Source organism: Telopea speciosissima, chromosome 9 (genome assembly GCF_018873765.1).
Source record: "Telopea speciosissima isolate NSW1024214 ecotype Mountain lineage chromosome 9, Tspe_v1, whole genome shotgun sequence".
Classification (NCBI taxonomy): domain Eukaryota; kingdom Viridiplantae; phylum Streptophyta; class Magnoliopsida; order Proteales; family Proteaceae; genus Telopea; species Telopea speciosissima.
In genome coordinates, this window is record NC_057924.1 from 53,593,740 (window position 1) to 53,665,828 (window position 72,089).

Here is a 72,089-nt window from a genome sequence, read left to right on the forward strand (position 1 = left end):
TCTACATCAATGAGGAGAGAGAGTGTGGGTCCGCAAGAGGATGGAGAGGGCGTGTACAAGAATCTACAAACTGGCGTATTGGTAATCATTTTCCCACACTATATATACAGAGGCATAGCGTAATGTATAAGGGTGTCAACTGGTCGAGCTTGACCGGGCCTCATGGTGCTTAAAGCCTGCACCATGACCACCCGTTTATACAATTGGGATGGGCCTGGACAGGCTCATAACTAGGCCATGGGCCTATTTAAATCTAAACAAGCTTTAAACGTTGCAACAGAATTACAATTCCAAAAAAACAAAAAAACACCTACTGCTGTTGTGATACCAATTTCAAACAAATCAGACCAGTAATGACAAGGAACTGAATTCAACAAAAAAAACCCATAAAAGAAATCTTAGTAGAAGTAAAATCTATCGAGTGCTCAGCAGAATCTAAAATTGAAGACAAATTATGAAAGAAAAAAATTTCAATTGATTAATCTTGTGGACAGAATTGAAATAAACATCACCAATCTACCAAAATCAAACAATCCTAGTAAGATTAGGGGTGTAAATGAATAGCTGAAATCCGTTTCCATATTCGTATTCGTATCCGTTTAGCTCTATTTGAATCTGTCCGAAAGCTAAACGAATGCAGATACGGATAGGCTATAGCTATCTGAAAAGCTATATTTACATGTAAACGGATAAAATATCCGATCCGTATTCGTTTAACACTATCCGAATTCGTCTGATAACTAATCAGATGCGGATGCGGATATAGCACTAACCGAGCCGAATCCGATCCATTTACAGCCCTAAGTAAGATTAGGATATTGTAATTAATCCATAAATTAAAATACATAATCTAATAGAAGACAAGATCAGACACAACCACACAGGGGAGACTTTGAGAAAGAAGGGAAGGGAAAGTTTACAGGGTAAAGGGTCAGGCTGTAACCGGGTGGACTAGGTCGAGTGCTTGATGGGCTAGGACACCACCCCGGACCAACCGGTTAAAAAAAGTATCGGGCTGGGTCTAGAATTGACACTCCTAGTTTTAGGTAGGCTTCACATTAGTAATGTGAAGCCTACCTAAAACCAAACGATCCGACCTCCCATGTTAGTCCAACCCTTATGTAATTCCATCCAAACCATACATTCCTTTGTTGTTTTTTTGTATTTTGGTAACACCATACATTCCGACATCCCATGTGAAACAGTAGCCTCTCTCTCTCTCTCTCCTTCCTTGATCCCATTGGCCAATTCGAATATGGATTTACACTTTTACCCATAAAAGAAAAGAAAAATATACTGGTGATCCATTGGCCAATTCAACTAGTTGTTACCCATAAAAGGGAAAACACTAATTAAATTGTCCAGATGTGCTGAAGTGATAATTTGCTTTGTTGTCTCATATTCTATTATATGCAAATTGTCATTTATGCTATTCTGAATCATTAATCCTTTCTGGCTTTTGGTGGAAAAGTAAAGTTGTTAATACCATTAATGACTAAACCAAATATGTTAACCGTTAAATAAAAGTATAAGTGGGTCACACTCAAGAAAGTTTCATGCATGGCTTAATGAGTTGGATATAAATCATCATTACCAAGACAAAATAATAAGTTAAAAAAAACAAGAGAGAGAGTAGAATGTTGGAGACCTTTCACTTAAACAGACTATTTGTTTAATTACTAATCTCTGCCCTTGTTTGAATTAGAGCCTCTTAAAATAAGTTAAAAATAGAGATTAACTGATATTAATTGATAGGTTCCCTAGATGAAAAAGGTCTTCACTAGAAGGAATCACAGGCAATGCTAGTAAAATATTAAGAATGAGTAAATGATTGAAATTCCTTCTTGGGTTTTAACAAAAAAAAAAAAAAAAAAGTTGGGTTTTAGCTTCCATATCCATTAAGAGAAAATTCCAACAATTACTTTGCAGTTTCGTCGGCACTGATTATGGAGGAAGATATAAAAGCTTTTGCTTTCCTGCCAGGAGAAGGGATGGAAAAGGGCACATGCAGGAGCTTTGGTTGGGTATAAACCAGCCTCAGCATTTGGATTTCCTGGCTTTGTTCACAGCCAGCCTGTTTGAATCATTTTTTGTTTGGTTGAAAGCCTGTTTGAATCTGACTATATATATCCGACTATTATACTCTTAAGAAGTCAGGTAGCTCACTTTTTATTACAACAAGATTTGGGCTAAAAAATTCTTAAATTTAACCCACTTGTTGCTCTCACGCTCCAATGTATTTTCAATAGGTAAAAGATTGCTACCTGGTCGTCTGGTTCTGAATCAGTACGGGGCCAATGGGAGTGCACAACAGCATCAATATGGATGAGATTTTTTATTTTATGAGGATGGGATGGTAATTTTACGTATTCGTGTGTCTAGATGCGGACTCCATGTGATAAGGCAGTGTTCTTTTTGCCATATATTTTTTTGGACATCACTAATTCATATATAACCTTGCATTTAAGACTTCAGGTTTGTCCAATAGCATAAACTAGAAGGATCTAAAGAAGATTAGTATAGATGTAGCGGAGTAGGGTTCTTAGGATAGACTTTTTCTTAAGCCCCGATGAAGGGGAATCCCTTGACCGTGGCTTTTTCTCTCCGTGAGAGGGTATCTCGCAATAGAGGAAGGGTATTGTCGACTTCGTCCAATTGGGGGTGTTTTAGGATCATAGGATGAAGGTTGAATCCTACACTACGGGTAGGGGTGCAAGTTTGGCCCTGGCCCGCCCTGAGCCCGAACAGGGTCTCCGCTAAGATACCAGGCCCCAGGGGCGCGTCAGGATTGGAAATTTCTGTCAGAGTCAGGGTCGGTTTGGGTCAGGATTGAGGCTTCGGACTGAGCCCAGCCCGGCCCGATTCGATCCTGCTTTAAATGATACTATAAGATATATATTATAAGCTTAAATGTCACACATATTTTGTTATATAAAATATTATATATGAAGATAATAAGTGATAATATGTTTTATTATAGTGTTATTTTATGTAAAATGGATAATTTTCTCCACGACCTAGTCACCCAACCCAACTTAGTCCAATCCATGCATGGTGCGCCAAAAGTGGGAAGTGGTATCGACGTATCGTATTATCTTATAATAAGAGCACGCTTGCTTTTAATTTGTAGTTTCACTCTTGCTTTTGCCTTACTCATTTAAAGGTGTGTTCTCGTCTTTTGAAAGAAAGATGTACACTAGCGGTCTTCTTGTCACTCTTTGGAGCTTTCTCTCCCTTCCCCCACTTCATGATGAGGGCCTAGCAGGGTAAGGCTGGCCCGACCCTAAGGCCGGATCAAGGTTGGATTTTTAAGGCTCTGAGTCAAGGTCAGGCTGGGCCTGAGTCTAATTAAGGGGAATCCAGCCCTAACTACGGGTGTAGGAAACCTTTCTAGGGGTTCTTATGTAGGCTTTGACAAATATACAATCATCCTTTTAAGTAAGGACAAATCTATTTACCAAAAACAAAGTAAGGGAAAATCTTTCTACCAAAAAATAGTAAGGGAAAATCTTGTTGTAGCCAACCTTGGTTACAATGAGATTGTAATCTTATTTTTTTTGTGTTTTTATATATAACATTTTTTTTTTCTTTCAATGGGATTAAATCTTGTCATATCACATAAAAATTACATTAAATGATGTATTAAATAATTTTTAACTTTTTGAAAACCATTTTTTACTCCTAAATTAAATACCATTTGGGAATAAGATAATGTGCAATTAAAATAAAGTTACAACTTCTTAGTTCACTAATTTGGTGACAATAAATTGCTCCTTTTTAGTAATTAGTAAAAAATTAAAAAAAAATTTTAGATTAGCCCAAACTGCCATGTGACATATTGGATAAGCCAAAATTTTGTGGACAAGTAGACCTCTAGGTCTCATCGTCGTCCAACGGTTGAAGCTTGAAGGCACAACCATGTATGTCCATGGCCATGTATGCAACCTTTTTCCATAAATAAATTCAGAAAAATAAGATAATGGACAACATAAAAATAATTTTGTCATAACAAATTTTTTATTTTTTTATTTTTTAAATACATTCCAATTTAAGCAAAACAAAGCCAAAGAGAACACATGAATTTTAGGACTTGGTTTTCATAGAAGAATATACCAATTATAGGCTCCAATAAGGTTTTCCTAGAAAGTTGGAGGAGTCTTCTTGTAGGCCGTGAGGTTCTCCTAGAAGATCTGATATGGAGAGTTGGGGGCGGTTCCAAAATAAAAATTTGGGAAGATAGGTGGGTTCCAACCTTACCAGGTGGCAAGCTTTAATTTCAAAAACCGGAGGATAGCAATTTATTGTATGTGGCGGATCTTATCGACCATTCAAATGGGAGATGGAACCTTGATTTATTACAAGTTGTGTTGCACCCTTCGGATCTAGCTGCAGTGTCTAAAATTTCTTTGAGTCACTTTGGTGGAGAAGACAAGAGATTTTGGGGAGCTTCTAGGGATGGTCGATTTTCAGTCAAGTCTGCTTATAAAATGCTTGCTAGGAAGGAGGAGGAGAACCTTGCTGTGAGGGCTTCCACGTCTAGAAGCCATCAATGGGATCATATCCCTGACGTAGTTTGGAATAGAATCTGGTCTATTCAATCCCTTCCTAAAATCAAAGTTTTGCTGTGGCGTTCTTGTAATGAAGCTTTGGCTACTGGAGCGGGGCTTCAGGCTCGTCGTGTGAACATCGATCCAAGCTGTTCTAAATGTGGTTTTCAGTCTAAAAATGGTGACCATATTCTCTTCGACTGCCCCTTTGCTCGAAATGTTTGGTTCGGTCGTCCTCTTCAATTCTCTCCTCCTGAAAGGCCGAGCTTGGTGGATTGGATTTATAGCTGGAATGTTTGGTTCAAGCAAGATAAAAAGATGGCTCGAGAAGCTATCTCTAGAGCTTCTTTCATTTGTTGGTACCTTTGGCGTTCCCGAAATGAGCAGGTGTTTAATGGCAAGACTTGGGATCCATCGGATGTGCTTCAAATGGCTGACAAAGCTTTCGTGGAGATTTCTAATGCTGTCCGATTTTTAGGGGGTGTTTCAAACTCCTCTTCGGTTGGCTTGGGGAACGATAGTTCTCATCGATGTTCTTTTTGGACTCCCTTGCCAAAGGGCTCGGTTAAAGCAAACTGTGATGCGGCTTTCACTGCTGAGACGAGTAGGGGAGGACTGGGAATTATTTTTAGAGACCATTCTGGTGCTTTGGTTAAGGCTCGTTCCATCCCTCTTGTTCTTGGTTCGATCATCCAGGGAGAACTGTTGGCAATTCGTGATGCTCTACTTCTGGCTTTAGAGCTGGGATATGATAACCTTGTGGTGGAATCAGATAGTTTGGATGCTATTCTTTTTGTTGAGGGGTCAAAGTCCCCAGGGTGGGAAGTGGAGGACTTAGTAGTGGACGTGACTACGCTAATGACTTCTTTTTCCTCTGTTATCTTCTCTTTTGTTCCTAGGGCTATGAACTGTGTCTCGGATGCTCTAGCAAGGAAGGCGCTGTCTATTGGGTACATGACAGATTGGCCAAACTCCATTCGGTGGCTTCAGGACCTTTGTGTGACTGATGCCATTGGTTGTACTCACCCCTCTCATCAATAAATTTCCCGTTTACCAAAAAAAAAATAAGTAACATATTTATGAGTTGAATAACTTATGGATCTCATATCGATTTTGTCGAAAGTACGAATAAGCCCACTTCTGATGCTTTTATAACTCATCATCCAAGCTCAAACATCACGTTATTTAAAAAAAAAAAGAGAGTAAATTACTTGTACATCCTTTAAGGTTTGTCCCGTTTACTTGTAGGTCTTTTCTTTTTAAAACCTTACTTACAGACCCCCTGGGATTGACGGTGTTAGTTTTACGATGTAAAAGACCAAAATAGTCTTTATGTATCTTTGTCAAAATTGTCAAAAGTAAAATTACCTTTGTACCCTTATTCCATCTCAAACCTTGAAATAACAATTTAGGACTAAAACGATTCCATTTTTTCCCGTTTTTCTTGCATCTGAATTTGGATTTCTCATCTAATCTACTGCTTTTGAGTGTATCTGTTCAAGAATTGCCAAAGGAATAGTTGCGATAGTTTAATTTTTCTTCTGAACTTCTCGAATTAAAAATCTCGTCTGAAGTTTTGGATTTTAGTTTGTGGTTAAATATTCTAGTATTTCTTGTGCAATTGCTAGCTTCAGACGCTTTACTTCTCAATTTACGATAAGAATTACCTATTGGAGTATTTTCTCTTGTTCAATCTTTTTTATATATCTGTTAGACCTCATAGATCTATTGCTATTGCTTCTGCAATTTGAGTGTACTCTGTATTGAAGGTGGATAGTGATTTAGGGCAAATGGCAAAGTGATTTAGGGCAAACGGCAATGGATACCTTCGATTGAAGCTAGAAAAAATTTCTTGGTTCACAGATTCTTCCTCACGACAATGGCTACCTTCGACTGAAGCGGCAATGACTACCTTTGATTGATGCGGCAATGGCTGCCATAGTAGTAGTAGTTACTTCCTCACTGCAGTCAAACAAAAGAGGAAAGAAGAGTACGCTCAAACAGGATTTAGGACAATCAATCCATAAGGGTATTTTGGTCATTGATGAATTTATGGCCCGCTGACATCATCACTTAAACCTGTTCCTTCTATCAGAATGGGTATTACGTCAATCCCAGGGAATTTGTAAGTAAGGTTTTAAAAAGAAGGTGGTGTAACCTCAGTGGGTGTATAAAAAACAAAAAACCCAAATATCACAAGGCCTGTCCCTTCTCAAAATTTTGGGACAAAAAAGTCCCAATGCATGCATTCACTTCTAAGGAAAGATTTCTCATATGCAATTTTGTAAGATTTTTTTTAGAAACTAAATTTTTTGCCATGTGGATAAGATGATTTGACATTTTGAGAGTTGAAAAAATAGTAAATTCTTTTGGATACGATCTATTTCAATTGTATGATCCAATATGCAATGGGCCTTCCCTTTTTTTTTTTACTTTCCTAGCTATCCAAACATACATGTTTCTTTTATGACATTTTTGCATTATTATAATAACATATGAGAGAAGTTAGATTGTGGTGGAATTTAATATATGATTTAGGTGTGGAGTACAATATGTCCACTAAATCTAAGATACAAACCTAAATTCTGGCACAAAAATTATAGAAAGGGTGTAGGAATCTTAGGATCTGTATGGCAATTACTCTGTTTCAAAAAATTGGTTTTGAATCAGAATCGATTTTTTTTGTTTCTGGATTTTTGAAGTAATTCTTTACCAACAAATGTTATATGGTAAACCTGGAAAAAAATTGATTATGCTATTACAAACAAAAGGTTTTGGATCGAGGTTTGAAAGAATCAAAGCAAAATGGGGTAATTCTTCAAAGGGGTAAATGAACAAAAGGTTTATAATATAAAGCGCAACAAAACACACACCCCATCAAACCTAGTATCATTCTATCAACAATCACTCCATAATTAAAATTCGAACATTTTCGAGTATGAACTTAACAATGCTATTAAATGCAGCAAGATTAAAACCACTCACAATCTCAACTTGAGCTTGGAAGGCTTGAAATTGGGCTTTCTCAACCTTCAGCTCAGCCAAACGAGTCTCCTCTTGCTTCCTCATTAATTCGAAAACCTGATGAAAACAAGGAAATGTGGACACACCAAATTCCAGAACTTAGATATAGTTCCAAACAAAATACATGCCAACACAACCTCAAGAACACAATAACAAACACCCGTTTAGCATATTTAGAGTTGTTAATCTCTCGAAGGGCTTTGGCACGTGCCTCTTTCTAATGATTCGGGATCGAATTCAGATGGAGCTGCCTTTTGGCCCTTCGGCTTCCGACTTTGATACTACTTTGGGAGGATTCGTTTGATCAGGCTGCGATGTCAAGGGAGAGGAAGAGAAGGAAAAGCAGCAAAATGGGTCATCAGCGTACACGCAATCAACATATGAAAGCGAAGTGACGACTACAGCCATTGCTACGGAGGATGATATCCTTGATGCAACCATGGCGGACCTTCAAAAGTATGGATTTGCTGCCTTGCTCTGTTGTCAGCTTGTAAGTTTTGTTATGTTTTGATGGTAAATTTCATCAATGCCCCTGATTCACTTAAATCTACGTTTTTCAACGAAAAATTGGTAGGATCAATTCTAAAATGTGAGAGGTGTTTCTCAAAAGCTTGCCATAATCTATTATATCACTCGGTCCGTTTCAAAAAATCACATAAAAGATTGGACAACCCATACATAATCTATTTCAATTCTACCCTCAAAATCAGAAAAATCACCAGAATCCATTTTTTGGAAGGTTACCATACAGATCCTTACTATCCATTCTAATAGTTACCTTTCTCACTCTTACATCAAATATGTTAGTAAAGTAGATGCTCGGTGGAACTTAATTTTGTAATCTTTTTGTCTAAATATTTTGAGATGTCCGATCCTCTTGGGGAAATTTAGCTGTGGATCAGTCCTAAAAATACGAGAAAATGACTTAGGAGTTTCTACACAAAAAAAAAAGACGTAGGAATGCTTCTCCCTAAGATTTTCAAGAGCCAAAGAAAACAATACTCATAAGCTCATTAATTTGAACACAATAATCGTTAATGTAATAAAAAAAATAAAGAAATAATCTTTTACAAAATAGTATAAAGAAAAAATGTTATAAGCCAAAGGTTGTGAACCTCCAATACATCTACAAAGCAAATATGTAAGGGTTAATATATATTTCCTTTCAAAATTGCATGACACCATATCTTGAATGCCTAAACAATAAGGGGAAAAAAATGCTAACCTATAGCATGATTCCAGTGCCTAGACACAAATCGAAAACCCCATTCAAACCAATACTTATGTACGCACTCTCATTGGTCCCCGCATTGGTGCAAGGGCTATGCGATCAATTAATGTCCTCTTGCCCTCATGATAATGATGATGATGATGATGAGGAGGAGGAGGAGGAAAATATTATATTATTGTAATATATCAGAGGCAGATCCTGATGAACTTAACCCCCCTCATCAAGACTATGTCCCTCCACTATCACAGACAAGTCAGAGTAATTGGGCTAGAGAGATTAATGAAACTAGGATTCGAATTGCTAATGTACTGGTAAGGGAAGTTGGAATGTCACAGTTAATAGATAAATGATTGCGTTATGTAACAGGGAGTTTAACAATACTTTCTATGATTGTGATAACTTTCTTTTTTTTTTAATTTTGTCTTAGTCATGAGAGTTTATTTTTTATTTCAATATTAACTTGGGAGTTTATTTTATCAGTTCAATATGCTGCATTTATCTTTAATATTATATAGTTTGTTTTAATATGATACAATATATACAGATGATTTCTAAAGTGTCATCACACGCATTAGCAAAATGCAAAATATACAGTAATGATTGTGTAAATTGAAGGTAAAATTAAAGGGATAGAGGAAAATACGAAGTGCTTGAAAGATGTTCTCAATGCAATGAAGAAGTTGGAGTTAAACAAGAAAGAAGATTGATGCAATTCATGTGATTTTGTAATAAATTGGAAATACTGTATGAGGATTTAGAATATTGTAGTTTTAAAAATGATGTTTTTTTTTTTTCTTAGGCTTTAAAGTTTTTGTGTAATACACCTCCGGATATTGTCATTATGGTGGATTTTTTCATTTTAATTTTAAGTAAAGTTTAGTTAAGTAATGACATTTTTGTAATAATTCATTAATTTGGTAAAATGTGTTTCATAACAGATTTTACCAAACGGATTTGTGTTGTTTTTCTGTTCTTTAAACGTTTCTGGAACAAGTTTATCAAACATCATTTTAGAGCCCAGAAACATGTTTCCAGCACAGAAATAGAAAAAATGATAAAGATAAAAAACACCTGTTCTGGAACAGAAGTGTTACCAAACGGGCTCTAAGACTTAAAAAGTTATAACATTATTTTTTGCCATTTTAAGATAACAAATTTCCCCCAATGAGGGTAAATCCTATCATTTCATATATATATATATATTACATTAAATAGATTTTTATTTTTTTAAAATCTATTTTACTTTTTTATTACATATTACATTAAAATGTTAGCAATAAGACAATATACAATTAAAAGAAGGATACAACTTCTTACAGTTCACCCGTTTAAGAATTATGATTTTTTTATGGATTGGTAATAATAATACACCCATAATAACCATAAGGGTTGCAATAAGGTGAACATTTGGAAAATTTTCTCTCTCTCTCTCATACCAAGACAAAGCGACCTTTTAGCTGTGCAAGTTCGAAGAAAAAAATTATCAAAGTCATGTGGATGATGGTGTATTATCTGTGATTTTGTTTTAGTAATTATTTATTTTAATTCACCAAATAAACAATTACCTTGATAAGATGCATGTCAATTTTCATTAATTTATTATTAAAAGGCATGCATTATTTATGAACTAAAATCATCATGCATTGTTGGCATGATATCTGATTATAACAAACAAGTGAAATTTTTTTTCTTTACACTTACTTTGTCTTGTAAAATTACGCATTTTGTAATTCTTTTTCTTATCTAAGTAGATTTAGCGAATCACGTTTAATAACTCACAGTCCAAAATACTCACCATACACCATTTTCTATTCTCTTCTCCCGTCTAATGATTTGTTGTTAAAATATGAGAAAGAATTATGATGTTGAAACCTCAAATGATAAGATTGAGATATTGAAGTAAATCATTGAATTTATCCGGTAAGTGCATATTTGTCTTAACTCACAGTCCAAAATGCTGGTGTGGTGTACCTAAAAAAAAAAAAAAAAAAAAATGCTGGTGTGGGAAACTTAGAGAGAGGGGTAATTAATTGCCTTAATTGTAATATAATCATTTTAATTATTATAATTTGCTCTATTTAATTTTTATTAGGTTGAAAATTGAAACGGTCACGTTCGGAGTAAAAGTAACAAAGGGATGAGGAAGACGCCCGGAGTCTACGTGTGTGAGAGAGAGAAAATATCCTTTTTCTTATTCTCTCTCTCTCCTGCTGCCTCCCATCATTTTAGAGATGTCGGAGTTTTGACCCTTTTCTGCTCTGCACATAATTGCTTCAATTCTTTTCGAATTTCGTCACTTCATCGGAGAAGTCGAATACCAGATCGGGTTTGCAGCTCCAGTGTCCCAAAAGGCTTATTTGGTGATTTGTTTCGGGGCATGTAAATAGTGAATAGCTTGTTTTGGTATTGGGGTTCTGCGGGAAACCGGTTACAGAATTCAAGTTTCTGCAATTATGCACTTGGGTTTGATTTCTTGATGGTCTTGGCATATGGGTTTTGTGGATGGTGGGTTGAAACGGTTTCTTTGATCGATAAGGATTGATTTGGTGATTGGAGGAGCAGCAATGTAAGAAAGATTGGTTTGGTATCTGAACTCTGAAGTTGGAGAAGGTTTATAGTAGAAGAGGTACATTTTTTTCATCGATTTTTTTTTTTGAGCTGTCGAATTTTATTTCTTGAATGATTGATGTATGAATTTTATCTGCATGGGATGTTTATTGTTTGGGTTTTGATCACGTTTGGATATTGGGTTGTTAAACTGCACTCGATGGGACGGTTTTGATTCATCTTGTTTTGTTTGATGTCATGAAATTTAAAGTTTAGGTTTTTGTTTGTTAAGCTTCCTCCAGATAACAGGATTAAGAACTTTGTTCTTTCCCAGACTGAAGAAGGGAAAGGAAGTCGTCCTTTACATTATTCCCAAATTATACTTGTTTTTTTGTTGACATAACTTTGGGCTATTGTAGGTGTTCTTGTACGGCAGACCGCAGAAGTATGCTTCTTCTGTTTGCTTTTTTTTTTTTTTTTTAAATAATTTTTATATGAATATGATACCTCATACAATAGTTCAAGTGGGCATTTCTCTTGTTTTACTGGTATGCATAGTCTCCAATGGTAGTGCCGTCTGTTTGATTCCTCATATCAAAAGATTGACGTTAAATCCTATGTGTTGCATATCCTTTGGGTTTTCATCGTTTTAATCCTTCTTTTATTAGAGCTTGCTGGTTTATCTGTTGTGGTTGTCTTGTCTTATTGGTTTCATATAACTTGACAACCCTGTGTCAGGAATACCTAGTCTTTACTTGAAATGGAAATGGACTTCTGCTTCATTTCACAAGCACGCCAGCTGCCCTATTGCCATTTCATCTTATTTTTATAGTATATCAAGACTTTTTCTCTGCAGGTCGTGAAGAAAGTTTATGTTAGTGTGAATGCTTTCTTCTTGTTATTTCTCATTCACTTTTGAATTATTCTCCTTAAAATACAGATGGCAGTGGCCTGTTGTGTCCCAGAATTAGTTGTTTAGGTGCAGCTCTTGGAAGGTTGTTTTTCCTGTTGTTGTGGCCTCCGGCTATTTGTTTATAAAGTTATGTTGTTTTGTTTCTTCTCCTTCTTTTAATAAAATTTTCTTCTTTTTCCAAACATCCCCCCCAAAAAAAAAAAAAAAAACAAAAGCTAGTTATTGGAGACCTACGCTAAATTCCAGGGCTTTCTTGGTATCAATCTTGCAGACATTTCTTTCTCTCATTTTTGTGTTGGTAGTTTCATTGCAGGAAGTACTTGGTCCAAGATTTATCTTCATTTACAACTGTCCCTTGGAGTGTAACTAGATCACAAACCTGAGTGCCTTTCTTTCCTTTGATGCCATTACATCATAATCAATACGTCCCACAATAATTACAGGCCTAAAGATCGTGATGTCTATAGCTCTATTAAACTTCAGAGAAAATGTTACAGAAGTTGTAATTCATATTTGTAGCCTTTTTCATGGAAACTGAAGCATCACTTCCATGAAGTTCTTTTCAATTGTAGACCAGCATTTCTTAAACATTGAAATAGGATTGATGTAGGACAGCCAAGGAATATCCTAAAGTTGATGTAGAATTAGGGTTCCTTGGAATTTCTTGTGTAAACGAGTGCAATTGATGTTAGCACCAGCCAAACTAAGTAGTAGGCCAAGAGGGGGGAAAAAGAAGGAAAACAAAAGAAAAGGAAAACAGCTGCTGGCTGCAGAAAAGTAGGGTTGTAACACTAGGATTTGCAAAAATTAGGTTTGCAATATTGCAATTAGGATTGGAGTATTGCTGGGCTGGTGGTTGGTGGAAAAGCATGGTTTCAATGAAGTTGGATGAAACTTTTAGGGGCTAGAGACTTTATTCCCACGTAATCACTAGATCCTGCCCAAGTTTAGGTTCATCAAAGGCGTATTCTATCCTCCTATTCTGTGGTGATAAAATTGAAAATGGTTCTTGCAATTCTAGGATGATAAGTTGATAACTGAGCAATTCCAAATAGAAAGAAGAACATTAATCTCTCTTCTTCTTCTTCTTCTTCTCAATTAGAATGAAGTTCTTTTTCAATTGTAGACCAGCATTTCTTAAACATTGAAATAGGATTGATGTAGGACAGCCAAGGAATATCCTAAAGTTATGTAGAATTAGGGTTCCTCGGAATTTCTTGTGTAAATGAGCAATTGATGTTAGCACCAGCCAAACTAAGTAGTAGTCCAAGAGGGGGGACCAAGAAGAAAAAGAAAAAAAAGGAAAACAGCTGCTGGTTGCAGAAAAGTAGGGATGTAACACTAGGGTTTGCAAAAATTAGGTTTTCAATATTGCAATTAGGATTGGGTTTTTGCTGGGTTGGTGGTTGGGGGAAAAGCATGGTTTCAATGAAGTTGGATGAAACTTTAGGGGCTAGAGACTTTATTCCCACATAATCACTAGATCCTGCCCAAGTTTAGGTTCATCAAAGGCTTATTCAGTCCTCCTATTCTGTGGTGATAAAATTGAAAATGGTTCTTGCAACTCTAGGATGATAAGTTGATAACGGAGCAATTCCAAATAGAAAGAACATTAATCTCTCTTCTTCTTCTTCTCCTTTTGTTGAGTGTGCTGCATATTGTTTTAGTAATAACTCCTCTCTGCACTATGACAGCCGTGCTATTGTTTTGGCTTTAATTTTTTTTGTTTATCATTTGTCTCTAAGTTGCTCTATTATCTTGGTACATGTTTGTCTTGAAACCATATTTCAAATGACATCTGGATCAATGTTCAGGAAATTAGAGCTTATTTGTTTTCAGTTACTGGAGGATTTGATTGTGCTCTTGAAACAGGTTTGATGGAGATATCATTGATAAAAGCTCTCCTCAACAGTATCTCTCGGTTCAGTCAGTTATCTTCTTGTGACAACATAAACTCTGAACTGGTTCAGAAGTATTACCAAAAGTTGGATGAGCTATTGAAGCTGTTGAGGCCATTGCTTGATGCAATAATTGATTCTGAAGTAGCTTCAAATGAACAACTGCAAAATGAATTTGAAGCGTTGGATGGGTTTGTTGATGAAGCTAGGGAGCTTGTTGAAAGCTGGCATCCAATGACGAGTAAAGTTTATTTTGTATGTTAAACTATTTCTTTTCTGATAGTTCATTGTGCTTTTTAAGGATAATAAGAAGAGATTCTTTGTGAGAAATAGTTGGAAATTTGCCAGTTTTATTCGGTGTGATGAATTGCTTTTGCTGATGCACTATCCAAATTTTTTCATGTAATTGATTGTGACAAAATAAAACTGGTTGTTGATCCTGACCTTTTGATACATCACATTGCTTGATGCAGTCGATAATGTAAAGGTAACCTATTTATGCATAAAATAGAATCTGGCTTGCTGTATTCTTAGGATCATTTTGTAGTTTAACGTAAACATATCTTTTTGCAGTCAATATTGACATGATTTTGGTTGTTCAAATTCGAAAAGGGTAATTCTTATTAGATGATATAAATGATGCCATCACTTGTGTGGGGCATCATCTCCAGTCCAAGAAAGAGCCCTTTTGTATGGCATTATTGATTAGGGGATGTCTAAATGCAGCAGCTTTTGAGTCACAGTTTCAGTAAGGTTAGGGTGGTACTTAGGCTGCTATTTAAAATCTATACTAATATATTAAAGAAAACCTTCCTATTTTCACGGATGAAGCCCAACACATTTTGTTGTTTCCCTAAATAACTCTCCGCATGTTGAATAAGTCTATCATTCCAATCCCTTTGTGGTCTGTTCTTTCTTCCATTGCTAGGCAGCTTGGCTCTCACCCTTGGGGTTTAGGAGGTGACTTCAATGTGATAAGATTCGGCCATGAAAAATTGGAGGTGGTCATTTGGACTTGGAAGCTATCAACTCTTTCAATGATTGTATTGAGGACTTGGGTGTTAATGATCTTAGATGGACTGGGTTCCCTCTTACTTGGTGCAACAAAAGAGCAGGTTCTTCTAGAGTTTCCTGCAAGCTGGACAGGGTATTGGTAAATGAAGATTGGCTCTCAGCCTTTCCTGCCTCCCATGCTAACTTTGACAATCCCGACATCTCTGACCACTCCCCCATCTCCCTCACTATCCAGCCTTCCACTTCCTTTGGCCCCAAACCCTTCAAATACTTTGACATGTGGTCCTCTCACCCCTCCTTTTCAGCCACTGTCCTCCAAGCTTGGGAAAAACCTCTCTTTACTTACACCTCCCCTCTCATTGACTTCTCCAGAAAGCTCAAAAATGTCAAGGCTGCTCTCAAGGATTGGAATGCCTCCACTTTTGGTAACATATCTCAGCAGGTCTTGGATTGCAAGGACAGAATTGGCTCTATTCAGGTTAGGCTGCAATCGGATCACTGCAATGAAGACTTAGCTTTTGAAGAGAAAGCTCTTTCTCTTGAGCTCTCCTCCTTACTTGCTCAAGAAGAGAGCTTCCTGAAGCAAAAATTCAGAATCAAGTGGTTAGAGTTGGGAGACTCTAACTCAGCCTACTTCCATAGATCTATGAAGGCCAAGATTAATGCTAACTCCATTGTTCACGTTACTGCCCAGGATGGTTCTATGGTCTCCATTGTGAATGGCATCAAAGACATAGCTGTTCAGCATTTTAAGGATATCTTCTCCAACCCTCAGGTGCCCTCTCCTCCCATCCCGAATGGACTTCTCAACAAATTCATTCCTTCGGCTCTCCTTGATTCCTTGAGCTCCATTCCTAATGAAGATGAGATTGTGGCTGCCATTCATTCCCCTAAGGTTTCGGGTGCTCCTGGCCCAGATGGCTTCAGTATGGGTTTTTTCCTAGCTACCTGGGATATAATCAAGCAGGATCTCATTGCAGCTATTGTCAGCTTCTTCTATAACCCTTATCAGGTCAAAGGAATCAACCACACCTTCCTTTGCCTTATCCCTAAACAGGAAGGAGCTTCAGCTATGAATGACTTCAGGCCCATAGCCCTCTGCAACCTCATGTACAAATTCATTGCTAAGATCCTTGCCAGGCGCCTCAACAGTGTGGTGGATATTCTAGTCAATGACAATCAATCGGCTTTCATCCCTGGAAGGCACATCTCGGACAACATCCTTATCTATCATGACATTGTTAGAGGCTTTGAGAGGAAAAGTCATGCCCCCTCCATCCTCCTGAAGATAGACATTCACAAGGCCTTCGATTCCTTAAGGTGGGATTATATCTGTCAAGTGATGACCAAGATGGGATTCCCCTCTAATTTTGTTAACTGGGTGAAGGCTTGTATCTCTTCCACAAAGTTCTCGGTTCTTGTCAACGGCAGTCCTGCTGGTTACTTTGATGCTTCTGTGGGAATAAGACAAGGCTGCCCCCTATCTCCTTATTTGTTTACCTTGGCTTTGGAAGCTCTATCCAGGGAAATTCAAATTAGCACTGATCAACAGCTCATCACTTCCATGTCCAAGGGTAAAGCTCTCAACTTGTCTCACTTGGCCTTTGCGGATGACCTAATGATCTTCTCTAAGGCTTCCCTTGCCTCCCTGGACTCCATTATGCTTTGCTTGCAGCACTTCCGTGAGTTATCGGGTCTTCGCATCAACCCTTCTAAGTCTCTCCTGTTCTTTGCGGGGTCTCGAGCGTTTAAGGCTACTTTGTTGAATAGGTCTGGTTTCCAAGAAGGCCATCTCCGACCAAGTATTTGGGTCTTCCTTTGGTCCCGCGGGCTTTCAGCCATCATCATTGCACTCCTATGCTCGACCTCATCCGGAAAAGGCTTGAGTTATGGAAAGGCAAGTTACTCTCTTATGCGGGCAGACTAGTTCTTATCAGATCAGTTTTAGAATCATCTTATATTTACTGGTCTGGTATATATGGGCTACCTCAAGCTGCTATAAAATCCTTGGAATCTCTTCTGGCTGCCTTTCCTTGGAAGGGTAGTGATACTTCTAGATTCCTGCGTCCCCTTCCTTGGGCTGCTGTGTGCCTGCCGAAGAAAGAAGGTGGCTTGGGCAGTAGAAGAATTAAGGAAGTGAACTTAGCCGGCATCTCCAAATTAATCTGGAAAATTGCTTCAAGGCACAAGAGCATTTGGGTTGACTGGATCTACTCGGGGCCCCTTAGGCATGACTCCATTTGGACGGCTTCTACGTCGAGTGATTCTTCTTGGGTTTGGTGCAAAATGTTAGATTCTCGACACTTGGTCAGCCATGTTATCAAAACTCAGATTGGGGATGGACTATCGACCTATCTTTGGCTGGATCACTGGCATCCAAAGGGTCTCCTTCTTCCCCTGGTCACTCCTAGGATCATTTACACTTCAGGTCTTCACAGGCTCTCTTTGGTGGTTGACATCCTTGATCACTCTAGCTGGGCTCCTCCTGCTACTTCCTCTACGGTCCTTGCAAGCATCTGGAATGATCTCTCTTCCATCTCCAGAAGGCCTATTGGCAGCCAGGACTGTGTTAACTGGTTGGCAAGCAACCCTGCTATCTTCTCCTCTAAATCAGCCTGGGATCTCATTCGGCACAAGGGCCCCCTCGCCCCCTGGAGAAAGCTGCTTTGGTTCAAGCACCACATTCCTAGACACTGTTTCACGGCTTGGAGGATCTTCAACCACTGCCTTCCTACTCAGGCCTTCCTGCAGCATCGCCACAGTCCTGTCTCCTCCTCTTGCTGCCTATGTTGGAACAATGTGGAAGACACTGACCACCTCTTCTTCGAATGCCCAACTGCGGCAGCAATCTGGAAAGGCATTCTCCAAAAATGCTGGCCAGCCCCTAGGAGAATCCTCCCTTTCTCTAGGGAATGGATTTGGATTGATATGACTTTTGGGGGCCGATCGGTGTGTGACACTGTTGGAAAGCTTGCTTTTTGTGCTACCCTAAACCAAATTTGGATGGAGCGTAATATCAGGAAATGGACCTCAAACTCTAGAACCTACCAGCAGATTTGGGATTCCATCTCCTTCGATATTCGGGCGAAGTTTTCGGCTGCTCCTCCCTCTGTTTGTTCTAACACCCCAAGGAACAGGCTTATTGTTGTTTCCTGGGGCCTTACTTCTGTCTCCTTTGATTCCCCTAGCCAGCTAACCTGATGCTGGGGTTCTTTATTTTTTCTTGGGTTGCTCCCCCTTTGAGGGCACTGTAATTTTCCTTTCTTCTTGGTAATGAATTTCTTATTCACCCAAAAAAAAAAAAGTCTATCATTTCAAAGGGTAAAATGATAAAACCCACTCACTTGTCCTATATTGTTACAGTTAACAAACTATTCGAACTCCCTCCACTTACTTATACAGTTACAGTTACCAAAACTATTAAAATTTACTCATCTCATTTTGCTTAAAAGAGTCTTTCCCTCACACACTCACTCTTTGGTCACCGGTAGAAGATAATGAGAGGAAATGCAAAAGATCATCGGCATTTACTCACCAGTTGGAGAACACCAGAAGAGAATACAGGTACTTCTTTTGCTTGCAGGTGCTGATGCAGTTATGTGTAGGATATAGAGACTTATCTATTTGAGTTATTTTTGTATTTTCTCTCTCTCTCTCTTCCTCTTTTTTTTTTTTTTTTTTTTAAATTATAAAATTCCTGTTGATGGAGTGGTAGGATAGAGTTAAAGTAACTTTAATATTCTGTTTCAGAATATGATTAGAAGTCTTTATTTATTTTTCTCTCTTTTATATAAATGGATGTAACCAACGATAGCTTGGTTAACCTTTGTGCTGGGGGGTGGGGTGGGGTGGGATATTCTTGCTTAACCCTCTCCTTTACTCTTTAAAATATAGCAACCTGTGGTTTTTTTTCGGCATTTAAACTTCAAATATTTCTGTTAGATATTTCAATCTGTAGGATCCTAGATTTTTCTCTCTTGTGTTGAACTAGTTTTTGGTATGACAACAAATTGATATTTTCAGAGCATAGTGATGTAATGGGGTACAAGGGTAATATTGTCTTTGTACTAGAGGTGTGTTATTGTCTTTTTACTAGTTCTGGAATGTTCGTCCTCCTATCATAAATAAAGTGGCTGTGAGCACATTGTTCACAAGCCAGTATTCACAGAATTCCACATTGCATTAGAGCGGGAATCCATCCGGGAATCCTGGAGATAATTTTTCAGTTCTCCTCTCCCTTTCTCTTTCTCTTTCTCGCGATCGTGACCTAGCCCCTCCACCACCGCCAATACTCCTCTTTCGCCACCCACCTTCCGCCTCACCCCCACCCCTCTTCCGCCTACCACCACCCTCGGCCACCCTCAGGCCTTCAGCCTCCCTTCAGCCACCCCCTTTCCGCCTTTTCGAGGCCCTCTCGAGGTCCTCTCTTCCTCGTGGGAGGGTTTCCCCACCACTGCTGCACGCCTCTTTTTCTCACCCTTGGTGGTGAGTTAACTCCCACCAAGGGGTGTCCGTGTCTCCTATGTATTAAAAACACCCTTTGTGTTTTTTTCTCTTCCCCGATGATTCTTTGATTGAGTTTTTTCTACCCAGCAGTCATGCCAGAAGATCCTAATATTACCACTGCATCCTCTGGACACGAAGGCACGACTCAGCACGATTTCCTTCCGTTCCCTACCAGCTCCATTAAATTAAATGGAAGCAATTACCTGATCTGGTCTCGCTCCTGCCTCTTCGCTCTTGGTTCCCTTGGTCTCTCTAGCTATATCACAGGAATGGTAGCCAAACCTTCTGATGCTGGTCCTGCACAAGGCAAGTGGGTGACTTCCAACTTCCTTGTTATGTCATACCTTGTTAACTCTATGGATCAAGAAATTGCTGGGTGTTATCTTCTCCTTGATACGGCTGCGAAGATTTGGAAAACAGCCAAAGATACATACTCCCAAGTGGGCAATGCTGCTTCTCGGTATGAACTCCGCCAAAAAATTCATTCAACCAAGCAAATTGGAGTTATTCTTTTTCCCACTATTATTCCAAGTTGTGTACCATGTGGCAACAACTAGATTTTTATGGGACTTTTACTGCTATTTGTGATGTAGATACTACTGCCTTTCAGAAGTGGGAAGAGGACTTGCGTGTTTTTGATTTTCTTGCTGGACTAAACATTGAACTTGATCAAATCCGGGCAACAGTGCTCAGTCACGATCCTCTTCCTACACTTGAACAAGCCTATGCCATTGTTGCTGTTGAAGACAGTCGACGGACAACCATGGTTCTTCCTGTTACCCAAGAATGATTTGCTCTTTTGTCTGGCTCCCAGACTACTACAAGGGGGACTACTTCTCGTGGTACTGGGAATGATCGTCTGGGCAGTGATAGCTCTCCGGTCAATTGTGATTACTGTGGTAAAGAACGACATACAAAGGACCGCTGTTGAAAACTTAATGGGCGTCCTGCAGATACTCGTTGGCGTGGCTCCACTTGTTCTAACACCGTCCGGGCCATCCAAGTATCCTCTGAAGATCAATCTGCTGATCAGTCCGGGCCTCTTTCCTAGGAGGAGATGAAGCACCTTCGTAATCTGATGACCAGGCTGGACCCTACGGCTTCTTCTTCCACATCTATGGCTGCCTCTGCAATATCCTTAACCAAAATTTCTGGTTCAGGTATTTCCTTTAGTGGTAGTTGCTCCTTTGTTGATTCCACCTCTTGGGTAATTAACTCCGGCGCAACAGATCACATGACATGTTTTCCCTCCATTTTTTTGAATTACTCTCCTCTACCTGGTAATACCAAAGTCCGTGTTGTTGATGGTTCCCTTTCCTCCATCTCTTGGAAAGGGACTGTGCAATGTTTGCCTTCTATGAGTTTTTCATCTGTTTTACTTGTTCCTAATTTTTCTACTAATCTCTTGTCTATTAGTAGTATCACCAGAGACTTGAATTGCACAAGAACCTTTTTTCCAACTCATTGTTTGTTTCAGGACTTGGACACGGGTTGTATGATTGGTAGTGGAAAGGTGGTTCGTGGTCTTTATGTGCTTGACGGCTCATCTTCAGAAAAATCCACTTTGGCTTCTCAGGCTCCTAATTTTGGTTCTTCGGATTCTGCTCTTTCTGAACTCAGTAATGGCATCGCCATCTTGGCCATCCGTCTATTGGGGTGCTGTCTGCTTTATTTCCTAGTTTAATTAAAAGTTGTAATCCCAATAATTTTTCTTGTGATGCTTGCACTTTTGCAAAGGAAACTAGAACAATTTATCTAGTTTTTAAGACAATAGAAGTTTGTTTCCTTTTGGTGTAATTCTCTCGGATGTGTGGGGCCCTACCCGGTGTGTGTCAAATTATGGGTACCAGTGGTTTGTTACTTTCATAGATTGCTTTAGTAGGACTACCTGGGTTTATTTGATGCATAAGAAAAGTGATGTGTTACCAACAATTGCTTAGCTCAGTTGGTGAGCCGTGGTGCGTTTCATGCCCATGCTCACCAAGAGGTCTCGGGTTCGAGTCTCTTGGCTGGTATCTTATCCCCTCCCTGGTTCGATCCCCCCCCCCCCCCTTCTATCAAACTCTATATGTAAAGCTCCCAATTAACCAAAAAAAAAAAAGTGATGTGTTCACATGCTTTCAACTCTTTCACTAGATGGTTCAGACTCAATTTGATGCCCGTGTGAAGATCTTTCACACCGAAAATGGAAAGGAGTACATGGACAGCTGCTTTCGCAGTTACTCTAATTCTCATGGCATTACACACCTGGACATCCTATGTTGACACACTAGCTCAAAATGGTGTTGCAGAGAGGAAGAACCGACACCTATTGGGGGTTGCTTGCTCCCTCATGTTTACCATGAATGTCCCTCCATGTTTTTGGGGGCATGCTGTTCTTGTTGCCTCCTATCTTATTAATCAGCTGCCTACCCGAGTTTTGGATGCTCGCTGCCCTCTTGAGGTGCTTTTGGGGAAACAATTCGATGACAGTTATTTCCATGCTTTCCTTGTCAAGTGGAAAGGTCGCCCACGCCAAAACAACACATGGATTCATGCCGATGACTTTAAGAAGCTCGATTGAGAGTTATATGATCGTTATATGTCCTCCATCCATTCGTCAGAGACGAATGTTTTCAAGCTGGGGAGAGCTGAAGCATTACATCTGCAAGAAGAAGAATAGGAAGCCGCTGTCCAAGTAGTAGTGTTAGTGGTGGATCCATACTTAGTTTTTTTTAAATGTTTTTATGTTTTTAAATTGAACTGGCCCAACCTGGTTGAACCAGTGGTTCAATTTAAATGACTTGAGTCACCTTTTATTAATATGTAATTTTTTTTGAGTCCACACCACACTCCCACGATTTAAAGAGGAGTGTGGGTTTAGTTAAGTCGACTAGGGGTCTTTTAGACTCCTAGGCTGAGTAGGTGGAAGGCTGATTAGCCCTATTTAAGTTTATGAAATCATGGAGCATCTCATTCTCCACTTTTTGAAAATTAAAACTTCTGTTTGCAAGCTTTTGCTTCTCTTCCCTTGTGAAGACCGCTTTGTGGTGATCAAAGCAAGGTGGGATTGGTGTGTGATTCAATCGACACCTTGCGGTTTGAAGCCTGGTGGTTCATACAAGCTTCCCTTCAAGTTCTCTTCTTCAAGATTCGATTTTTACTCAAGGTTCTGCTGCTGCCAATTGTTCACTGCATCTACAAGTAAGTTTGAGCCATCCCCAACCCAATATCTCTTCCTCTAAACCTTCAACAGCCCAACCCTAATTTTCCCCTTTTATTTTCTTCAATTTCCCAAAACCTAAGTCACTCACAGACCTAACCCTCCATCAGAATCCATCCAAATTTAAGCCACAACATCCTCACAACATCCCCTCCACTCGATCCAGACCTTTCCCCCTTTCCATCCTTAAAACCCTAACTTCCATCGATTCCCATTAAAACCCAAAACCCTAATTTTCTTATTCCAGCAACATCCAGCTATCTTCTGCCCCTAAAACCTTGGTCGAGTGTCACTCTCTACCCCTAGAGAACTTGACTTGAACCCCCTGCCCTAATTCCATCTCTAAACCCTAGATTCCATTGCTTCCATTTTTTTCAAAAACCTGAAACCCTAACTAGCTGCCATTTAAATTCTTACACTTCCACTCATCAAACCATCACTGGACCAATACTGATAGACTCCCCTACACTTGCCTAGCATAACCATACCCTCAAACCCTAACCCTAATTTTGACCTAAAACCTATTTCTGCCCTATTCGGATTGCCTGTTCATAGCAGATCCTGAAGCTTTTTGGCTCCTAGCTCGTCTCTTTGCCACCTAAGACTACATTAGTTGCTTATTTATTTTAATGCCATTGATTTAAAAAAGTCCTTAGATCATAAAAAAAGTTCATATAACAATTAGATATCACTCACAGTCAAATATCCCCCAGTTCAAGGTTCAAGGTCTTGGTATCTAGGCTGGTTTGGTCAGCCAAAAAACCGAGTTGTCTTGGTAACTCGGCGAGATCTCGGCCAAGTTGGTGCATTTTTTATGTCAAATTTTGGCCCTTGGTTTTGGTGGCCATAGACCTAATTAGGTCATGAAACTTGCAGGACAGCCTATTTTAGGCCCTATAGACATGGTGGAACCGTTCATTTTTAAAAACTCACATCAAAAATGGTAGTTTGACTTAAGACCCTAGGTTGGTAGTGTACGCTGTATATATATTAACCATTCCAGTTGTGCCACTAGTGGATGACAACTTTGCTATGCTGTTTTGTCTGCATAAAAGATTTTTGCTTGATGAAGCTGATGAGGCAAAATGCAAATAAGGGAATTGTAACCAAGCCCAAGTAATTATGTATGTAAGGCTGGATCACGAACAAGCTAGCCCCATGCAGGATCTTCTTGAACCAAGTTTAATGCTGGTTTGGTCTTAAAAAACTGGGCAACAGTTGATGAATGACTAAGATGATTAATGGCTTTAATGGTCCAGCAACACTCCCTCAATAACAAAGTTGCATTTACTTGATTTGTTGAACCTCGATCAGAATTTCCAGCTGTAACCCCTAATCTTTTGTATCAATTATTTGCAAGTTTAACAGTTGAAGTACACCATCGATTGGATTCAGATTTGCAGCTGATACTCCTTAATCGCTTGCAGAACTTGTAGGAGATCATACAATGAAATCGATTGAAATAAAAAAAAAAGGAAAAATAGAAGATAGGATAGAAGGATAAACCGGATTGAGTCTCTCATTCTCTCCCATGGGCCTCTCACCGTCCCAACTGTATCTCTCAGCCATTAATGGTTTTAACCAAACTCTTTTTTTTTTCAAACTTGACTTGGCTGTATCGGCCTTTTATCTTTATTTATAAACTTCAAATCGAGTAAATAAAAGGTGCCCTCCTTGCGTGGAAAGAAATGCCTCACAAATCGAACTTTATCCTAAGTAGAAACTACTTAAATGGTATTCCAATACCAATATAATTAACAAACTAAAGAGTCCTTAAAAAGGAAACTACTAATTACATAAAACAACCTATAAAATAGAAACTAATCAATAAACCCCCCACACAAGGGACTATGTCTTCCCTAAAATATAGGACCATGCAGAAAAGATCTTCCATGCCTCTTCCTCTCGCATGGCATCTTCAATCTTGATCTCCAAGCTAGCTGGCTGTGGGCCCACACAAACTGTCCTCTTATAATGAATATCTCTGTGAAATCAGCAAGATCGATAGCTATATTGTCCCTCCCCCCCCCACAAAACAAAAACAAAAAAAGAGGCTGGCCGATAGCTATCCTTGGGCAGAATATAGGCTGGGAAATTGGAATTAAATAATTCCATAATATGGGCCAGGTATGGACCCAGTCTGAAACCCAATCGATGTACCAATTCTGCATCATTATGATAAGGCTCCAACTCCAAGAATTTTTTTTCGAAGTAAACATTCATTTTGGAAACTTGGATTTGATGGTTCCAGTTTGTTATATTTTCTCCCACTGAGGGGAGCTTTTAATAGCATTAGAAGACAACCCATTGAAAGAGAGTCGATAGAGCTGAGTTGAGCCAGTCTCTTGTCAGATAAACTTGTAATTAGTGTTTATAGAGCTGTTCCATTGGGAAAATATTCTTGGTCCTGCTTAAGCATAAATGAACAACTTACTTGCTGACTACTAATTGCCAACAAATTAGCTACCAATTGCATAAACTTGTTTGCCATGTGCATGTCATCATCATGTGTATCAAGTTCCCTTGCAGCCGCTATGTGCCAGAGTTCTTTTTCAAGCTTTTCCATCAACATTTGGGAATTCGCTTTATCCATTTGTGAACTCTTGGCTTTCCTTGAATCCTACCCACTTAGTTCCACCCGTAGTTCAAAAACTCGCATTTCGGTCAGAACGAAATGAGCAAAATATACTGAAATGGGCGAAATTTTTCCGAAACAGTGCATTTTTTACCATTGTTCAGTTGGCCATATTGCAGCGCAAACTGCCATATTAGGCTCTGATACTTCAGGGAATCCTTATTTTAGCTTATATAAACATATGTATTTATATTGCAAGAAAAGACACATAAAGTGGTGGTTTGGATTTGCACCGTCGGTTGGAAGTATACGCCGAACCCCATTGTATACCTTGTGTAATATTTCCTATTCTATCATTGTTTTAGTACTAGAAGACAGAACAGACAAGTACAAGAAGTAAATTATGCCCCATGAATAAAGAAACATAATATTGATTAATTATTTATGAAATAGTGCAAAGTACATGTCACATAGACACCCAAGTCCCAACAATACAATGCTATCTACAAATACATGAGTACAAGCTACAAAGTGGACCCCCCAGGCCATAGATGGCTAATACCATGAACTATGACGTAGACGATTGAGCCCACTTATGAAGAAAACAAGCTATATTAACCAAGGCACATAATTGAGACCTCTAAAACAACTATGTAGCTACTCATTATTTTCCCCCTAACCCTCATATTTTTTTTCTTAATTAAAACATATATTTTTGAAAAAAAAATTCGGCCTAGAACAACAAAAGCAATTTTGTTACAGCATAATAAGCCTCATAAGCTCTTCAAAACTCGCTGAAATTATTTTCATAATTTTTCAAACCAACACAACATTATTCCTTATTTTCACTATTTCTGAATTTTTGAAATTTAAAAACTAAAAATTAAATTTAATTATTTACCGGGGGAAATTTTTTTTGACTCTGTGAGGTTGTGGATTGGCCAATAGTGTCTATAACATATATAAAATTGAGCCCCATCCAGTTGATATTAACCTAAATTTGTTCATATTTTTGTTGTAGAAAAATCCATTTATAAAGCCAGAAAAATTATATATATATATACAACAACAACAACAACAACAACAACAAACTAAGCGTTATCCCAACTTAATGGGGTCGGCTACATGGATCCAAACAAAACAAAATAGAGAAAACAAAGATATACTAAAAAAGACAAATGGAAAATGAGGAATAAATAGAAAGATGAAAGATAGTGTTGGAATTTTTTTCTATATATATATATATGTAGAAAAAAATTCCAACACTGTGAGGAATAGATCGGGCTCCGGTATTTGACGTATAAAATTTCATCACCAACTTTCAGGTATTTATCATATTTTTTGCAAAAATTTTTATTTAAGAAGAAGTTAATTACCTGGATATGTTGAATGTGGCCAAATCTTCACCAATTTACAAGAACCGATGTCTGTGGAGTGATGTGGCAACTCCCAGCAGTGTATTCCAGCAGTTTGATGAGGTGAGGTAGCCAAAATCCAAGAAAATAAGGGGTTTTCTCCTTACCACAGGCAAAATGGGGGAGACAGTCGACTTCTTGTAAAGCGAAAAAGTTGTTTCTCCGAAACGACATGACACAAGGTCGAAATTTTGGCGAAACACTGAAATTTTGACCGAAACAGTGATGATTCTGAGTTTTGCCTTTTGTTTCGTCTCGGACATGTCGAAATTAGCAAAATTTTACCGAGATTTTGGCGAGTTTTTGAACTATGATTCCATCAGTGTGCCATTACCTTTTGCTGTTGGTGGAGATCAATTTCCAGGAATTAATCCAATCATCATCTTAATTATGGTTTATAGAGTATCTTGGGTTTAAATTGCTGTCTGGCTGGCTGGTAGACCGGTCACAATTTTATTAGGTCATGCAGCAATGGAATTCTGGTGTTAACTTAAGCTGCCTAATGTTTATGTTTTTGTATGCTTTTCCTTCTTTAGTTAGTAACATTTCTTTTGGTCATTATCGATACTTGAAGTTTTTCAATCCCATGACTGGAATCTATGCAGTTCCATCCCCCAAACCCCTTTTTGAGTGGTTAGATGGGAAATCAATCAGAAGACACATTAGAGGCTGGTGGAGCAACACTTCTCCCAGTGGCCATAGACATATGGAGTTGAAAGGAGATACTAATTTATCAAAAAAAAAAAAAAAAAAAAGAGCAAAGAGAATCTCATGGATGTTACCTCTAATACATTGTGTATTTCTAATAACATAATGGATAGGTAAATCCTGATTCTCAATAGCATATACTCTATTGGGCCAAATGGAAAATTCTCTTTGCTCTTCCAGTATTCTAATGGTCTATTTTGCGCTTTTTTTTTTTTTGGAATTTGTGGACATTTAAATGAGGCTTGAAGTAGGTTCAATATTTCTATACTTGTATACTTTTATTCCTTTTCCTTTAAAATTTTTTTAAAAAAAAATTATAAACATCGCGAATTTTCTAATTACCTTTGAGTGGATTTGTTATCAGGTGTTGCAAATTGAATTATTTATAACAAAGATTCAGGCTTCTGGTCTGGAGCTTCTCCGGGTTCTAAACTCTTTGCGTGAATACCTCCCTGGTGATTTGAGTTCAGCTTCTCTTGAGGTACCAACATAATTTTTAATTTGGAATTAGTTTATCCCTTCACATCCATCCTTAAGGTGATGAATTCTCTCAGCAATTCAGACCTTGGTAACTGATGGTACTATGTTTTATTACCCGATAAGTAGCATCGGTTGGATGATCTTAACTACAAATAACTGATATCAACAATTCTTGGAGAGAAAATCTGCATGCTGTAATTGATGTCTTGAAAGACAATTTTCACATTGTTTGATCATCCAGCTGATGCAATTGTAGGGAAGTGGGAAAATCTAAATGTCTTCTGCTGATTTTGGTACCCAGATTGAGGAGATAGATAATCACTAGGGTGTCGGTGTGCAAATCTTGAGTTCCATAATGAAATATGTCCTGCTTTTTATTTCTCCATTCTGACCCTGAGAATGATCAATTGCAGCACTGTATTCAGAAACTCAGGTGTATAGGATGTGAGCAGACATCAGTTATCATAAAACAAGCTATTAAAGATCAAGTGGACAAAGCTGTACCAAGCTCAGAGAGCCTGGTTAAGGTTGCAGACTCCTTAAGCTTGACGTCAAACCAAGAACTTCTAATGGAGGCTGTGGCTCTTGAAAAGGTCAAAGCAAAGGCTGAACAAATTGAAAAGGATGGAGAGGTTGAGGACATAGATCACATGATTGCTCTTGTCATCCATATGCATGACCGCCTAGTAAAAATAAAACAGTCGCAGAGCACTAACCCTGTCCCCATCCCTGCTGATTTCTGCTGTCCTCTTTCTCTTGAGCTGATGACAGATCCTGTGATTGTGGCCTCTGGACAAACCTATGAGCGGGCTTTCATCAGGAAGTGGCTTGATCTTGGTCTTATTGTATGTCCCAAAACCCGCCAGACTTTGGCCCATATTAACCTAATCCCCAATTATACTGTCAAAGCTCTAATTGCAAATTGGTGCGAGTCAAACAATGTGAAACTGCCTGACCCTGTGAAGTCAATGAGCTTAAACCAACCCTCAACTCTACTTGCCCATGCTGATTCAGGTGCCAGGGACTCACAAATCCCACCACATTCAGTTCATTCTCCCACCAGGAGCAACCATGCAAGGTCGCAAGAGTCAACTAGGTCCATGGGTTCACCAAATAAGAGCTTTTTATCATCTAATGGACCCCATATAGAGGGAACTTCTCCTTCACATCCCCGTTCAGCATCTGAAGGTGGAATTGGAAATGGACTTGCACTGGATGTTGGCAGAATATCACTAATGAGATCTGAAGATAGGGGGGACAATTTAGGAGAGAGAAATCATGCTTTAGGTGCTCAACCTTTGGTGGCATCAAGAAAAGAATTTCCTGAAGCAAGTGGTTCAGGCGAACAGCTTCAGGGTCATAATCGTAGTGCTTCTGTATCAAGCACAGTTTCTAGTGCAGATTGTCCCCAAGGAACACCAAAGGATACCAATGAGGTATCACGGTTATCCAGTGATATGGCCCATTACAGTAGTGATAATTCTGGAGAGGTGACATCTGAGCCCCCAGGTCCAGCTACGTCAGCACCACATAGAGAACCTGAGTTTTCACCACGGTTTGAGATACGATCTAGAAGCCAAACAATTTGGCGTCGACCATCTGAGAGATTTGTTCCGAGAATAGTCTCTTCACCGGCTATTGACACAAGGTCTGATCTATCGGGTATTGAAACCCAAGTTCGGAGGTTGGTTGAGGACTTGAACAGTAGTTCTGTTGATGTGCAAAGAGTTGCCACAGCTGAACTTCGCCTTCTTGCTAAGCACAATATGGATAATCGAATCATAATTGCAAACTGTGGGGCCATAAGCTTGTTGGTTGGTTTGCTTCACTCAACAGACACAATGATACAAGAGAATGCTGTTACAGCACTTCTCAACTTATCAATCAATGATAATAACAAAACTTTAATTGCAAATGCTGAAGCAATTAATCCCCTCATTCATGTGCTTCAGACAGGAACCCCGAGGCAAAAGAGAACTCAGCTGCAACTCTTTTTAGCCTTTCAGTCATTGAGGAGAACAAGGTCAGTATTGGTCGATCTGGGGCAGTTAGACCTCTGGTCTCATTCCACATCGTATTAGTGTCTCCCTCAAAGACCCACTTTCTTTGTATGACCACTTCATCAATAAATGATTTTAATGTATCTCTTTTTAAGCTCCACCACCTTGTCCTAGGGCAAATAAGCTCAATTTTTTTATGACTCTGTGTAGTGAGGTACATATCCATGACCACTAATCTATGTTATATGATTAGGCTCTCCTCTGGTATAACTTTACAGTCCTTACATAACAATCTATCAGACCTTTTAGTTAGAAAGAAATCTATTTGGCTACTATGATGTTCACTTTCAAAAGGTAATTAAATGTTCATCTATCTTTTTAAAGGAAGTGTTTACAATGTATAGATCATAAACAACAACAAAATCTAAAATTGAGATCTTCTCTTCATTCCTCTCACCAAAACCATATCCTCAATGTACACCTTCATAGCCTCTACGATCTTTCCCAACATGTCCATTCAAATCACCCCTTATAATAATCTTTTCTCTTTGATGAAAACCTTGCACTAAACCATCCATTTGTTCCCAAAATTGTAACTTACTACTTTCATTCAACCTTACTTGAGATGCGTAAACGCTAATTATATTGACATTATCTCTGAATCTTTTAACATCATCGCATTATTCTTTAAATCTTTATCAATTATTATACCCACTCCATTTCTATTACTTTTATCCCCCGTGTACGAAAGTTTAAAGTCGTCCAACTCTTTAGCTTTTTTATTCTTCCATCCAGTCTTTTGAATACAGGCTATATTAATCCTTCTTCTCCTCACAACATCTTTCAATTCTAGACTCTTACTTGTTAAAGATACAATGTTCCAGATACTAATCTAATTCTATACTCTTGGACTAGTTTCTTTACACATACCCATCCATGGTGCGAGAACCCTTGCCTATCTGTCACTGCATCTAGGCACCGACGCAGTCGCATCGCTTAAAGGAGACGTCCTAGCGCACCCTTGTTCACTTTTCACTACACTAGGGTCATAGTGAAGCGCGTTGTTTATTTTTGGGGAAATTTCTTAGATCCACGAGATTAAAAAAATAATTACAAGATAAGTATATTTAAATTTGTTTTAACCAATAAACTCATATCAGTTGCACAATTTGTTGGGTTTCTTCTTTTTGTTTGGCGAGAAACTTGCAAAGACTAGCACAAGTGATTGAGATAAGCTTAGGCTAAGTCTTATCGAATGTAAGATTTTGAGTTTGTCAAATTCTAAGATTTGTTTAAGCTTTGATGATGTTGCTGACTATAAGCGGATAAGAGGGAACGAAGAGGGGAAGAAGAGGAAACCCAACGAGTTGTGCAACTGATATGAGTTTAGCAGTTAAGCTACTAAGCCTTAAGTTATGGAAAGAACTTATGTCAAAGGGTAGTTTAGGAAGTTTAATTCTATTTTCTTATGGGCAGGACAGGTAATAACAAATTTGGGGATTAAACAAATCTTTTAAAAATCTATATTTGTGGATGTAAAACAAATTTTAAATATACTTATCTTGTAATTATTTTTTTAATCTCATGGATCTAAGAAATTTTGCCTTTATTTTTTCGGGGAACACCCTAGCATAACGTTTATAATTTAATGTTATAGAATCCATTTAAAAGAGTTTGGCTGCATTTTCTTTGGTGTTGACTATCAACTTACTTGACACACCAACCCTCCTCCTTTATCCGGGCTTGGGACTGGCAGCAAACACTGGCAGAGTTCGCCGAAATAAACAGATAGCAAATCTAAAAATATTATTCTCTGAGATTGGTCTCATTTCCTTCTTATCACATTGAAGAGAATAACCTAGGGCAAGATTTACTTTGATTGGTCTCTCTTTATTGTTACCAAAAGCCAGTGTTTTTCTTTCTTAATACTAAAACGCCAATGTTTATACAAAAATATGATGTGTCAATAAAAACTGCTAAACAAACCGGTAACGGTTGCTTGCGCAGAGCAGAACCAAATAAAATTAGATATGCCAAGGATTGATCCAAAAGGGTCCCAATTACTAGGTGCAATGAAAGATAACAGTTCCATGCAGCGGTTAGAAAATGGAGATTTTTTAAAAACAGAGAGAGTTGGACAAACCACATTGCTGACAGCAATGATGGGTAAGGAACATGGAGAACGTTGATCAGCAGCAACATTGTTGCAGAGGGGAGAAGACCAGGAAATAAGGTGGAAAGCAATGCATAAATTCAGACACGACCTACCTGCTAAGTTGCAAATTTTGAAGCTTGAATCAGCCTCAGAAAGACATAGGAACACTCAAATGCCCACACTTTGCTAAAGAATCCACAAGGTTCTATAAAATCCAATACCTGTAGCATCCTTGATTTCTTTCATGTTTCTAGGAGGCACTTGCCTATAACCAACATATAATCCAATCATCCATGATCAACTGCAGGAAATGCTTGACTTCAAGTCCAAAAGACAATGATCCACAGCAGACAAAAGGACCTATAGTACCTTAGAGATCGATGCAAAGAAGAGAAGGTACAGATTCAGTTTGATTATAATTTTTAACCACAATTATTAAAGATGGAAAGACAAAGAGGCTACTAGTGCTGAAATCATGAAACTCGAATATTACTATTCATTCAACAAGGGATAGAATAGAGTACTTCACGAAAACTATTTCGTTTATACAGGTAAAAGTGTTTTAACATTTTGTTTTGTGTTGATGTCATCTGTTACATGGTCCTTGACAAACTCTCGACAAGATATTATTAGACTCTGTAATGTAGGGTGGGGATGCTCACTGCCAGCAATGAGAATGCTTAGCTCATGCATCAATGTAATAACAGTATCCTCCTGAAAGCGATGGGCATTGGCCCTGAATAAATTCAGCCATGTCTTCTTGGAGAAGGCATGCACCTCACTTGTCTGATGACTGATAATGCAGGTGATGGCTGCAGCATAGTTACCTTCCTCCAATTTCATACAAAACCTCTCCTTAATGACAGCTGGAGGTGGAACCTGATCTCCCTGAACCAAGTGCTTCCAGGTCATCTCCACAAATTCTCCCTGGAATTAAAGTGAAGTGAGAGAAACTTTCATTGGTAAGTAAAGTGTAAGTAAAATGAAATGGAAAAAATAAACAAACATGAAACATTTAAATAGGGTGCTCGGTTGGAAGTAAAATTGATGTGACTTCCCCTTCACTCCCTCCTAATCCAAAGGATCCTGAGTGAATCTCCCAAGTAGAAGATGTACGAAAACAAGAGGTAAATCTAGGAGAATCAGACAAAATATATGTTGCCAATGGGATGATCATGATTGAGAGCAAAGCTCACCATATAACGGATCATAACCCAGATGTCTCCAAATCCAAAATTCAACCCACTGGGATAAATAATCATCTCCCCTATGAAAGGTTTTTTTTCCGGATAATTCATATTTCATTTCAACAATCTACTCAATAATTTTTTTTTCTAACAATGCTATGGACTTCACCTTATTTTTAACCCTTTTTCCCCCTTATTTATCCATTAGTGGCTCCCTATGACCTGCATATGCATGCATGTTTACCAGCGGAGTAGCGGTTGCTATGCAACCCTCTCCGCCTTAGTGTTTTAGTCCATTAAGTTGCTTAGTGATTATTTAATTCTGTTAGAACTTGTTTGAAGTGTTTGAAGTTTACTCAAACACTACTTCTGAGTCCTATATAAGGTTGTAATCCACACCCCCAAAAAAAAAAATTTACACAGTGGAATAGAATTTTATTCTGTGAAAAGTATGTGGGCTGTGAGCTCTTTCCCTACACCTCTGTTTTCCTCTCCTCTTTTCTTCTACATTACTGTTCATGTGTACTGTTCTAGTCCCACAACAGTCTCCTATTGATCCCTTCTTCTCTTTCTCGTTTTCTTTCACTCCCCTGTGATACTCTATTCTATCCAGATCTGATCCTTCCTCTGTTGCAGGCATTGCAATATTATGTTGCCTAGTTTCTCTACAACATGTCAGCATTATTACTTACATTCTGCTAATAAGAAATCAACTTCTGATCTGTTTTCTATTACTTTGTTCTCCTTTTATCTCTGTTATTCAGTTTTGAAAACCTGATCAATAGTTCTATTTTCTGCTAGGTTCTAAATCTGTTACTTAAAGCAGATCCGATTTTCTATGTTAATTTCCTCTCATGTTTACTTATCTGAACCTATTTTATCATTATTAAGCTCTACAATTAGCCATCGCATGTAACAGTACATCCTGGTCTGTTTGCATATGCTATTCATATACTTAGGATACCAGACAGCATAAACCTGTAATAAGAGAACTATTCCATCTAAGCTCATGGCCAACGGTCCATCTCCCAACACATGTACCATAGATGATGCTTTAACCGCCTTGCCTGTACCTACATATGAGGAGAATAGAGAAAAGGACATTATCCCACCCTATCCCACCTTAGCCACTCCTAATATTTACTGTATGTGATTGGTGGACCTGCAAAGTCCTTAAATCTCCCACCAAGGTGTCAATTAGATTTCCTACTCGAGTAAATCGGAATAGCAGAATCTTAACGATACCTTTCCAGCCCCAGAAGCCTCCATGATTATCCCAAGGTGACGCTTTGCATTGAAGTGGTACCCATGATGCAGCATTTGCTGATAGACATACTCCAAATCATCCCATTTCTTCTTCACAACGCAGGCATCCAGCATGGTGTTGAATGTGTGGTTATCAGGAATTACCCTACCCCTATAATCACCGTCTGTTTTAATGTGAATGACATTTTCGGACATCTTCTGGAAAAGATCTTTGGCTTCTTCAAACATTCCACTTTCCTGGTAAGCTTTCAGCATAATATTACAAGTCACCAGATTAGGGGAGCAGAATTTTTGCATTTCGTTGAAAATGTACGCTCCATTTTGAACACTTCCAGAATCTAGACAAGCTTGAATGAGTCCAGTGTAAGTGACAACAAGAGGCTTGTTTGCCACCTTACATATTTTGTCAATCTGCGGAAAATAATGATGTCAATCTGTCATCCAATTTCTTAGCAAGTAAACATTAAAATATAAAATAAGAGCACATCTTTCCTCCCAATGTAAAGAATCAATTATAAGGATAGAGACAAAAATTGGGTTCCAATATGCAGAAAGCTTTCCCTAAATATCGCCAATGTCACCCAAAAAAAAAAAAGACCGAGACAATTGCATCCATCTGGTATATAGACGTCCCTCTGTACTTCAGCAAATTTTTACTCGCTAGACTACAACAGAATAACTTGAATGATGACCTAGGATTGGACAAAAATATCCAGTCATTTCCATCCAAAATACTCAAGCTGCAGTGTACAGAACTAGAAAGCAGAATTGACACAACAAAGCACCTCTGAAAGGGAAAGATAAAAAAGATTAAAAGATTGCAATAAATCTGTACTCAATCTCAAATATATCCTAGGATGAACCAAAATAAATAAAATAAAAGAGTGGTAATGATTATTTAAAGCACATATAAAAGAATAAAAGAGTGGTAGTGATCATTTAAAGTACACATAAAAGAATACAAGAGAGGTAAAGTGATCATTTAAAGCACACACAAAAAGAAAAAGAACAGAACATAATTGATACACCGAATGAACAAAGCACCTCCCTTGAAAGTTAAAAGGGGGGGGGGGGGGGGGAAGGGATACTAGTGTTCAATCTAGGAAATCTCCTAGTTTGGACCTCGAAAGGTGGTCAATTCCATCTGCAATGGTCAAGATGTATCCATAAAGGACCAGAAAAGATAAAGTTGAAAAATGCATCACCTTCCTTTTGAGAGGTAGGGGAGGACACTGAAATCTGGGAGAATATGAGAAAGAAGGAAACATTAGGGACTACAAATTCAATGTACTTTCTATTTTATGTCAGAAACCCTTACTCTCTTAGATACTCTCTCAAGACATCAAAGTGGTCACAAGCATGTGGCAGATGAGAAGCAATTGCATAAAACTAGAGAATGGAAAAGTCATCCTTCCAGTAAGCACCAGAGACATGGCATACTAGGGAGGGGATTCGGACATGCAAACTTTGTTTCTTACCAAGCAGACACTTTAGGGCAACAAGTGGGCCAAGATGAACCATAAAGTTTGCTTTACAACACAAGATAGGGCAGCAGATTGTGCAAACACAGAATTGCTTTTGAATCACAATGACAGTAAATGCTGTAACTTGCTCCACATTTTTAGGCCATGTGCTTTTTTATGTCTGCTTTCACTGCCTAGATACCATTCCAGGTTTATTTCTTAAAAAAGGATTGCTAGTCAAACACAAGATTGGGAACCTATGCTTCTTTCTACTATAGTTGTCATGCCATCTAGGCAACCCAAGGAGGCAAGGAGTTGGAGTGGGCCTTGATACAAGGAGACACAAACAAGGCGTCTAAGTGATCAATGCACCTGGATGCCTAGGCGTCGCCTTGACAACTATCCTTTCTAACTTTTCCTCAATGTTGGAAATTTCCATCAAAATGTGTGAAATTTAGCGAAAATATTTTGGTTTTCCAAGGGATCAAAATGAAATATATGTGGATATGAAAAGAATGCAGAAACAAAATGTGCCAAATTGGTAAAATATAGAAATGATACATTCTAGCTAGGAAAATACAGCTTGTCGATCCATTTTGAGGCAAAATAACATTGAAATGTGCAAAATGTACAATATATGCATTATTGCTTGGAAATTTAATGTTGGCAATTTTATAAAAATCTGGTAGAAATTTCTCACTGCTTTCTACTTCTCATACACCCTAAACAAGTGCATGTGAAGATAAATAAAGCCTTGTATTTTCTGCTCAAAATTAATTTTAAATTTGTTGATTAAAAATGAACTAAAAAAAAAACTTGCAAAAATATCTGTTTTCTTCATAAACACGCATGCAATAAACTATTAAAAATATAGAAATAGCATTTTGCAACATATTGGTATTGTATTTTTTTTTTGGTAAGACTGTATTTTCTCATATTAATGTTGAAAAATATATAAGTACACACATTTACATGATATAGTATATAGTGTTATAAAATGGTCCTATTGTTTTAAATACATGTTGTCAATACGCCTCTTATATTTCTGTAGAGTAACTTAAATTGCTAAAAAGACTCAAAATCAATGCAATACACAATGCACATAGGCTTCGAAATCATAGAATCACTTTGAATTATATTTTTTGGGTCTCTGATAATTCATACATGTGTATTTATGCTTAGATAAACATCCTCTAAAGTTTCATTACACTCCAAAGGATGAGACAGGCAGAATATGTTTGAATAGTTAAGAGTTTAGCCTCAGAGAATTGCATGCATGATGTGTACAATGTCAGGTATTCATCCATTGCAACATATTTCATTTCAGTATCTTTCAGCCTACTACTATCATTTGAACATTACATCCTCAGACAATTAGGTGAAATTTGCAATGCTTTCCTTATATCTGATTAAAGATTCTCTACTGTACAAATCTTGTATAAGTTGTTCATCATAACAGAAGGCAAGATTTATAATAATTAAACAATGGCAGGAATGAAGTCTGTTTTATGCACAAACATCAAGAAAGACCAGTAGCAGAATTGCCAACATATCATTTTTGTAAGGGTTTTTACGCTCTACAAATCATTATAGCATGTTTTAGATTAAAGGATGAACAAGCCCATAATCCAACACGCAATAGCCACGTATTATATAACAGACCTGCATGAGTGCTTCTTGGCATCTTCCTGCACTGCAGAGACAACGAGCAAGGTCATAGTAAAGACTAGCAGAACCCACTACCCCTCGCCTTTCCATGTCTTGGACTACCAACACAGCCTCATCCATTTTACCTTCCCTCCAAAGAGTATTTACAAGAACTGCAAACAAGCAAGCAAATATAAGTGCCTTTTACATAATGTTAAGAGAAAATTCACAATCTGATACAGAGGGCATGTTACATAAATACCTTTGTAATTCAAAGCCTTTGGAATACAGGACTTCTCCACTTTCCTGAAAAATTCATGAACCAAGTTGTACTTGCCACATGCAAGCATTACCTGTTTATAATTTAAAAGATCAAGAGCAGTCACAGACCATTATTATTGGAAGTGAAAATGCATCTTTAATGCCCAAAGTCATTAGTGAACATGAGGACAAGGTGCATGGTCAAGAGGAAGAGGACGAGGGCGAGGGCTGGGGCCCATGGCCCCACAAAGCTCTGAAATTTACTTCAGATTATGTGGTATTGTGGTGGAGATGGAATTATGGCACCTGGGGACACCTGGTGCCTCCCAATGTTCACATTTGATGTGTACCTACATCTCCTGAACCTATATATATATATATTCATAGATATCATATTATGCGGTTATATTTTCTCTATTTGTTACTTAATATTCAAGGTTATATACAATAGACAAATTATCTATTAGAGTTTGTAATGTAGTTGATTAAACAATCAACATACATAGAAGAAAGAAGTTAGAAAAATGACACAACCCAGTGCAAGACCCACTTTTGTAGGGGGTCCAAAGCGGGGTGGACTGGAGTCAGTCCCAACCATTGATGTCTTTCCTTTGTTCTTCATAATGTACGCAGCCTTACCCCCGCTTCGAGGAGAGGCTGTTTCCAGAGACTTGAACCTGTGACCACTTGGTCACAATGGAGCAACCTTACCGTTGCACCAAGGTCCACCCTCATCGTTATATAAACAAGGATTATACAAAATATGAAATTCTAACTAAACTGTGAATTTGAAATGTACCGCTGCCAACATTTTGGCCTAACTTTCCCAAAGAAATTTGGATTGACAAGATATCAGTAGTTAAAAAGGTATGAAAATAGCCTTTAAAATGATATCAAAACAATGAACGAGCAAATTAATTCCTATAACCCCTCCCCTCCACCCCCCCCCCCCCCTAAAAAAAAAAAGTCCCAAGTGCAGGATAGCAAAATAAAAAGGTGAAAGTACTAAACTACAAAACAACTGAAATTGACTAGAATAAAATTAATCCCATAAACCAAAAATGACTCTCTATTATTATACATACTCGTGGTAAAGTCTCTAGTGGTTGATAGCGAAGACTTGGGATTGAGTCCCAACTTGCTGAGGAATTGGGATGGAGAGTCTGTAATGGGATGAGGGGTTTCCTCACAGTAAAACCCTCAAAAAAATTATTCCTAGATAAATAAATTAAAACCTAACAAAAGGTCAATACCAAGATAGCTAATTTATCTTCCCTCTCTCTCTCTCTCTCTCTTTCTTTCTTTTTAAATTCTGTTTCCTTATAAAGATAACTGTTGGAATATGTAATCCAGAATACCATGGGGGTATTCTGGTCCTTTTGGGGTAGTTTAATTGTTATTCATTAAGTATAGATTGTTGCTCTTATAGAGTCAGCTAGTTAGGGGTATTTCTGTCCCCTTTGTAATTTTCCCTCTATTATAAATAGAGGGCTTACCCATCAATGAAATTATTCTAGGCATTCTCTAATTCTCTCATTCTCGGTTCTGCTAACATAGTATCAGAACCTCCTAATCTGATCTAGGGTTACAGAACACCCCTCACCACTGTTTCACTTTCTCCCACCTTTCTCTCTCTCTCTCTCTCTCTCTCTCTCTCGGCTTCTCCTTCTTCTGGTTTTTTCATTCTCATCCTTCTAAGAGGGCAGCACTAATGAGGTAATCCAATGATTTAGTTGCTGCCCTCCTCCCAAACTACCTTTTTTATAACCTAAATTCTAATCAATACTGCTGGAACCATACCTGCGATATTGGAGCTTTCCAGAAATTTTTGAAGATCAGATTCCTCTCACTCATGAAGGCTGCTCCTCCATTGTTGGAGCTTCCTATGCAACCATTCCCAGCACCTATCTACCTTCTTCCATCTACTCCCCTCTCCTCTCTTTTCCAGCCTTGATTCACCCAATCGATCTCACCTTTTCAGGGTTTTTCAAAACCCCAACTCCAATCGATTTTAGGGTTCCTCTTTTCAATTGCTGCTGATTTTTTAGGGGTCTCCACTACTATAAGGACCACTCGACCTCAATATTAGCCTCTTTCCAAGTGCTTGAAAACCCCTACCGCAATTGATCCTTATTTTCAGGGTTTTACAAAAACCCTGACACAAATCGATTTTTGGGTTAGGGTTACTTGCTACTGCTGGAGTTTTTTGGAGGTGTTTCTACCATCAAGAGGGACAATTTACTTCATCAATACATGACTTGAAGAAGTTCTATTTCATGTGATAGGTGCTGCCCTATTTTTTTTGGCACTTTTTTGGTGTTTCTCCCTCTTGAAGATCAAGTCTCAATCACAAAAAGAGATTGGTTATTCGTATTGGAGATCCATTCAAGCAGCTGAGGACAACATCTATTCCAAGACATCATCAATCTTTGACAAGTCATCATCAATTTTTTGAAGCCCCCTTCCCTACAATTGATCTCACATTTCAGGGTCTTGTAAAAACCTTGACTATAATCGATCTTAGGGTTAGGGATGTCCTCTCTTGCTGATTTTTTTAAGGGAGTTTTATCAACATCAGAGGAGTATTTGACCCAAATATCAGCTTCATTCTTGGAGTAATTTTTGAAAAATTCAGGTTACATCTATCCAACTATCAACCTATATTTTTTTCTGGTTCCTACGTGGCTGGCTGCATCAATTTCTATTGGATCTACTGAGTTATTGTCTACTACTTGCTGGTTCTATTGAGCTTTAATTCATCCCTTGCTGGTTCAGTTGATTGGCTTCTGTAAGCATGACTGGTTAACATGTTAATGCTGCCTTCATGTGGACTACTATTGCCCTAATCTTGAGACTGTGTCTGCCTAATATTGGAGATCGAAGATTTTTCATCTTATTGAAGAATCGAATCTACTACCTTGGAGATCAGTTTCTATTTGGGATTACAACAGCTGTTCCATGGTTATTGGTTGCAACTACGAATCTATTCAGTTGTGTGAAGCTTTTCTATAGGTTTATATTCAGCTTACTCTAGGAGATTGCTCCAAGCATTATTGTTCTCTACTTCAAATTTGATCCAAGTTTTCTAGCTGCTTATTACATCAATTCTGCCCAGATATCTTCATCAGTTCTATTCAGCATATGGGAGTTTATAGATTGGAGTTTTGCATACTGGTTCTTCCTTGTTTGAAGAGTTGATCAAGCCTTGAAGATTGGAGCCTTTCCTTGCTTCAAATCAGATCTGTTTTCTTATTTAGATCAGATCTGCAAATTGGAGTTTGGTGTTTCTCCCCTACAGGAGTTTCCATCTAAGAAGTTTGTTAGATCGATTGAAGAAGGTTGAAAATTGATATGGTGCATTGTTTTTTTTCTCCATGACTCTTTATCCCACTGCTTCTTCAATTCCCATATCCCATACCATACCTTTGGCATTTACCCATAACCACTTTGGAAGTTTATGGTATACTCTAATTTGCCATTCCTCCTTTTTTCATTACCCATAGCACCTTTGGAAAATTCTGGAACATTATACTTTTGCCATTATCTCTTACATCATCTCCGTTATGTCCACGTGTAATACTACACGTGAGAGGGAGATTATGTACAATACACTTGCAAACATTACAGAAGAAGAACTTGCAGGAATTTTTGTGGCAAAACATAGAAGATCAGTTTTTTTCCACCATCATTTCCATTGGGTGCCTTTAGTTATTGGGTTGAATTTGCCGTAAGGGGGAGATTGAAGTATTGAAGAGTATTGGGATCTTATTTGGTTGTTGCCTGCCTATTTGAGGATTTTCAGTTTGTTTCCCCTGCTTGCTGCCCTAGTTATTTAACTTCAAGATTTTATGTCACTATGACAATCTAAGATTCATCACTGAATAGCTATTGAAGATTGTTGAAAGCTGCCTTTTTTGGAAGAAATCCCAATCCCGGTTTGCTGATAATGTTTTTCCAAGTTTTGAAGATCAATTATTTCAAGTTCTTGAAGTTTTATTTGAGAGCTTCATTCATCTATCAAGCTGGAGTCTATTGCAACTCTGTTTCTTCCCATTTTGTTCAAGTTGGGCATTAGTGCCTTATATACGCCAGCTTGAGGGGGAGTGTTAGAATGTTAGAGTGTTAACATTTGTTATTTTTTTTCTTATTAATTCAAGCTGGAGCTTCTTTTAGTATATGTATAATCCAACTTGAGGGGGAGTATTGGAATATGTAATCCAGAATACTGTGGGGGTATTCTGGTCCTTTTGGGGTAGTTTAATTGTTAATTATTAGGTATAGACTACTGCTCTTATAGAGTTAGCTAGTTAGGGGTATTTTTTGTCCCCTTTGTAATTTTCCCTCTATTATAAATAGAGAGCTTATCTATCAATGAATTTATTCTAGCCATTCTCTAATTCTCGGTTCTGCTAACAATAACCTTGATAAGGGAAGTCCAAAATAGATTCTTCTCAAGTTTCTAGCGACACCCCATGGAGGTTAGTCTAATTCTAAGTTTTGATGCTATGCTTCTAATGAGTCCAAGATGCCAGAGCAAGTGCCATATTCTAGACCCTTTTTTAATTATTTAGTTATATATTTTTATATTTATATATTCTATAGTTTTTTAGATTAAAATTCAGTGTTCCCTGATACTCAAGACAACCAAATAGCTTGAGCACCAAGGCGTGACTCGACGCCTAGATGGCCCATGCAAAACCATGACAAACATGTGGAGTATGATAAAAATGGCACTAAAAATTGCAGGCTTGGTCATACACACATTTGGCTTTACAAACTTGCCACAATACACATCTGAAATAAGAAAATCAATACAACCTAGAAGTAAGTGTTGGATTATTTACATTTGATGTGTGTGTCCATCAAACCCAATTTAATTTGATTAAATTAATTATTACATTTTCATACTCATGCGCTTGTTGTGATTATTTCGATAATGTGCAATTGGCCACTTTTAACGTCACTTGTTCAGGACTATGGACAGATTTGGGCACTCTATTCTAGGGTTGCCACATTGTATATTTCCCTAATAGAGATTAGAATGCTACTTCGAATCGAAAAAATACAAAAACTCGAGCGAAATTCTCGAAATTTCGAGATATTTCCAAAATCTCGCGAGATTTTGAAATTTTCGTCAAACCCCTTTATATAAAAGAGCACATTTCGTCAGTCTCGGTCGAAATTGTTTTTGCTTGATTTTTGCTCATTTCTTCTCCATTCTTCCACTTCCCATTTGAATCCTTGCTGCATCTACGCCGGAACCACTTGATGATGCATGTTGATGATGCAGTTCACATGGCCACTATGGATGACTACACTCGCTTCTTCTCCCAGACTATGACGTGGCATGCATTTGTCCTACAGTCGGAGATACACGTCGGCTCCAGCGGACCATGAGTGGGGTTGAACCTGGACGGCGGAGTAGTTATTATTAGCAAATTTGTAAACATTTGAGATGAATGATGACTACTTGATTTGTAAGGGACAATTGGGGATATTGTGATTTTGAATTTTTGATATCATCTTCTTAAATCTTAACTCTTAAGTTGTTATTTGTTAACTTGTTATTGACTTGATGTATTATGTACTTAATATTATGATTTATGACTTAACTTCTGAGTCATTATGTTTCCAACTTAGTTCCAAGTCAATTTACTTGTTTAATATACAATGTGTATGTGTAAATGTGTAATTAACTAAGTTATACATTAGGATTCGACCGTACGTTGCCAATCAATGGTGCACATCCAAAACACCATTTTGGGTGACTATTTTTGCAATTTGAACATTTAAATGTGTTTATATAGCCTAAAATAGGGTTTCCATGAAGTTTCAGGCCTTAACTTAACCTAAAACCAAATGACTTACCGAAACATACCAGAAAAAATACAATATTTCGACCGAAATATCCGAAATTTCGAATATTTCGGATATTTCGGTCAGCCCGAAATACCTAAACGAAATGAGTTCTCGAACAATGTCTCTTCCTCGCTTGCTCTCTTCATTATTACGGAGGAAGTGCTCAATAGAGGGCTAAGATCTTTATTCGTGAAGCGCCGGGTAGAATACTTTCAGTTGCCTCGGGGGTGTCTAGGAGTGTCACACAACTTGTTTGCGGATGACACGATCATTTTTTCAAAGGGTTTAAAGAACTCCTTGAAACAGATTCTTTGTTTCATTTCCAGATATGAAGCTTGCTCCAGGCAACTTGTCAATAAGGACAAAAGCTGCTTTGTGATGAGTGTAAAAGGCTACTACAATTGCCGAATGATGGAAGCGGTTAGTGGCTTTTATAGACAGAAGCTTCTGATCCTGTATCTTAGGGCTCCTCTATATGCTGGCAGACTCTGGGTTAGCTTTTTTGATGAGTTCCTGGCCAAGTTGCACATGAAGGTGGCCGGTTGGAAGGGGAAGCTGTTGTCCTCGGGTGGGAGACTGGTTTTACTTAAGCACGTGCTTGCCTCAACGCCCATACATATTATTTCTACTCTGGATGTTTCTAAAGCGGGCATTAAAAAATTTAATGGCATTTGTGCGGATTTCTTGTGGGGTCAATCGGATTGGGGCAACCGTTGTCATTGGGTGGGGTGGCCTACGGTGTGTAAACCCATGGCCGAAAGGGGCCTGGGGGTGAGGCGACTTGAGGACATTGGTCTTGCTATTTGGCTGAAAGGGTTGTGGCATTCGATGTCAGGTAATTCTTTATAGTGTTCATTTTTTAAAGCTAAGTCTCTAAAAAATAAACACGTTGCCTTGACTGGTCCAAGACTGTCTGGCTCGGTGTCTTGGAGAAGAGCTTTGTTGCATAAAGAAACTCTCCTTTCAAAGTCGCAATGGCTGATTGGAAAAGGGGATGCCAATTTTTGGCTTAATAATTGGATGGGGTGCTCTGCTTGACCGTGTGGATGGAGCCTTTCATCTCGATCTCTCAATTCGGGTGTGTGATGTTCTTAGCTTGGAGGGTGTTCGGAATCAGGAGGTTTTGCAAAAGATCGATTCTGCCATGGTGCTTGATAATATTCAAAAATGAAAAATTTTCTCGATCAAGTAGGGTTAATAGATTGGTGTGGGCTCCAGCGAGTGACGGCAAGCTCACTGTGAAAGCCTTATGGAACGAAGTTCAGCTTGCTTCGTCGGAAAAACCTTTCGCAAAAATGGCTTTGTAATCGGTTGTTGCCGCCCAAAATTGGTTTTTTTTCTTGGCAGGTGCTTTGCAGCTCAATTCCCACAGATGATGCAATTGCGGCGATGGGTATTCCTCTTGCATCTAAATGCTTATGTTGTGGATCTCCCAACCGTGAGTCTACAACGCACTGTTTGGGGGCGGGTGGAACAGCTAACAAGGTGTGGGATTTCTACTCAAAGCTGTTTGACATCGAACTGGTGCCCACACAGGACATGAGTTGTAGAATTTTGTTCTGGCACGGTCATGCTCATGGAAGGGGTTTCAGTGGTGTGATCACGGGTTCGCTCCCCTCTTTTATTGTTTGGGAGTTGTGGAAAGAGTGAAACAATCGTAATCATGGGGAACAAGCGTGTTGGGCCAGTCATATTGTGGAGGCGATCAGGAGTTGGGTGAAAGAGGTTCCTTTTTTCCAGCATTTTCTAAACATCCAAACCTGGGGGATTTTATGATTCTCCATTTTTTTTGGGGTTGTTCAAAAGCTGGTTGTCTGACGTCCGCCCATTCCCGTGTTCTGGTGCCCTCCTTTCACTGTGGTGAAGCTCAATGTCGATGGGCTTGCAAAGGAAATCCGGGGTGGATGGCGGTGGGGGCATCATCAGAGACAAGGACGGTTGTGTGATTGCTGCATTCGCAAATTACTACGGTGCTCGCACCAACAACATTGCAGAATTGAGAGCGTTGAGGGATGGTATGAGACTTTGCGCGAACTTGGGGTTTGTGGGAGCACATGTTAATTCGGACTCGGAGGTGACTATCAGGTGTGTGTCAAAAAGAAGCTATAGTCTCTGGAAAGGTTGGTATTGGTTCTAGGAAATTATGGAGCTCATCGAGTCCACTGGGCCGAGGATCTCCTTCACCTTTAGAGAGGGGAAAAAGGCAGTAGACTGGCTGGCAAATTTGGCTTGTGAATCGGCATCTGATAAGTTTTTTAGTGGGGAGCTGAATCTCCCTCTGGAGCTTCAGCACATTACCAGAGAGGATGCTCTTGGTTTCCCTGTGTTAAGAAAATAGGCTGTCTTTTACTTGGGGGTGCTTGTAAGGGATGTGAGCTTTTGTTGAGTGTTGAGGGTTTTATTTCTTTTTGGGTTGGGGTAAGGCGGGTATGTCCCCCCCCCCCTTGTTTTATTTCCTATTCTTTGATTGATCTCATAATAAAAGGCGTAGGGGCTGGCCCGGGTCCCAGATAATATTCGGGTTTAAAAAAAAACAATCTGTTCCATTTCTGCCCTCAAAAACAGAAAAACACCAAAAACGATTTTTTGGAAGGTTACCATACAATAGCTAGCTGAGGAGCCATAAGTATCTGATTCAGCAATACCTATGACCCAGATGACGGCACAAGATGTTCCACATATAGTTGGAGCTGCTGTTTCTGATTCAGTAGACATACCCAAAGTAAAGACAGATTTTGATAAGGTTGGGGTGAGTTAATAGTGATGCTACTTATTGTAAGCGGCGGTGGAAGAGGTACAATGCCAGATACATAACAAAAATTAATGGTAACAAGATCTCAATGAACCCATGTGATATCGAAAACAATCTGGGAAGAAGGTTACCTAGAACGCACTAATGACACGTTCCCCCAAAGGATTGCAGCACATGCGAAACAATCGTCGTCTACAAGTTTCCTTTAAGCCCCCACAATTCCCTCGTTCTCTTTTCTCTTGAGGAAGAAGAAGACAATCTCTCTCTGCCTCTCAAACTTGGAACAAAGTGAATAGTAATGTGTGCAACTAAATTATGGGGCAAGGTTTTTCTTAAATAAAAAACCCTAATCTGAAGATTCAAATAGATTGACAAGATCGAACAACATGGTGTGATCCTAAAGTCTGACCATCAAGATATCCTTAATTGCACAAAAGGAAGATCCTACTAATGGTGTAACCTGAAACCTCCTGTGGTAGATATTTTCATTACACTTTACCCCCGCACTACCAACATCCAAAATACACACTCTCAAGTATGGAATGAAATAATCCACCAAAAAAGCAAGGGCATTATACAATAAACCGTGAGTGTCGGGACCAATGATTAATCTAAAATTTTGAAACTCCTTTCAAATAATATTATTAAACTAATATTACCGAGGCCCCGGATTCTGATCAATCATAGTCCGACAACGCACATTATTGGATGTTCACCCATTAGGGTGTGGAAAATGGAACCTATTGAAGATCACCCCTATTCACGCATAATCCCCACACAACGATTGATGGTGTGAATCAGTCTTATTGGTAGACATCAACCATTGGATCACCACGATCGCATGAAATATAAACGCAACAGTAAGTGCCTCTCAGGTATGGGAAAAGAAACTACCGGAAATTTCCCTAGTGAATACAATGGCAGTAAACCAGATCAGAAATTTTGATGGATCAATATTCAACACAATTAACAGGAATTTTGATGGATCAATGTTCAACACAATTAACTATCCACTCCTCTGCAAACCCAAATCTGCTGAGAACTTGCAATAAGAAGTCCCACTCCTCTGCAAATCCCAATCTGCCTAAAGTTCTGGGCAAGGTTTAAAGTATCAGTATTGGGTATCAAATCATATCGTATCGGAGATACATATCGAACGGTGCAAAAAAACGCATGGAAATAAACTTTTGGAACAAAAAACAATATAAACAAGCAATATAGAGTCACTTTATCATGCATAAACAATAAAATGGCTGAAAATCATGAAATTGAGTTCAAATCCTTATAAATGTTCAACTTTGATGCATCTAATAGCTTAGTTTAACCTAAATGCATGGATTTATAGAAAAAAACAGAACTAAAAAGCATGATTTGAGTAAAAAGATCCAGTTTTTTCAAAAAGCATATCTTTTCCTGTGAAATCCCCTTCAATCTTTGATTTCAGCTTCTTGGATGGTGCAAAAGATGATATTTTCCACTCCTTGATTCGTTTTCAAGTGTTGAATGGAAGCCCCAAGTAGGTAAGTATGAAAAATTGAGTTTGGAAGCAAGATTTTAAGGTTTTACAACTGGGTTTAGGGTGTTTTTTCCGCCTTTGGGCTTGCTGTGTCGACTTTAGAGTAAACAGAGGGTTTAAGACTTTAAGTACTTTGTATCGAGCGTATCGATATGTATCAAGCCATATCAGCCGATACATCTTGATACATATCGATACGTATTAATATCCATTTAATGCATTGTTTCGATCGTATTGAGTGTATTGATACATATCGAGTGTATCGTATCGTATCGGCCGATATAATACGATACACTCGATACATTATAATTTTTTTTCATAAAGAGAAGTATTGCGATACAATACAAACCATTAAACACGGTTCGGGCCAAATGGGCCAGTCAAAATGTACCAGATTCCGATTGTCGAAATCTAACAAATCTTGAACTATGAGTAAGATTTCAATTCCAATTTGAGGTACAATTAGAACTTCAAAGCTCTTCTCTAAAAACACAAAATGGTACTGATATTTTGAACTGGATCATAATGATAAACCCAAGCATAATTTCTCACTAAACTTAAATAAACCTATAAGAATCCAAGGATGCTGAAAGAAAGTTCAAGTTTTAAAATAGCTAAGCTAAATTGATAACTCTCATGCTCATCACACCCCACAAAGATTATTCTAACAAATAAAGAAGAGATTGATAGACTATTTTGAAAGCCACATGGAAGAGTAGTGAGAGAGTAGCTTCAGAATTCATTCCATACCTCCATGACAAGGCCATATGTTGTGCTAGAAGGCTTCAGGCCCTCTTGTTTCAACTGTTGTAACACCCAAAATGCTCCCTCCCATTGTTTCTGCCGAACACATCCATTTAATACCTACATGCATAAGAAATACAACTTAAAGATGTTCCTACAAAGTGCAATAAGGAATTTATAGTCCTGGATTTATAGTGACAGTTAAACATGCTAAAATGCAGGGGAATGTAGGATTCCATCTTGACGTTTCAATATCTAGAAGACATCCAAACAAAATGCATGACTACAATGTTATAAAAAGTAAGGCTTACAGCATTGTAGACAACGTCATCAGGTTCCAAACGTGGGTCCCACTTTTGAAGCACCCCTGTTTTGAAATTCTTTTCAGGATGTGACCGCATGCAATCAATCACATCGAAGAGTTCCTTCATGTGACCTGCTTGTCCAAGGGTGATGGCAATACAATGATAAGCTGCAAGGTCAGGATATGAGGAGAATTGGTTCTGGAAAAATCCCAAAAACCAAGTTAGTCCAGGTTTTTCTATGATGTTATTTTCATTTATTAAGGTCATAAGATGAAGATATAACTGTTAACAAACACAGAAGGATATTTCACATGGAGACTTCATGAAATCTGAAACAAGAGCACATCAACTATTTCATATGCTGTAAAATATGTTTGTAGATCATTCAGCTCATGTTGTTAAGCAACATAAAAAGAAGGTGCTTGGAAATTGGAACAAGCCAATGCACAAAATGTTTAATCAAATGGCACATAAATCATGACATAAGGATATATGATAAACTAAGCTTTTCCCAAAGAGTGTTTTTGGAAACATGATAAACTAAGCTTTCCCAAAGAGTGTTTTTGGAAACATGGTAATGAAATTTCAGAAAATGTATTGTCTTTCTTCATAAACTACAAATTACAAGCTAAACGCAATGACTGGTTTACCCGCATTGCATGAAAAACATTGAGTGCCTCCACTGGTCTCTTTGCTTTGCCAAGTACATCAAGTGCTGTGGTGTAAATAAATCTGCAATGCAGATACGGACTTAGATAAAATACCAAGGATGGTCATGTATCAAAATATACAAATAAAAAAAATTCAATTAGAATTTTCTTCGTGATTAACAAATAGTCTGCAAAGAGTTTTATTAAGATCAAGGAAACAAATATAATCTCAAGAGAAGGAATCTACAAAACTAAAAGGGGCTCATAAGCTGGCAATAGGAAGGGGTCTAATAATCCATTAATCCCTAATCCAACAGGTAATGGGCCCACTGACTTCACAATGACAAACTAATGGAGGACCGGAAAGGAGAAAAGAGAATCCAGAAAGAAATCAGAATTGCAGAGGGGGGGGGGGGAAGAGAAGAGTGCACACACACGCAAACTCACTTCAATTCATTGTTCCATTCTGTTCCACATTCCTTCTCAAAATACAGTCTTTTAAAAACTCAAAATAAAAAATAAAAGGCAGAAAATAACTCCCTAACAACTACTTCTACAGAAATAACTGGCCCCTAAATCCTAATAACTACTTCTACAGCAATAACTGCCAAATAACTCTAAAAATAAAAAATAAAGCATAGATAAACTAAATGCAGGGCTGGTAGGGCTTGGGCTTGAGCCTGAGATGGTATCCCTTGGAGTATCTAATTGGGCCTGGGCTAGGGCTAGTAGGAGCAGCCCCCAAATGTCCTGCATCAACTCTCCCTTGCTTTAAAAAAACTCGACCTCGAGTTTGGATAAACCCAGGAAACCAGTCCATGTGATGCTCATCCATGCCGTTCAAAAGCTCCGGTAATTCACGAGAAGAGGAGATGAAATCTTGAAACAGCACGTCCTCTCAAAAAAATAAAAATAAAAAATTCCAGCCACTAGAACATTTACTATCAGAAAAAAGGAGGCGAACAAAACACATATTATGGGTCGGTCAGCTTCATATTAAGTTTCGTTAATATTTATCAGGCTATAAACCAGTCTAAAAAGTGAAAATAATATCACTAGGCTTAAAATCTACCTTCAGAATTTGATTCTATATAGACATGTAATCAACCAATTTTCCCACAAAAGTCTTACCTCATCTTGTGAGACTTGAAACGCTCACGTGATTGGAGCCACTCAATGACTTGCAGCACCCGTCTCCAATTCCCTAATGAGCCCAATATCTGGATAACCCTCAAAATGGAATGATCTGAGAACCTGATTTTTGCACTGCGCATCATCTTAGAGAACAACCATTCAGGTAAATTCATGTCTGTAGCATTCAACCTGTTAAATAAACAATCTTGAAGTGAACTGCTTCTTAGATTAAATCCCAAAATGGATATATCAGTTTGCATTGAAAAACATGAAAATATACCAGTATGCCATAAAAGTACCGTGGTACCAGCAAAGAAGGAATTTACCACATATAGAAAGAAATGAAACAGTGAGTTGAGATATCTGATTCCAAGGATATAAGAAGACCATAGTTGTCAAGGCGTCCAGGAGGCTGCCGCCTTATTGCAGGGCACTGGGTGATGCTTTGGCATCCAGTCGGATTTCTAGATGCCTAGGTGGCTGACGCCTTATTGTAGGGTGCCTTGCATTGGTTTCTGGTTTAATTGGTATCGAACCAGGTTCTGACACTTATTTATGCAAAATATCATTTAAGTAAATGATTTCATTTACTTAAGATATTATTCATAATTAATCAAATACCCCCTAATTGAATCCAATAAAAATAGTTAAAAAAATCAAATTCCAAAAGGATAAAAAGTCAACCCCCCAGTTGAAGAACAAAAACTACTATTTTTGGCGGTAGGTAAAATTTTAAACTTTGCAATGCTGGGGTTTTTCTAAAATCTAAAATTCCATAAATCCTAATATAGTAAAACATTGCTAAAAACCAGAAGTGGGGTAAAATATTCATTTGTTTTGATATTTCAAAAAATATTTTCATTTAGAGCGATTTTGACAGCATTCACGTACACCAAATAAGGTTTGACTGGAACATAACTCCTTCAATATAAATCAGATTTAAGCAATCTTGGATTTGTTGGGAAGCTGGTTTTGTGCTCTACCTAATACAAAATGTCTCATGTAAAAATAAAATCATTTGATCAATCAAATTTCTTATAGAACAAAAACATTTCTCTAAATCAAGAGCAGGTTAATTACTTTGGATAAGATCATATTTTCTAAGAAGTATAAACCAAATGTGAGACTAGGTATGCCTGAAAATGACCAATTCCAAGAACATATAAACGAAATGTATGTTTTGATTGTTTCAAATTTCCTACAGCTTGCTTCTTCAATTCTGTTGTCTTCTATTTCTATGTTGATTTTTTATGACTTGATGTGGCTTAATATTGATTTTTGATGACTCGATGCGACTTAATGTTGATTTTTGATGACTTGATGTGGCTTAATTTTGGTTTTTGATGATATAAGGTACATATTGTAGCATACTAAATAATGTTAGAAATAACACTTGGGCACCTAGGCGGGCACCATGTCGCACAAGTGCTTAGACACCCCTCCACCGCCTTGGGTCGCCTTGCCACCTTGAAAACTATGAAGAAGAGGAGGGTCAGGGTGTGTGAACCATTGTTAGGAGCTAACATGAGATATCTAATATTGATAACATTATAAAGGCATGGATCCCTTGATCTGTGCATACATATATATTATAGTTCTTAGCACAAGACCTAGAAGGATTCAATTACATTGATGATATTTAAGGAACAGTAGCACCAACAGATATAGAGGTTTTCTCTAGGATTTTGCACTTGATAAGATAATGAAATTTGATCACTCAAAAGGGAACTGATGAGGACATCACTCAGGGATTTAGGACATATCGGAGGAGACACAAACGTACACAGCCACAGATTACTTCATTGTGGCTAGATGTCCCTTATTAACTTGTGTGGATGCATATATATGTTTACTTATGTATAGTTTGTTTTATTTTGTTGTGTTTTATTTTATTTGGTGTCAAAAATGTTATGCACTAATGTTGTGAAGCTAAGTGGGGTAGTTTCTAGGAAGCATTGCTGAAGTTGTTACTAGCGAGTAGTTATTGCTGGAAAAGTAATTATTAGGCAGTATCTCTTTTTATCTTTATTTTTTTAAAAACTGTATTTTGGGATGGAAGACAATGAAACATGTTGGAACTTGTGAGATTTTAAGGCGACCAATCTCGAACCAGTAAAATAAACCAGCGGGAGATCAGTTGCAACAAGGATAGAATGTATAGGGATAAACCCATAAAAAAATGTATAGGGACAAACAATAAACAGAAAAACATAATTTATTTCATAACAGAAAACAATTAGTTCCTTCTTTTGTTATTATATAGGAAAGCAAATAAAAGGATATGACTTGAGCATCCCACCAACCATGCAAAGTATCTCACCTTGCAAACTGAACGCCTCAGTCCATTCTTTCATCTCTTTCTTTTCTTCATTGTTGTTGTTTTCTTCTTAAAGGAAATACATGTATTCATAGGCTAACCCAACATTAACAATACTAACACACTAACCAAACATGTATCTAACTTCCACCAAACACTCAATAAAAATAACATACACACAACTACCAAACTTACAATAAATAGCACTCCAGTTATGCACCAAACCCCACACATGGACTAAGCTTGGGCCTAGGCCTTTCCCATGAAAACTTGGATGGTTCTAATCCACATCAATAGACCTGGCATGAGTGATTCCCTGCAAACCTTGGAGTGAATCCAAGTTGGTGTGAAGCCAAGCCCCCTTTCTCTTCCCTAATTCTTCTCTCATAGGCTACCACCCTCTCCCTCTCCCCAAATCCTTTTCTCCTAGTCCCAATTTTCCAACTTTTGGCTTAAATCATAGCATCAAACACTAAGGAAATTCATCAATTAACAGCAAGGAAGCACTGAGGACACATTATTTGAAGTTTGGTAGTGTCTTAGCACTTGATCACAATACTCCAACTCGCAGGATAGCAAAGGAAGGTACTGACCTATCATATATCCTTTATTAAATTTCCATGAATCCAAGAATGAATTTTCTGCACTTGTATTTGAAAATTTTCATCATTTAAGGATGTTATTAGATCTGATTTTCTGCACATGAATTTTGAGTTAGTAAACCAGCCCAAACCCAAAGTCACTTAATCCTTAGACTTGTATTAGATTTCCCAAACCTGTCCTGAACCAAATTTGGTACCAAAGCACGGTTCCAGCCCTTTGTGTCCTAAACTTTCCCATTTGATGTATCAACCCATAGTGGAACACAGTACAATTGCACTCCCAAATTGGAACAATGAATTTAAATATTTTGGCTGAACAGTTGAGTCGCACAAATATCAGAAAACCAGTTTGAGACCCAAGACATGCATGTGAGAGCTCTTGAGGTTACAAGGCAGCCCAGGGAACATGTTCCTAACTTCCTAGGGATAGGGAAGATGACATTCAGGAAGTGGATGCTGAAAGACGGGATGGAACTCAGAGGAGTGAAGTACCTAATGACCAGCAATGTCAATTTGCGCGTAGAGAGCCCTATAGACGACATAGGTTTCCCTACCCACCAAGAGGTCCACGCCATCTTTATGATGAGAACGAAGATGGATGGGAAGTGCCGGATAGGACAGCTAACATGCAATGGCTAGATAGGGCTGGTGACATAACATAAAAAGTGAAGATTGAAACTCCCACATACGATGGAAGACTTGATCCAAAAGGCTTCTTGGATTGTCTTGCAGACATGTACCACTTTTTTGAGTGGTATGATATGTCAAACGCTCGCCGCATAAGATTTGCCAAAATGAAACTTATTTGGTAAGCCAAGCTGTATTGGATATGGAGTGTCACATAAAGGCCTGTAAACAGATCAGATTCGGCTCGGATCCATATATTCCCTGGCCGAATACAGATAACTCTAACCGGATTCAGATGCAGATCAACTTCGGATTTTCGACCATCCGTTTACATCTCTGTCTTGTGTGCACCCGGACCTTCCTCCTCCTAGCGGATACAATTCACTGTCAGTTCATATCTCTTAGATCATGATTCTCTTTTCCTCATATTCTAGTACCTGTTGAATCTTCAAAAACCCCTCAAGATCATTATTTACTTAATTTTTTATTATTAAGTATCCGGAATTTTTCTGGACGGATTTTATCGGAGTATTCAGATTTTTTTTCAGGTATCTCTAAACGAATACGGATGTCCCTAAACAAATACGGATGCGGATCGAATTCGGATTTTCGGTTATCCATTTACAGCCCTACTCACATTCAAAGGTTGTGATATGAACCCATAGAATATTGGGCAGCAATGAAAGCAAAGTTGAAAGAAATATACATCCCAATATCATATAGAGATCGAATTTTGGACTAGATGATTACTCTTCAGCAGGGCAGAATGTCTGTTGTTGAGTATAAGAGTAAGTTTGATGAGTTAATGGTCAGTTGTGATGTGAATGAAGAACACAAAGTGACTCTTTCTAAATTTCATATTGGTCTAAGCCTGAGAGAAAGGAAATGATTCCACACATAGTGGATTTAGTTGAACAGGCCTTCCAATTGGAATTGGAATTAGAACAGTACGTTAGGCAACCATTCACAAGGAAATGCGGATCTCAATCAGCAGAGTTTTTTTTTTCAAAAAAATTCTCTGATGGTGGATGGGTATATAAATATGTCCCCGTTGCATCTAGAGGAAACAGTTCTTTCCAGTTCACAACTAAAGATTCAAAAGGGGAAGGATCTGCTATGGAGGGTTCTAAAGGCAGCAAAGTTATGTGTTATCTGTACAATGGCACTGGGCATTATGCCTATCAATGCCCAACCCCCAACCTGTAACCTTGAAAGTGAGGAAGAGTCGGAACATGTTAAGAATGAGTGTGTACACGAGCCTGAAGAATGGGCTATTGATGAAGAAGCCCAAGACCTTGGGAGAAGTGACACCCCACTGAATATTGTGAGATGAATGTTTATGAAACCAAAGTCTGAGGATGACTAACGAAGAACCAATATCTTCCATACTTACACTAAGTGTGGAGATAAGAATTGTAAGATTATTATAGACAGCGGCAGTTGTATGAAATGTGGTTTCTCAGGCCACCATTTCACGATTGGGCCTAAAGCCGGAGCCACATCCACAACAATACAAAGTTGCTTGGGTAGATCAGACTACCATTCCAGTTAGTCAGCATTGTTTAAAAGTTCCATTACAATTTAACTGCATCACACAGTCTCCTCATAAGCTTCATTTGTAGCTAAAGAATTTGTTCCATCCTCAATCAATCATAAGAAAGAAGTTAACAGGGGTTCTTCATCGTGATATGGGGGATTCTCCACAAACCACTAGATTTTTTATAGCACAATTCCAAGCATAATCTAATGCAGTTTGAAAATCCAGATTATGGATCTCACATGCAAGCAGGCTCAATGATCAAACTGTAATCAAATCTAAGATAATGGAAACAATTGTGTTGTTAAGGGAAGAAAGCAGATCGACAAAAGGGGAGGGAAAAGAGATGAGATCAATATTCTTGGGAGGAAGAAGAGAACAAAAGAGATGAGAAGAAATCAGGTTTGGGATACCAATCCCATATGCACTTCTCAACAGCACCAAAATTCCTAAAAAAACTCATATTCTATACTCAAACCATTTATAATTGATAGGGACTGTATACAACAACAACATTGCCTTATCCCAACCAAATGGGGTCGCCAGGTCAGCCACATGGATCCTTGCTCTCCAATCAATTCTATTCGAAGTCATACGTGGTACAAGGCCTAAGCTATGTATGTCTTTCCTCACCACTTCTCCTATGGTTAATTTAGGCATGCCCCTTGCTCTTTTAGTACCTTCAATCTGAATCAAATCACTCCTCTCATGCATCGAGCATCCCAAGGACTTCATCGAACATGGTCATGCCACCTCAAACGACTCTCACATAGCTTATCATGAATCGAAGCTACTCCCAACTCAGCTCTAATATGGCCATTCCTTACTTTATCCTTCCTAATCTTGCCACTCACCCATCTCACCATCCTCATCGCCGTTACACTTAGTTTATATATATGATACTTTTTAACTGCCCAACATTCCGCACCATACATCAAGGCATGCCCCTTGCTCTTTTAGTACCTTCAATCTGAATCAAATCACTCCTCTGTACTGGAGCATCCCAAGGCCTTCGCTGAACATGGTCATGCCACCTCAAACGACTCTCACATAGCTTATCATGAATCGAAGCTACTCCTAACTCAGCTCTAATATAGCCATTCCTTACTTTATCCTTCCTAGTCTTGCCACACACCCATCTCACCATCCTCATCGCCGTTACACTTAGTTTATATATATGATACTTTTTAACTGCCCAACATTCCGCACCATACATCAAGCCGATCGTATGACAGTCCCATAAGATTTCTCTATAAGTTTAGACAGATACGCCGATCACACAGCACTCCGGACGCACCTCTCCACTTCATCCATCCTATTTTAATCCTTTGGGCAACATAATCCTCTATATCACCTTCTTTATTTACTACTGAGAATAGATATCTAAAATAATCACTTTGTGGAATCTCCTTCTCATCAATATTCACCACCTCATTAACTGTCCTAGTGCAGCAAAAGTTCCACACCATATATTCTGTCTTTGTTCTACTTATTTTAAGACCTTTTGATTCCAAGATTGATCTCCATACCTCCAACTTGGCGTTAATCATTGCTTTTGTCTCATCCACCAAAACAATATCATCCGCAAAAAAGCATACACCGAGGAACTTCATCTTGTATGCCTCTGGTTAAGTCATCTATGACAAGCGCAAACAAATAAGGTCTTAAGGTTGATCATTGATGTAACTCCATTGTAATTGGGAGTTCACTACCTAGACCCCCACCCCCAAATCGTACGCTAGTCACCGCACACTCATAAATATCTTTAATTAGTCCACATATTTACATGACAACCTTCTCTTCTCTAGTATATGCCAGATTAACTCTCTAGGGACTCTGTCGTAAGCTTTTTCTGGTCCATAAAGACCATATGGAGATCCTTCTTGCTCTCTCTGTATCTTTCCATGGAGAGTTTATAACATATATAAAGACCTAAAATTTCTAAATTGACTCAAAAAAAAGTACTCTTAATCACTCGAATACACTCACTATAGTAAATAAACTCAAAACAGAACTCTGTCTAGCTATTAAGTAAGTATCTTAATCTAACTCAAGCACACAACTTAAACCACTCCTGTGTACTAACTTTATCCCCACTTTATGGGCTTATGAATTAAACCCATTACAATGAAACCAAGAAAATAAAAGGCCCAACCTATAATATAACTACCCAAAGGTCAATTTCAGCCCATTGGACTGAAATCTACTAGCTATTAAGTATCTTAATCTAACTCAAACACTCAACTTAACCACACCCGTTTACTAACATTATCCCCCACTTTATGGGCTTATAAATTATGCCTAATCATATTGCATCATAACCAAACTAAGTTATGACAATAAGAACCATGATATCAAGATTTTTTTGCTAATCTTCACCTACAGAAGAGAAAAAAAACTAGACCTAGCATCTTTTGAACACCATTCTGAAACAAGACTACATAGATCACTTTCAACTCTTGATTTCTAGAAGCGACATCGATATCAAATGGTCAAAGTTCCAGGGAGAGCTTACGGAATGTTTGATACCTTTGAACTCTGTTCAAACTGATAGATATGGGTCAATATCAAGGATATTGTCTATTACCAAGTGAATAAACTCTTTTTAATTCCCAAGGCTCTAATTGTTTCACTCCTTTAATATTCTCCAATTGAACATACAATCAAACATCCAAACAATTTATGCCAGTCCAAACACAGCAAGCACTCATCAATGATCCCGAATGAATCCTTAAGGTTGCCCAATGAACTCTAGAAAGTTATAATTCTTTTCTATATAAAAGAGCACTATTCCTTCCCTGGTTTAACTGATCAACAGTGAGAATCTTCTCTGTCAGGGGATGTAGTATTCTAGAAGATCTATGCCAAATGAGAAGTCGTATCTGATTCAACCAGGGTAAAAGTAGCCAACTATGTGCTTCTTGTTTTCCACTTCAATAAATGTTAACCTGAAGATTACCAAGATTGCAAGGGGGTATATTCTTACTCAATGATCTATATCTAATCCAAGGCTGATCCAGAAAGAGGAAAAATTAAGACAAAGAGATAGACATAACCATCCAGTATTTCAACAGCTAGACTATACTCAGATATTTCAAAATCTAGAATACAGATGAGTAAATCAAGAGAGAGACATTAGAATTGCAGAAAATCCAATAATAGGGGAGCACTGAATGCTTTTGTATGCACAGACCATATATGACGCCATTGTTTAAATCCAGCTAAATTTGTTTTCTTTTTGCGCTTTAGTGATTGTGGTTCACTTCAAGGGTTTCTATGTTTATTTCTTATCATATTCTCTCTTAACAAGGTACTTATTCATATAAAAATAACATTTTGTTTCCCCTTGATAGGTAAGAGTATCAGTGGATAGTTGTTGGATTGTTATAGATGGAGTTGGGATTCAATCCCAGGTACAAGTCTCACAGACTTCAGAACAGGGATAATCAACAATTACTTAATGGTGATAGAGGAGGAACACCCCCTGCCCCAAAAAAGAAAAGAATAAGGGTTGGGTTGGATTTGGGGGAAGGTAGAAGACATTTAACATCTTATGCTGAAAAGGTATATCTTGCTTACCACTTCGCTAGCTTCTGGATTCTCTCCTCCATTTCCATCCGCAATACTCGTGGCCTGCCCTTGACATCAGTGAAAACCTCAAAAGACTTGAAGGCAGCTCTTTCAAGCTCCAAATCATTATCGTCAACTATATGAGACGAAGACTTACTTCCACTTGTCACCTTAAAATTTTTCCTTGAAAATTTATATCCAGTGTCCCCAGCTCGAATTTGGTACCTTTCCGGGCTTTGATGTGTTATGGTGCTTCCAGGACCGAGTGTTTCGGTTTCAAAGGCATTGCCATTCAAATTAAATGGCAGTTGGTTTGCAGTAGGCCTCATCTCTTCCAGTGTAATGTTAGCAGGCTCAGAGTGCTCCAACTTACTTTGAACCTTACTTCTAGAGAATAACTCCTCACTCACAACCTCATTGCGTACATTCTCAGAGTTACTCTTACTATTTTGGTTCAGCTGTTTCTTTTGGCACTTATGATTCATGAACTTAATCCTATAAATAGCCAAGCATTGTACAGGGTACAAAGGGGATTTGGACTTCTCATTTTCTCTCCTTTGAGATTTATCTGTTGCAACAGTCCGACTTAAGCATCGGAGTGATTCGTCACTCAGGCCGGCCCTCCATTTCTTAGCTCGTTCTTACGTGCAGTGTCCTGGTCGCTATAGGAGAGCTCAGATTAGATCTTGCCACAACATTTCGATTTTGTTCTACTTATCTTAAAACCTTTTGATTCCAAGGTTTATCTTCATAATTTCAACTTGGCTTTAATTCTTTCTTTTGTCTCATCCACCAAAATAATATCATCAGCAAAAAGTATACACCAAGGAACCTCATCTTAAATGTCTCTAGATAAGTCATTCATGATAAGCGCAAACAAATAAGGGCTTAAAGCTAATCCTTGATGTAACCCAATTGTAATTGGGAATTCACTATATTGGCTCTCCACAATTCTTACACTTATTACCGCACCATCATACATATTTTTAATTATGTCCACATATTTATTTGAAGCACTTCTCTTCTCTAGTACTTGTCAGATTAACTCTCTAGAGACTCTGTCATAAGCTTTTTCTAGGTCAATAAAGACCATATGGAGATACTTCTTACACTCTCTAAATCTTTCCATAAGTCTCCTTATTAGGTAAATAGCTTCCGTCGTGGATCTTCCTGGTATAAAACCGAATTGGTTCTCCATAATAGTAGTTTCTTGTCTCAAGTGGATTTCAATAACCCTCTCTCATAATGTCATAGTATGACTCGTTAGTTTTATGTCATTATAGTTATTGCAGCTTTGAATATCACATTTGTATTTGTAAATTGGAATCACAATGTTTCTCTTCCATTCATTTGGTGTTTTTCTTGTGCTCATAATCTTATTAAACAACTTGGTTAGCCAATATAAACCATAGATTTCTAAGCTCTTCCACACTTCTATTGTGATCTCACCCGGGCCTTGTGCTGTCTTACCAACTTTCATCCTTCTTAAAGCTTCTCTTACTTCAAACACTCTAATTCTTCTTATATGTCTACGACATGTGGTGTCTTTATGGGTAATGCAATATTTAGGAACACTATTACTCGAAGTATCTTCATTTAGTATGTTATAGAAATAACCATACTTTCTCTTCTTAATGTCCTCATGGCTTATTAGTATTTTATATCTTCACTTTTGATACATTTAACATGGTCGAGATCTCTACTCTTCTTTCCCCTTACTTTAGCTATCTTATAAATAGCTTTTTTTCCTTCCTTTGTGATCAGATTAATATAAAGATATTCTTCATATTTCTTCATCTTTACTTTTCCCACAATCTTTTTAGCTTCATTTTTGGCAAATTTATACTTTTGTAGATCCTCTACATCCTTGGTTATTTGTCATTTCGTAACACTAGCTTTCTTAGCCTTAATGATTGTTTGAACCCCATCATCCCACCACCAAGTCTCTCTAGAGGAATAACATTTTCCTTTGCTTCATCTAGGACATCTTTAGCAACCTTCTTAATACAAATAGGCATCTCATTCCACATCGTATTAGTGTCTCCCTCAAAGACCCACTTTCCTTGTATGACCACTTCATCAATAAATGATTTTAATGTATCTCTTTTTAAGCTCCACCACCTTATCCTAGGGCAAATAAGCTCAATTTTTTTATGACTCTGTGTAGTGAGGTACATATCCATGACCACTATTCTATGTTATATGATTAGGCTCTCCTCTGGTATAACTTTACAGTCCTTACATAACAATCTATCAGACCTTTTAGTTAGAAAGAAATCTATTTGGCTACTATGATGTTCACTTTCAAAAGGTAATTAAATGTTCATCTATCTTTTTAAAGGAAGTGTTTACAATGGATAGATCATAAACAACAACAAAATCTAAAATTGAGATCTTCTCTTCATTCCTCTCACCAAAACCATATCCTCAATGTACACCTTCATAGCCTCTACGATCTTTCCCAACATGTCCATTCAAATCACCCCTTATAATAATCTTTTCTCTTTGATGAAAACCTTGCACTAAACCATCCATTTGTTCCCAAAATTGTAACTTACTACTTTCATTCAACCTTACTTGAGATGCGTAAACGCTAATTATATTGACATTATCTCTGAATCTTTTAACATCATCACATTATTCTTTAAATCTTTATCAATTATTATACCCACTCCATTTCTATTACTTTTATCCCCGGTACGAAAGTTTAAAGTCGTCCAACTCTTTAGCTTTTTTATTCTTCCATCCAGTCTTTTGAATACGGCTATATTAATCCTTCTTCTCCTCACAACATCTTTCAATTCTAGACTCTTACTTGTTAAAGATACAATGTTCCAGATACTAATCTAATTCTATACTCTTGGACTAGTTTCTTTACACGTACCCATCCATGGTGCGAGAACCCTTGCCTATCTGTCACTGCATCTAGGCACCGACGCAGTCGCATCGCTTAAAGGAGACGTCCTAGCGCACCCTTGTTCACTTTTCACTACACTAGGGTCATAGTGAAGCGCGTTGTTTATTTTTGGGGAAATTTCTTAGATCCACGAGATTAAAAAAATAATTACAAGATAAGTATATTTAAATTTGTTTTAACCAATAAACTCATATCAGTTGCACAATTTGTTGGGTTTCTTCTTTTTGTTTGGCGAGAAACTTGCAAAGACTAGCACAAGTGATTGAGATAAGCTTAGGCTAAGTCTTATCGAATGTAAGATTTTGAGTTTGTCAAATTCTAAGATTTGTTTAAGCTTTGATGATGTTGTCGACTATAAGCGGATAAGAGGAACGAAGAGGGGAAGAAGAGGAAACCCAACGAGTTGTGCAGCGATATGAGTTTAGCGGTTAAGCTACTAAGCCTTAAGTTATGGAAAGAACTTATGTCAAAGGGTAGTTTAGGAAGTTTAATTCTATTTTCTTATGGGCAGAGACAGGTAATAACAAATTTGGGGATTAAACAAATCTTTTAAAAATCTATATTTGTGGATGTAAAACAAATTTTAAATATACTTATCTTGTAATTATTTTTTAATCTCATGGATCTAAGAAATTTTGCCTTTATTTTTTCGGGAACACCCTAGCATAACGTTTATAATTTAATGTTATAGAATCCATTTAAAAGAGTTTGGCTGCATTTTCTTTGGTGTTGACTATCAACTTACTTGACACACCAACCCTCCTCCTGTATCCGGGCTTGGGACTGGCAGCAAACACTGGCAGAGTTCGCCGAAATAAACAGATAGCAAATCTAAAAATATTATTCTCTGAGATTGGTCTCATTTCCTTCTTATCACATTGAAGAGAATAACCTAGGGCAAGATTTACTTTGATTGGTCTCTCTTTATTGTTACCAAAAGCCAGTGTTTTTCTTTCTTAATACTAAAACGCCAATGTTTATACAAAAATATGATGTGTCAATAAAAACTGCTAAACAAACCGGTAACGGTTGCTTTGCAGAGCAGAACCAAATAAAATAAGATATGCCAAGGATTGATCCAAAAGGGTCCCAATTACTAGGTGCAATGAAAGATAACAGTTCCATGCAGCGGTTAGAAAATGGAGATTTTTAAAAACAGAGAGAGTTGGACAAACCACATTGCTGACAGCAATGATGGGTAAGGAACATGGAGAACGTTGATCAGCAGCAACATTGTTGCAGAGGGGAGAAGACCAGGAAATAAGGTGGAAAGCAATGCATAAATTCAGACACGACCTACCTGCTAAGTTGCAAATTTTGAAGCTTGAATCAGCCTCAGAAAGACATAGGAACACTCAAATGCCCACACTTTGCTAAAGAATCCACAAGGTTCTATAAAATCCAATACCTGTAGCATCCTTGATTTCTTTCATGTTTCTAGGAGGCACTTGCCTATAACCAACATATAATCCAATCATCCATGATCAACTGCAGGAAATGCTTGACTTCAAGTCCAAAAGACAATGATCCACAGCAGACAAAAGGACCTATAGTACCTTAGAGATCGATGCAAAGAAGAGAAGGTACAGATTCAGTTTGATTATAATTTTTAACCACAATTATTAAAGATGGAAAGACAAAGAGGCTACTAGTGCTGAAATCATGAAACTCGAATATTACTATTCATTCAACAAGGGATAGAATAGAGTACTTCACGAAAACTATTTCGTTTATACAGGTAAAAGTGTTTTAACATTTTGTTTTGTGTTGATGTCATCTGTTACATGGTCCTTGACAAACTCTCGACAAGATATTATTAGACTCTGTAATGTAGGGTGGGGATGCTCACTGCCAGCAACGAGAATGCTTAGCTCATGCATCAATGTAATAACAGTATCCTCCTGAAAGCGATGGGCATTGGCCCTGAATAAATTCAGCCATGTCTTCTTGGAGAAGGCATGCACCTCACTTGTCTGATGACTGATAATGCAGGTGATGGCTGCAGCATAGTTACCTTCCTCCAATTTCATACAAAACCTCTCCTTAATGATAGCTGGAGGTGGAACCTGATCTCCCTGAACCAAGTGCTTCCAGGTCATCTCCACAAATTCTCCCTGGAATTAAAGTGAAGTGAGAGAAACTTTCATTGGTAAGTAAAGTGTAAGTAAAATGAAATGGAAAAAATAAACAAACATGAAACATTTAAATAAGGTGCTCGGTTGGAAGTAAAATTGATGTGACTTCCCCTTCACTCCCTCCTAATCCAAAGGATCCTGAGTGAATCTCCCAAGTAGAAGATGTACGAAAACAAGAGGTAAATCTAGGAGAATCAGACAAAATATATGTTGCCAATGGGATGATCGTGATTGAGAGCAAAGCTCACCATATAACGGATCATAACCCAGATGTCTCCAAATCCAAAATTCAACCCACTGGGATAAATAATCATCTCCCCTATGAAAGGTTTTTTTTTCCGGATAATTCATATTTCATTTCAACAATCTACTAAATAATATTTTTTTCTAACAATGCTATGGACTTCACCTTATTTTTAACCCTTTTTCCCCCTTATTTATCCATTAGTGGCTCCCTATGACCTGCATATGCATGCATGTTTACTAGCGGAGTAGCGGTTGCTATGCAACCCTCTCCGCCTTAGTGTTTTAGTCCATTAAGTTGCTTAGTGATTATTTAATTCTGTTAGAACTTGTTTGAAGTGTTTGGAGTTTACTCAAACACTACTTCTGAGTCCTATATAAGGTTGTAATCCACAACCCCCAAAAAAAATATTTACACAGTGGAATAGAATTTTATTCTGTGAAAAGTATGTGGGCTGTGAGCTCTTTCCCTACACCTCTCTTTTCCTCTCCTCTTTTCTTCTACATTACTGTTCATGTGTACTGTTCTAGTCCCACAACAGTCTCCTATCGATCCCTTCTTCTCTTTCTCGTTTTCTTTCACTCCCCTGTGATACTCTATTCTATCCAGATCTGATCCTTCCTCTGTTGCAGGCATTGCAATATTATGTTGCCTAGTTTCTCTACAACATGTCAGCATTATTACTTACATTCTGCTAATAAGAAATCAACTTCTGATCTGTTTTCTATTACTTTGTTCTCCTTTTTTCTCTGTTATTCAGTTTTGAAAACCTGATCAATAGTTCTATTTTCTGCTAGGTTCTAAATCTGTTACTTAAAGCAGATCCGATTTTCTATGTTAATTTCCTCTCATGTTTACTTATCTGAACCTATTTTATCATTATTAAGCTCTACAATTAGCCATCGCATGTAACAGTACATCCTGGTCTGTTTGCATATGCTATTCATATACTTAGGATACCAGACAGCATAAACCTGTAATAAGAGAACTATTCCATCTAAGCTCATGGCCAACGGTCCATCTCCCAACACATGTACCATAGATGATGCTTTAACCGCCTTGCCTGTACCTACATATGAGGAGAATAGAGAAAAGGACATTATCCCACCCTATCCCACCTTAGCCACTCCTAATATTTACTGTATGTGATTGGTGGACCTGCAAAGTCCTTAAATCTCCCACCAAGGTGTCAATTAGATTTCCTACTCGAGTAAATCGGAATAGCAGAATCTTAACGATACCTTTCCAGCCCCAGAAGCCTCCATGATTATCCCAAGGTGACGCTTTGCATTGAAGTGGTACCCATGATGCAGCATTTGCTGATAGACATACTCCAAATCATCCCATTTCTTCTTCACAACGCAGGCATCCAGCATGGTGTTGAATGTGTGGTTATCAGGAATTACCCTACCCCTATAATCACCGTCTGTTTTAATGTGAATGACATTTTCAGACATCTTCTGGAAAAGATCTTTGGCTTCTTCAAACATTCCACTTTCCTGGTAAGCTTTCAGCATAATATTACAAGTCACCAGATTAGGGGAGCAGAATTTTTGCATTTCGTTGAAAATGTATGCTCCATTTTGAACACTTCCAGAATCTAGACAAGCTTGAATGAGTCCAGTGTAAGTGACAACAAGAGGCTTGTTTGCCACCTTACATATTTTGTCAATCTGCGGAAAATAATGATGTCAATCTGTCATCCAATTTCTTAGCAAGTAAACTTTAAAATATAAAATAAGAGCACATCTTTCCTCCCAATGTAAAGAATCAATTATAAGGATAGAGACAAAAATTGGGTTCCAATATGCAGAAAGCTTTCCCTAAATATCGCCAATGTCACCAAAAAAAAAAAAAGACCGAGACAATTGCATCCATCTGGTATATAGACATCCCTCTGTACTTCAGCAAATTTTTACTCGCTAGACTTCAACAGAATAACTTGAATGATGACCTAGGATTGGACAAAAATATCCAGTCATTTCCATCCAAAATACTCAAGCTGCAGTGTACAGAACTAGAAAGCAGAATTGACACAACAAAGCACCTCTGAAAGGGAAAGATAAAAAAGATTAAAAGATTGCAATAAATCTGTACTCAATCTCAAATATATCCTAGGATGAACCAAAATAAATAAAATAAAAGAGTGGTAATGATCATTTAAAGCACATAAAAAAGAATAAAAGAGTGGTAGTGATCATTTAAAGCACACATAAAAGAATAAAAGAGAGGTAAAGTGATCATTTAAAGCACACACAAAAAGAAAAAGAACAGAACATAATTGATACACCGAATGAACAAAGCACCTCCCTTGAAAGTTAAAAGGGGGGGGGGGGGAAGGGATACTAGTGTTCAATCTAGGAAATCTCCTAGTCTGGACCTCGAAAGGTGGTCAATTCCATCTGCAATGGTCAAGATGTATCCATAAAGGACCAGAAAAGATAAAGTTGAAAAATGCATCACCTTCCTTTTGAGAGGTAGGGGAGGACACTGAAATCTGGGAGAATATGAGAAAGAAGGAAACATTAGGGACTACAAATTCAATGTACTTTCTATTTTATGTCAGAAACCCTTACTCTCTTAGATACTCTCTCAAGACATCAAAGTGGTCACAAGCATGTGGCAGATGAGAAGCAATTGCATAAAACTAGAGAATGGAAAAGTCATCCTTCCAGTGGGCACCAAAGACATGGCATACTAGGGAGGGGATTCGGACATGCAAACTTTGTTTCTTACCAAGCAGACACTTTAGGGCAACAAGTGGGCCAAGATGAACCATAAAGTTTGCTTTACAACACAAGATAGGGCAGCAGATTGTGCAAACACAGAATTGCTTTTGAATCACAATGACAGTAAATGCTGTATCTTGCTCCACATTTTTAGGCCATGTGCTTTTTTATGTCTGCTTTCACTGCCTAGATACCATTCCAGGTTTATTTCTAAAAAAAGGATTGCTAGTCAAACACAAGATTGGGAACCTATGCTTCTTTCTACTATAGTTGTCATGGCATCTAGGCAACCCAAGGAGGCAAGGAGTTGGAGTGGGCCTTTATACAAGGAGACACAAACAAAGCGTCTAAGTGATCAATGCACCTGGATGCCTAGGCGTCGCCTTGACAACTATCCTTTCTAACTTTTCCTCAATGTTGGAAATTTCCATCAAAATGTCTGAAATTTAGCGAAAATATTTTGGTTTTCCAAGGGATCAAAATGAAATATATGTGGATATGAAAAGAATGCAGAAACAAAATGTGCCAAATTGGTAAAATATAGAAATGATACATTCTAGCTAGGAAAATACAGCTTGTCGATCCATTTTGAGGCAAAATAACATTGAAATGTGCAAAATGTACAATATATGCATTATTGCTTGGAAATTTAATGTTGGCAATTTTATAAAAATCTGGTAGAAATTTCTCACTGCTTTCTACTTCTCATACACCCTAAACAAGTGCATGTGAAGATAAATAAAGCCTTGTATTTTCTGCTCAAAATTAATTTTAAATTTGTTGATTAAAAATGAACTAAAAAAAAAAAACTTGCAAAAATATCTGTTTTCTTCATAAACACGCATGCAATAAACTATTAAAAATATAGAAATAGCATTTTGCAACATATTGGTATTGTATTTTTTTTTTTGGTAAGACTGTATTTTCTCATATTAATGTTGAAAAATATATAAGTACACACATTTACATGATATAGTATATAGTGTTATAAAATGGTCCTATTGTTTTAAATACATGTTGTCAATACGCCTCTTATATTTCTGTAGAGTAACTTAAATTGCTTAAAAGACTCAAAATCAATGCAATACACAATGCACATAGGCTTCGAAATCATAGAATCACTTTGAATTATATTTTTTGGGTCTCTGATAATTCATACATGTGTATTTATGCTTAGATAAACATCCTCTAAAGTTTCATTACACTCCAAGGATGAGACAGGCAGAATATGTTTGAATAGTTAGAGTTTAGCCTCAGAGAATTGCATGCATGATGTGTACAATGTCAGGTATTCATCCACTGCAACATATTTCATTTCAGTATCTTTCAGCCTACTACTATCATTTGAACATTACATCCTCAGACAATTAGGTGAAATTTGCAATGCTTTCCTTATATCTGATTAAAGATTCTCTACTGTACAAATCTTGTATAAGTTGTTCATCATAACAGAAGGCAAGATTTTTAATAATTAAACAATGGCAGGAATGAAGTCTGTTTTATGCACAAACATCAAGAAAGACCAGTAGCAGAATTGCCAACATATCATTTTTGTAAGGGTTTTTACGCTCTACAAATCATTATAGCATGTTTTAGATTAAAGGATGAACAAGCCCATAATAAAACAACACGCAATAGCCACGTAATATATAACAGACCTGCATGAGTGCTTCTTGGCATCTTCCTGCACTGCAGAGACAACGAGCAAGGTCATAGTAAAGACTAGCAGAACCCACTACCCCTCGCCTTTCCATGTCTTGGACTACCAACACAGCCTCATCCATTTTACCTTCCCTCCAAAGAGTATTTACAAGAACTGCAAACCAGCAAGCAAATATAAGTGCCTTTTACATAATGTTAAGAGAAAATTCACAATCTGATACAGAGGGCATGTTACATAAATACCTTTGTAATTCAAAGCCTTTGGAATACAGGACTTCTCCACTTTCCTGAAAAATTCATGAACCAAGTTGTACTTGCCACATGCAAGCATTACCTGTTTATAATTTAAAAGATCAAGAGCAGTCACAGACCATTATTATTGGAAGTGAAAATGCATCTTTAATGCCCAAAGTCATTAGTGAACATGAGGACAAGGTGCATGGTCAAGAGGAAGAGGACGAGGGCGAGGGCTGGGGCCCATGGCCCCACAAAGCTCTGAAATTTACTTCAGATTATGTGGTATTGTGGTGGAGATGGAATTATGGCACCTGGGGACACCTGGTGCCTCCCAATGTTCACATTTGATGTGTACCTACATCTCCTGAACCTATATATATATATTCATAGATATCATATTATGCGGTTATATTTTCTCTATTTGTTACTTAATATTCAAGGTTATATACAATAGACAAATTATCTATTAGAGTTTGTAATGTAGTTGATTAAACAATCAACATACATAGAAGAAAGAAGTTAGAAAAATGACACAACCCAGTGCAAGACCCACTTTTGTAGGGGGTCCAAAGCGGGGTGGACTGGAGTCAGTCCCAACCATTGATGTCTTTCCTTTGTTCTTCATAATGTACGCAGCCTTACCCCGCTTCGAGGAGAGGCTGTTTCAGAGACTTGAACCCGTGACCACTTGGTCACAATGGAGCAACCTTACCGTTGCACCAAGGTCCACCTCATCGTTATATAAACAAGGATTATACAAAATATGAAATTCTAACTAAACTGTGAATTTGAAATGTAACGCTGCCAACATTTTGGCCTAACTTTCCCAAAGAAATTTGGATTGACAAGATATCAGTAGTTAAAAGGTATGAAAATAGCCTTTAAAATGATATCAAAACAATGAACGAGCAAATTAATTCCTATAACCCCTCCTCCCACTACCCCCAAAAAAAAAAAAAGTCCCAAGTGCAGGATAGCAAAATAAAAGGTGAAAGTACTAAACTACAAAACAACTGAAATTGACTAGAATAAAATTAATCCCATAAACCAAAAATGACTCTCTATTATTATACATACTCGTGGTAAAGTCTCTAGTGGTTGATAGCGAAGACTTGGGATTGAGTCCCAACTTGTCGAGGAATTGGGATGGAGAGTCTCAGAATGGGATGAGGGGTTTCCTCACAGTAAAACCCTCAAAAAATTATTCCTAGATAAATAAATTAAAACCTAACAAAAGGTCAATACCAAGATAGCTAATTTATTTCTCTCTTCTCTCTCTCTCTCTCTCTCTCTTTCTTTCTTTTTTAAATTCTGTTTCCTTATAAAGATAACTGTTGGAATATGTAATCCAGAATACCATGGGGGTATTCTGGTCCTTTGGGGTAGTTTAATTGTTATTCATTAAGTATAGATTGTTGCTCTTATAGAGTCAGCTAGTTATAGGTATTTCTGTCCCCTTTGTAATTTTCCCTCTATTATAAATAGAGGGCTTACCTATCAATGAAATTATTCTAGGCATTCTCTAATTCTCTCATTCTCGGTTCTGCTAACATGGTATCAGAACCTCCTAATCTGATCTAGGGTTACAGAACACCCCTCACCATTGTTTCACTTTCTCCCACCTTTCTCTCTCTCTCTCTCTCTCTCTCTCTCGGCTTCTCCTTCTTCTGGTTTTTTTCATTCTCATCCTTTCTAAGAGGGCAGCACTAATGAGGTAATCCAATGATTTAGTTGCTGCCCTCCTCCCAAACTACCTTTTTTATAACCTAAATTCTAATCAATACTGCTGGAACCATACCTGCGATATTGGAGCTTTCAAATTTTTGAAGATCAGATTCCTCTCACTCATGAAGGCTTGCTCCTCCATTGTTGGAGCTTCCTATGCAACCATTCCCAAGCACCTATCTACCTTCTTCCATCTACTCCCCTCTCCTCTCTTTTCCAGCCTTGATTCACCCAATCGATCTCACCTTTTCGGGTTTTTCAAAACCCCAACTCCAATCGATTTTAGGTTCCTCTTTTCAATTGTCGCTTGATTTTGAGGGTCTCCACTACTATAAGGACCACTCGACCTCAATATTAGCCTCTTTCCAAGTGTTGAAAACCCCTACCTTAATTGATCCTTATTTTCAGGTTTTACAAAAACCCCGACACAAATCGATTTAGGGTTAGGGTTACTTACTCACTGGAGTTTTTTGGAGGTGTTTCTACCATCAAGAGGGACAATTTACTTCATCAATACATGACTTGAAGAAGCTCTATTTCATGTGATAGGTGCTGCCCTATTTTTTTGCACTTTTTGGTGTTTCTCCCTCTTGAAGATCAAGTCTCAATCACAAAAGAGATTGGTTATTCGTATTGGAGATCCATTCAAGTAGTTGAGGACAACATCTATTCCAAGACATCATCAATCTTTGACAAGTCATCATCAATTTTTGAAGCCCCCTTCCCTACAATTGATCTCACATTTCAGGTCTTGTAAAAACCTTGACTATAATCAATCTTAGGGTTAG

The 72,089-nt window shown here is 38.0% G+C and overlaps 4 protein-coding genes, 1 long non-coding RNA gene and 1 pseudogene across 5 annotated transcripts in view; 3 read left to right on the forward strand and 3 right to left on the reverse strand.

The window, feature by feature from the left end:
- Positions 1-4,487: 4,487 nt before the first annotated feature.
- LOC122639090 lies at positions 4,488-5,588 on the forward strand. The gene has a single exon (XM_043831925.1). The coding sequence runs from the start codon at positions 4,488-4,490 to the stop codon at positions 5,586-5,588; it is 1,101 nt and encodes a 366-aa protein (XP_043687860.1).
- Positions 5,589-7,528: 1,940 nt separating this feature from the next.
- LOC122640561 lies at positions 7,529-7,891 on the reverse strand. Its single transcript, XR_006329692.1, has 2 exons — positions 7,732-7,891; positions 7,529-7,628 (listed from the first exon to the last, which is right to left on the reverse strand). It is a non-coding gene; the product is annotated as an uncharacterized LOC122640561 (long non-coding RNA).
- A 3,092-nt stretch (positions 7,892-10,983) lies between these two features.
- On the forward strand, positions 10,984-32,589 carry LOC122639091 (annotated as a pseudogene).
- A 93-nt stretch (positions 32,590-32,682) lies between these two features.
- On the reverse strand, positions 32,683-60,137 carry LOC122639092 (pentatricopeptide repeat-containing protein At1g30610, chloroplastic-like). The gene is made up of 9 exons (XM_043831927.1): positions 59,662-60,137; positions 50,997-51,188; positions 49,866-49,947; positions 49,222-49,413; positions 48,917-49,030; positions 38,041-38,131; positions 37,794-37,951; positions 34,648-35,079; positions 32,683-33,142 (listed from the first exon to the last, which is right to left on the reverse strand). Exons 1-9 carry the CDS (start codon positions 60,135-60,137, stop codon positions 32,759-32,761), a joined length of 2,121 nt encoding a protein of 706 aa, XP_043687862.1. The 3' UTR covers positions 32,683-32,758.
- A 4,086-nt stretch (positions 60,138-64,223) lies between these two features.
- On the reverse strand, positions 64,224-69,761 carry LOC122641015 (pentatricopeptide repeat-containing protein At1g30610, chloroplastic-like). Its single transcript, XM_043834328.1, has 4 exons — positions 69,583-69,761; positions 69,336-69,493; positions 66,190-66,621; positions 64,224-64,683 (listed from the first exon to the last, which is right to left on the reverse strand). Exons 1-4 carry the CDS (start codon positions 69,668-69,670, stop codon positions 64,300-64,302), a joined length of 1,062 nt encoding a protein of 353 aa, XP_043690263.1. The 5' UTR covers positions 69,671-69,761; the 3' UTR covers positions 64,224-64,299.
- LOC122639093 (heat shock 70 kDa protein 17-like) overlaps positions 69,742-72,089 on the forward strand; it is a 14,626-nt gene continuing 12,278 nt past the window's right edge. The window contains exon 1 of the mRNA XM_043831928.1: positions 69,742-69,858. Coding sequence (XP_043687863.1) covers positions 69,742-69,858 — 117 coding nt within the window. The remainder of the gene's footprint in view (positions 69,859-72,089) is intronic.

Coding starts and splice junctions, on each gene's coding strand:
- LOC122641015 (XM_043834328.1), bottom strand. CDS start 69,670: ATGCTTGCATGTGGCAAGTACAACTTGGTTCATGAATTTTTCAGGAAA. Junction 66,622..69,335: donor GCCAAGAAGCACTCATGCAG/GTCTGTTATATA, acceptor TATTTTCCGCAG/ATTGACAAAATATGTAAGGT. Junction 64,684..66,189: donor AGGCTTCTGGGGCTGGAAAG/GTATCGTTAAGA, acceptor CTTTAATTCCAG/GGAGAATTTGTGGAGATGAC.
- LOC122639092 (XM_043831927.1), bottom strand. CDS start 60,137: ATGAATCATAAGTGCCAAAAGAAACAGCTGAACCAAAATAGTAAGAGT. Junction 49,414..49,865: donor ATGTTTTTCATGCAATGCGG/GTAAACCAGTCA, acceptor GGATTTTTCCAG/AACCAATTCTCCTCATATCC. Junction 49,031..49,221: donor ATGACGTTGTCTACAATGCT/GTAAGCCTTACT, acceptor TTATGCATGTAG/GTATTAAATGGATGTGTTCG.
- LOC122639090 (XM_043831925.1), top strand. CDS start 4,488: ATGCTTGCTAGGAAGGAGGAGGAGAACCTTGCTGTGAGGGCTTCCACG.